Source organism: Symphalangus syndactylus, chromosome 16 (assembly GCF_028878055.3).
Source record: "Symphalangus syndactylus isolate Jambi chromosome 16, NHGRI_mSymSyn1-v2.1_pri, whole genome shotgun sequence".
Classification (NCBI taxonomy): domain Eukaryota; kingdom Metazoa; phylum Chordata; class Mammalia; order Primates; family Hylobatidae; genus Symphalangus; species Symphalangus syndactylus.
In genome coordinates this window covers 70,151,150-70,223,238 of record NC_072438.2, presented here as the reverse complement: position 1 = coordinate 70,223,238, position 72,089 = coordinate 70,151,150, and positions in this window count along the sequence as shown.

Here is a 72,089-nt window from a genome sequence, read left to right as displayed (position 1 = left end):
ACTATTCGCATCTTAAGGTGCCTGGGCTGAATGATTTTACACAAATCCCCAGATCACCTGGGTGACACTGGATTAGAGAATAGGTTCAGAGGTAGTTTGTATTATAACTGTGTTGGACATATTTTTCAAGACAGTTGATGATAAATTGTTAATGTAAAAATTGTCCTTTGTGTTTTCCAAAAGTTCTCGTGTAATCGTGGAAATGATTTAGGGGCAGGAACTGGGCCTAGACGTAGCCACCCATTTTCTTACAGTGAGTTTCCTGAGTGTATTAATCACTGTGCCATTAATTCTATAGGTAGGAGAATTTATATGGACTAGCCATATGTGTGTGATATGTGTGTCTGGGTTTGTATGGGTGTGTCTGCAGAAAAATAGAGGCTTTATAGACAAACACACACTTTTCACTTTAATTTTCACATTTAAGAAGAGTCTTTTCCTCTGTTTTCAGTTTTTAAAAGTCCTGCTTCAGGAGCCATTACTTCCCAGAAGACATAGCCCACATTATTTCTGTTCTTTGTTCTGAAAAGTAGTTGACCTGTTGACCTGTTGATCTGGTTGTTCACCAAACCCACTCTCCACCCTGTTCCACCCTTCTGTGTGCCCCAAGGGGTCAGCTCCATCAACAGGCCCTCTTGCTTTCTGGCTTTGCAGTTGGCTTCAGACCATGGGAAGCAGTGCTCAGAAATCAGAGAGAGGGAGGAGAGAAGGGAGGAGGAGGTATCTGTTCCCTGGCTCTCAGCTCCCTCCCTGCTCCACCCACAGCCCTGGCTCCTGTCAAGCTGATCTCTCCAGAGAACAGTTCAAGTTCTCTTTCTCTCTCATCTCTCAGTTTTGGTAACTGCTCCTTTCTCTCCTCCCTTCAGGCTGAGGGATGGTAAAGTGACCCATCACACTACTCTGTTGTCCCTTCTATAAAACTTTCCTTCAGTTACCCAGTCTGAATGTGCCAGCTATTTCCAGCTGGGATGCTAACTGGTACAGCAACCAAATCTAGGACTGATAGTATATCTAGCCTGAATGCAAAACATGGCCCTTGAACATCACCATTCGCATTTACGGTCGGTCCCTTTCTCCCAGTCTTGTTTATAATGACAGTATCAAGTTTCTTTAGGAATTATTTTGGGGGCTATTTGGTCCTCGTAAGAGTCCGGGCAAATGATGCTATCTTTCTTCTCCATTTCGATGAATTTATTTTTTCATGGATGGGGTAGGTTATGTTTCACCTTTAAGAAGGGACCCACAGACCAAAACTAGGTTTCATGAGATTTTATGAAATTTTGAAACTTCAAAAAAAAAAAAAAAATACAGAGAAAAGCAGACAGGAGCCTGATGGATCACTTTTTTTTTTTTTTTTTTGAGACAGAGTCTTTCTCTGTTGCCCAGGCTGGTGTGCAGTGGCATGATCTTGGCTCACTGCAACCTCTGCCTCCTGGGTTCAAGAGATTCTCCTTCCTCAGCCAGATCACTTTAACTATTAAAACTAACGCCGTAGGGCTTGAGTTTTTGTCCATCTTCTAGTCTCTGCAGTTGCCACTTTCCTGATGTTCTGGCCTCGCCATGTTAGTGTAGCTCCCTCTCATGTGTGCAGTGGGCTCCTCTCAGGGTCATATGCATGACACCACCATGAAGAGGGGCTCAGCGGCCGTGTTACCAGCCTACAAAACTGCCACCCCGGCCGGGCGCGGTGGCTCACGCTTGTAATCCCAGCACTTTGGAAGGCCGAGGCGGGCGGATCACGAGGTCAGGAGATCGAGACCACGGTGAAACCATGTCTCTACTAAAAATACAAAAAAATTGGCCGGGCGTGGTGGCGGGCGCCTGTAGCCCCAGCTACTCGGAGACGCTGAGGCAGGAGAATGGCGTGAACCCGGGAGGCGGAGCTTGCAGTGAGCCGAGATTGCGCCACTGCACTCCAGACTGGGCGACAGAGCGAGACTCCGTCTCAAAAAAAAAAAAAAAAAAAAAACTGCCACCCCAACCTACAGGAATTTTCAGCTAGCAAGTACACAATAAGAGGTTGAACTCAGGGGGATTTCAGTGAATACAATAAAGGACTATGATATAAGTCTACTGGGATTATTAGATTTCTGGAATATTCTGGTCAGGTATGGTGGCTAACACCTGCAATCCCAGCACTTTGGGAGGCTGAGGTGGGCAGATAACGAGGTCAGGAATTCAAGACCAGCTTGGTCAACATGGTGAAACCCTGTCTCTACTAAAAATTCAAAAATTAGGTGGGCATGGTGGTGCACATCTATAATCCCAGCTACTTGGGAGTCTGAGGCACAAGAATCGCTTGAACCTGAGAAGCAGAAGTTGCAGTGAGCCAAAATCATGCCACTGCACTCCAGCCTGGGCGACAGAGTGAGACTCTGTCTCAAAGAAAAAAAAAATCCTGGAATATTCTTTTTTATCACTAAATCTTTCTGAGAAATTATTCCAAAGCATCATTGACTACCTGAATTGTGCCAGCATTTCGGGGTTTTTGAAATGTAAATTCATACCTGAATTGGGTGATTATTAGGGTTGTATACTATTGAGGCTCCATTCAGGTCTATAGATTTATTAATATTTATATACAATATAGGCTTTTTAAAAACTCTCCTAGTTTGCAAATTGTCTTTAAGAAACTAATCCATGATAGCAGTGTATTTATTTTTTTTTATTTTCATGAGCTGTTCTAGAAGGAGGAAGGAGGAAAAGAACATACTTATTTAAAAGAAATGCTCAGTAAAGAACATTTAGTAAATTGACCAAAGCAGGGGGAATGCCACCCAAAGTCCCTGCCCCAGTAAAACCACTCTATTATTTTACTATGTTGTATTCAGATTTTTCTAACTGTAGGTGTGTTTCTCATCTATACTATAAACTGCATCTGCTGCCTGTTTCCAACATTTCCCACTTCATTAAATATTTGCCTGTTATAAGATACTCATAATTTAGATTTTAATAATTTTAATGCTTTATAGTCAGATATTGTGATTCTATTCTATTTTTTTCTATTAAAGATGCTATTTTCATGAACATCTCATGCAAAAAAAAATTTATTTTCTTTCTTTACAAATCTTTTCTTAGGAATCATGCTTCCCCTTACCCACCCCTCCCCAAAAGATTATCTCCAAATATTATGTTCTTACAGTTCCTTTCACATCACGATCTTAAATGATACACTTAAACTATTACTCGAGGAATGCCTGTTGTATCTCCTACACTATAACCTCCTGAGTGTGGCACTATCTGTTTTACTGATCATTTTATTTCCCAGTGCCTCACACAGCACCTAAAGCATAGCAGGTGCACAATAGATATGATATTGGGACAAGAAATCGGCAGATGGGTCAACAATGCAAAATAGCCCAGAAAGCAAACCTCAGTATGTACAGAGACCTAAATAGATATTTTTGTAATGTTAACTTGACAACTAGACAGCTATTTTAAAAGAAAAAATTTTAATTAGATCTTTACCCATTGCCACATGTCATGATAAACCAGAGATAGATTAAAGAGTTACATTTTTAAAAAGTCAAGCCACATACACACAAATAATATATGAGTGAATGCTTGTCTTTGTCTAAATTATCTAATAATGGAAACATCTCAATGGGTAAATCTTCCAGACCATATGAAAATGTTGAGCTTCTATGTATCAAAAATATCACAGACAGAATTAAAGAATAAGTAAGATTCTTAGAATAATACTTGCTTGAGTATGGAACATTAGGATTAATATCCTTCCTCTAGAGACTGTCTGCACACATCTATAAGAAAAAAAGATTTTTAATCCAATTGCTGAATGAAAAAAGGACATGCACAATTTCAAAAGATAAATTACATGTGGAAAATAAACAAGAATAACAAATATTTAACTTCAATAATAATGGAATAAAGGCTGGCTAATCAGTCACCATTTTTCACACATTAAGACTAAAAAAAGCTGTTAATGGTCAATGTTGATGAAAGTATATTACAAGAGACAGTCACATAACTTGCTATAAAGAATGGACATAGATAAAATCTTTCAAAATCTTCCAAGTTGACTATATCTTATTTTGATGATCAAGATAAAATAAGAAACGTAACTGATGAGGCTCAGAATGATTCTCTTTTTGTTTCTTTCTTCCTAGAACACACCCAAGCATTATCCTGTAGCATAAAACCAAGGGATGTCATTTTTGTTTTCATCTATGTCCCCAAATAGATGGCCAGCTTCTTTGAAGACAGGGACCTTACATTACTCATTTTTTTAATCACTCAAGGTCTGCAGCCAGGGCATGGTGGCTCACACCTGTAATCTCACCACTTTGGGAGGCCGAGGTGGGTGGATCACCTGAGGTCAGGAGTTCAAGACTAGCCTGACCAGCATGGTGAAACCCCATCTCTACTAAAAATACAAAAATTAGCCAGTGTGGTGGTGCGGACCTGTAATCCCAGCTACTCGGGGGGCTGAGGCAGGAGAATCGCTTGAACCCAGGAGGCAGAGGTTGCAGTGAGCCAAAATCGCACCAGTGCGCTCCAGTCTGGGCAACAAGAGGAAAACTCCATCTCAAAAAAAAAAAAAAAAAAAGGTCTGCAAATAGTAGGTGCTCAAGCAGTGTTAGTCAGAATGGAATTTACATTTGATGGATATGCAGTAAATAAATAAGGACCTCGGGCCAGGTGTGGTGGCTCACATGTGTAATTCTAGCACTTTGGGAGGCCAAGTTGGGCAGATCGCCTGAGGTCAGGAGTTTGCAACAAGCCTGGCCAACACAGTGAAACACCATCTCTACTAAAAATACAAAAATTAGCCAAGCATGGTGGCATGCACCTGTAATCCTAGCTACTTGGGAGGCTGAGGCAGAACGATTGCTTGAGCCCAGGAGGTGGAGGTTGCAGTGAGCCGAGATCATGCCACTGTATTCCAGACTGGGTAACAGAGTGGACTCTGTCTCTAAATAAATAAATAAATAAAGGACCTCCTGGATAAACATGAATACCAATTTCAATTCTCTCTGTAATCATGCTTTGAAAATTACAGGTTGGTTTATTCAAAATCTTAAGAAAAACATTGTTGGATGCATGTACAAAACCACTGCCTTCCCAGAGCACACATTTGAAGTCAAGTTCATGATGGAAAGCATTGCCAGAGGAAGGAGTGTTTTGCCATAATAACAATGTCAGTGTTGCTGTTGGAAGGACTGCCTTTTTCATGACAATGAATATCGAGTGACAGCATGTGTGTGGGGATTTCATTTAAGCATCCAAGTGATTTCCAACAAGGAGTTCTTGGTCTTCTTTGACAGATGAGGAAAATAAGCACAGAGCAATGGAGTGATCTGCCCATCATCAGGCAAATCATTTGGATGAGCTGAAAATAGAAGCTAAACCTCCAAACTTACCTAGAGGTTAGCTTCTGAATATATCTGGAAACTGACCAAGTCACCACCTCCACCATTCTCCCTCTGTCCAAGCCCCCACCACGCCCTGCCTGGATTATTGCAGTGGACTGTCTACTTGGTTCCCTTCTTTCACTCTAGATTTGTACATCCATTCTTCACTCAGTAGCCAGAACTGTTTATGTAGAACACAAATCACTCTTCTACTCAAAACCCTCCATCTCATCCAGATTATAAACCAAAGCCATTAAAAGGCGCTACAAGGCTTTAGAAGATCTGACCACAGTGGCCTCTAGGGTCACATACCACCAGCTTCCCTCCTCCTTGATCGCTTTTTTCCAGTTATGTTGCCTCCTTCACTGGCCTTCGAACAAGCCAGCCCTGCTCCACTGCTTGGGACCCTTGTGCTCCACCCACATGCCTTGCTGCCTCATTTCCTTCAGATTTCTGATCAGATACCGCTTATCAAAGAGGCCTTCTCTGACCATCCTCCAGGAAATATCAGATCTCGTGCTCATTCTGCCTCCTCTTTCCATTACACTATTCCTTTATAGTCCTTACCATAGCCTGGTATATATCTGTTTACTTGCTATTGTCTGTCTCCTCTGCTGAAATGTAAGCTCCAGGGGGGCTGAGACTCTCATCAAGTTTTTGCCAGTCACTAGATAACACACACACATATATTTTAAAGACAAACCAAAAAACGTCTATTTTATTTATTGTCAGAAATGGGTCTTGCTATGTTGCGCAGGCTGGTCTCAGAACTCCTGACCTTAAGTGATCCTCCCTTCTCAGCCTCCCGAATAGCTGAAATTACAGGCATGAGTCACCATGCCCAGCTTATTTATTTATATTTGATTACTGATTCTGTTCTTCCTCTTGAGTGTCATCATCATCCTACCCCCTTTTTCTATTTCCAAAGCCACACATCAGCTCAGTTGATCACCATCCCTTGCCTGCATTACTGCAGCAGACTTCTTAAGAGCCCCACCTACAGCCCTGCAGTCTAAAATAATCTAACTCCATACACTCTTTATCAAGTCACCTTACTGATTAGGAACCTACTATGTCAGTATAAATTGATACTAACTCTATGGAGGGCAACTTGTCATTATCTTTCAAAATGACGTGTCTACCATTTGACTCATTTGATCCATTTCTAGAAATTCATCTATAGATAAGCGGGAAACAGCATATATACACAACTATTGCAGCATATTTAATAGTAGCAAAATATTAGAAACAATCTAAAAGTTTCTCAATAGAGTACAAGTCAAATAAATTTGGTACATCCATAAAACGGTGTTGCATGCAACCATTAAAAATGAGTCAGACCAAATATATATGGATATATTAAGTAAAAAAAAAAAAAAAAAAAAAAAAGAGGGCAAAATAGTGGAAAGGGATGCTGCAATTTGTGAATAAAATATTTTTGGATATCCACACACAAAAGAAGGAAGTTGGACCCCTACTTCACATCATGAACAAAATTTAAATCAAAATAGATTATAGAACCAAATGTAAGAGATAAAACTGTTAAACTCTTAGAAGAAAATATAGGAGTAAATATTTGCGATCTCGGGCTAGGCAAAGTTTCTTTGATAGAACACCAAAAGCATAAGAACAAAAGAACTAGATAAATTTGGCTTCATTAAAATTTAAAATTTTCGTGCTTCAAAGGACACTATCAAGAAAGTGAAAAGGCAACACACAGAATGGGTGAAAATATTTGCAAATCATCTATCTGATAAGACACTTGTATCCAGAACATATAAACAACTCCTGCCACCTAATAACAAAAAGACAATTCGATTTTTCAAAATGGGCAAGGGATTTGAATAAACATTTCTCCAAAGAAAATATACAAATGACCAATAAGCATATAAAAGCATGCTTAACATCATTAGTCATTGGGTAAACACAAATCAAAATCACACCCACTAAGAGGGCAAAAATAAAAAATGACAGACAATAAATAACAAGTGTGGGCAAGAATTAGAGAAATTAGAGCCCTGATTCATTGCTGGTGACACTGTAAAATGGTGCAGACATTTTGAAAAACAGTTTGGAACTTTCTTAAAGGGTTAAACATAAGGTTATCATACGACCCAGCAATTTTACTCCTAGAAATATACCCAAGAAAGTTGAAACATTTGTGTATTTATTTATTTATTTACTTATTTATTTAGGGACAGAGTCTTGCTCTGTTGCCCAGGCTGGAGTGCAGTGGTGCTATCATGGCTCGCTGCAGCCCCGACCTCCCAGGCTCAAGAGATCCTTCCATCTTAGTCTCCCAAGTAGCTAGGACCGCAGGGGTGCACCACCACACCCAGATAATTTTTGGATTTTTTTGTAGCGATGGGGGTCTCGCTATTTGCCCAGGCTGAGCTCAAACTCCTGGGCCCATGCAATCCACCTACCTCGGCCTCAGGGATTATAGGTGTGAGCCACTGCACCCAGCCAAAACATTTGTGTTTACAAAAACTTGTACATGAAAGTTCATGCAGTGTTATTCATAATAGCCAAAAAGTAGAAGCAACCCAAATTTTTATCAGCTTATGAATGGACAAACAAAATCTGTAATGTCCATACAATGCTATATTATATTAGCTATTTGTTGCCTCCAGACCGTCACTCAAGTCATTTCACTCACCTGAGACTTCCTCACTTTCCTTTCTCCTTTTCACTTCTTTCTTCAACATCTAGCCCAACATCTAGACCATTATTATACCCACTTTGTGTCTCTAAGCATTTATAGATGGTATTTTTATCATCATCATCATCATTATTACTTTAATTCATGCCCACTGGCCCCAGTCACCATCTTCAATGCACGTGCACAGCAATGGTCTCCCCTCAGAGTGAATTCCTCCAGATTTCCACCTGGCTGAAAAGAAGGGGCTCTTCTTTGCTAACAACATGGTATCTTTATGGTAGGAAGGATGCGGGTGATAGCCTCAAGGAGACGTGTCACTTGCCCCTCCAGGAAGCACTTTGGCCATAGTGGGTCCCACCATCCTCCAGCCACATCTGAATTCATGACAGACACATATTTTAGATATTGTTCTCAGTTTTCTGACACACTCTCTGAAAAGTGTCTTACTAATTAGCGCTGCCTGTTGGATCAATTTGTCATCTCTTCGAACAGGCTTACATGCTCAAAATAGCAGTGAAGTGGCTTTGTACTGCATCAACTTAGCTAAGCTGGAACTGTTTCCTAGGTTTCCATTCTATGTATGGTTCCAGGTTTAGCACTAACCACTGGAAAAATTCTCACAAGATTTAATGAAGACAGAACATCCTCATGCGTTCCAGTTGACTTCATTGGCCCTAGTTTGTCCTTGGAGTTCTCATTTGTCCTTGCTCACCTCCATCAACTCCCACAGTTGTGTCATGACTATCCCTTTAATAAATCCCTTGTTCTGAGCAAGTGTTGGCAAGGATGCAGACAAAAGAGAACCTTTGTACACTGTTGGTGGGAATGTAGAATGGTGGAGCCAAAATGGAAAATATTATGGAGGTTCCTGAAGAAGATAAAAATAGAACTATCATATATGACTTAGCTATCCCTCTTCTGGGCATATACCCAAAGGAAATGAAATCACCAACTCATAAAGGTATTTGCGCTCTCACGTTCCTTGCAGCATTATTCACAATAGCCAAGATACGGAAACAACACCCGCCCACCATCCAAGGACCAACTGACATCACAGACCTGGTACGTATATATATATATATGTACTAATCATATATATATATATGTACTAATCATATATATATATATGTACTAATCATATATATGTACTAATCATATATATGTACTAATCATATATATGTACTAATCATATATATGTACTAATACATATATATGTACTAATACATATATATGTACTAATACATATATATATATGTATTAGCATCACTATAAACACATCACACCAGCATCACTATAAACACATGAGTAATGTGTTGCTACAATGTTAAGATGGCCATGAGGTATTTAAAAATTTTCTGTTCCATTTTGATCTTATGGGGCCACTGTCATGTACGCTGTCCCTCATTGACTGAGACATCATGCAGTGCATGACCGTACAGATTGAGGTTAAGGGATTACTACAGTTAGGCAGACTGACACGCCTGTCATATATATATATATATATATATATATATATATATATATATACACATACACATACACACACACACACACAGTATTTTGGTCTTTGTTTAAAAGTTTGATAATGTTTTTGTGACAATAAGTATGCCATAGGAACTTCACTTTTGTTTATATCCATTAGCCTATGGGAAAGTTGGTTTTGTTTTGTCATTCTGGTTAAACTCAACAGTTTCCAAGAACTTACCAACAATGTTAAGTGAGGACTTACTGGACCATGAAAAGAAATAAAAAGGAATCTTCATTCTGTATCACTCTGCATTCCCTGATCAAACCCTGACTACTTTATCCTGTCTTCAGTGTTTTGGGTCCCCCTCTTCTCCCCAACCCTAATGCCTACCCCATAGTTTCCACAACATATAACCAAGCTTTTCTGGGATTCTCCTCATTTCGTATAATTTTTAACAATGAAGAAGAGGCTTTTTTTTCAGTGTATCATTAATTGTTAAATAATTTATATTCTTTGTATAAGGTTTTTCATAGAAGTGAATTAGTAATTTAGAAAATTTCCTGGACAAGAGCGGTGGCTCACGCCTGTAATCCCTGTACTTTGGGAGGCCGAGGCGGGCGGATCATGAGGTCAGGAGATTGAGACCATCCTGGCTAACGCGGTTAAACCCCGTCTCTACTAAAAACACAAAAAATTAGCCGGGCGTGGTGGCAGGCACCTGTAGTCCCAGCTACTTGTGAGGCTGAGGCAGGAGAATGGCGTGAACCCGGGAGGCGGAGCTTGCAGTGAGCCGAGATCGCGCCACTGCACTCCAGCCTGGGTGACAGAGCGAGACTCTGTCTCAAAAAAAAAAAAAAAAAAAAAGAAAAAAAAATTTCCTTTTGGTCCACTTGGAAAAGTAAGGTCACTGTACATATGTCTTCTGGTATGTGGATTAGCAAGTACACACTCCAGAATAAATAAACAAAACAAGTCAGTGTCTCCTCCCCGCCCACCGAGAGCCCAGGTGACAGCTTCCATCTCAAATAATATGTGTTCAGATGCGCAGAAGGAAAATCAGACTGGATTAAAAGGAAAACAAACAATAGGAACCGTATCAAGATCCCAGCAGAAGAAATCATTCAACTCAGGTGGTTTAGATGAAGAGAGTTTAATCACAGAGGTGCACAGGGTGAAAGGAGTAACCAGATGATGAAGACCCAGAGAGGAGCAACGGCAGGAAGCTGCTACCTCCCCTAAATCTGAAGAAACGAGAGAGGAAATGGAGCCCAGTGAGGCCCGGAGCCATGGAGAGGTCTCCACCAGAAGCGGGAATCACAGAGTCACTGCCAGAAGCAAGGCTCAAATCTCGGAGGGAGCATGGGGGACAGGACACCCTGGCATCCTCTGCCCTCCACCCCAATTCTCTTTCCTTCTGCCCTCCGTTCTCCTGATGGAGCCTGGCCCTGATTCTACCTAACAAGAAACCAAGGCAAGGGAGCCAAGGTGACAGGATCCAAGGCTCAGACCAGGGCAGAGAGGAGGCTAGAGCAGGTCCAGGTGTAGTGAAGGAGGGGCGTGCAAATAGTTTCATCTTTGTGCTTTGTCAACACAAAGACTAAACTAGGTCCGGGTGAGGTGGCTCATGCCTGTGATCCCAGAACTTTGGGAGGCCGAGGCGGGCGGATCACCTGAGGTCAGGAGTTCAGACCAGCTTGGCCAACACATTTTCCACATATTTTCACCACAAACAGCTGTATTATCAGCATTATTATTTTTGAACTTTGTCAGTCTTGGTAACATAGAAATGTTTACTTATAATTCCTTGGTGAAGTAACAGGAGTGTTGCTGTTACCGGAAAGGGGTCTGGATCCAGACCCCAAGCGAGAGTTCTTGAATCTTGCGCAAGAAAGAATTCAGGGCGAGTCCGTAAACTGAAAGCAAGTTTATTAGGAAAGTGAAGGAATAAAAGAATGGCTACTCCATAGGTAGAGCAGCCCTGAGGGCTGCTGGTTGCCCATTTTTATGGTTATTTCTTGATGATATGCTAAACAAGGGGTGGATTATTCATGCATCCCCTTTTTAGACCTTATCGGGTAACTTCCTGTTGTTGCCATGGCATTTATAAACTGTCATGGCGCTGGTGAGAGTGTAGCAGTGAGGATGGCCAGAGGTCACTCTCGCCACCATCTTGGTTTTGGTGGGTTTTAGTGAGCTAATCTTTACTGCAACCTGTTTTATCAGCAAGGTCTTTATGACCCTGTACCTTGTGCTGACCTCCTGTCTCATCCTGTGACTTAGAATGCCTAACTGCCTGGGAATGTAGCCCAGCAGGTCTCAGCCTTATTTCATCCAGCCCCTCTTCAAGATGGAGTTGCTCTGGTTCAAAAGCCTCTGACACTATTGTTCTCAGCTTTTCAGTTGTCCTTACCAAGTTTTCTTTCAGAGGCCTCTCTCTCAAGACACCCTTGTATCTTGTGACGTGAAATAGGAGGAGAGAAAGTGGAAGAAGCTGGGTGGAGAAGCCCTTCTTCTTACCAATAGAACAACTGTGGTTTAAAAAAAAAAAAAGGAAATGGAATGAGAACTATGGAGGGAATTTTGCAGATAGGTTCTTAGGCTCTCTGGGACTAATGACATGGAGTGAAGGAAAATGTTTGGCCTTAGAGATGGTAAACAGGTGACTTACACAGAACAAAGAGATATGATAAAAGAGGAAATGTTAAGGAATTTGAATTGAGTACTAACAAAGACTGGTACTGTTGTCCTTATGCATTGGGCAAAGTGGGCTGCAGAATTGCTCGACCTTCTAGGTGAAGTTAATGTTGGCCGCTAGGTGGCAATCACATGTCTTCAATAACCAAAGACATCGCAGGCCTGAGTAACTTTCCTGGTGAGTTTCATCAGTCCATCCAATGTCAGAGAATTACAGTTTCAAAGTCTGCTTGGATGCATTTTAATATTAAATCAATTTGTGAGTGCTCATTATGATTAGTCATATCTGGTAACTGCAAAAACAAACCATTTTAACTGTCATATAAGATATTGTCATATAAGTATTGGCCTCTTCAAATGAATAATCGTCTCAAGACCTTCAAACAAGAAGTGGTTCTGAGGTTGCATAAAAGCATTATATATCAATGAAAATATTGATCACAGACATATTACAGCTGAGAACCAAGTGCTACTGGAGTCACGGCAACATCAGTTCTGGATTATCAATGTTTATGTCCACAGGGAAGGTCAATTTTTGACAGGGTAGTAGTCAGGGTAAGTCAATATTTCAGTGGGAAAGCATTAGAGACAGATCTCTTTAGCTTTACCCTCCTTACCCACCAAACACTCATTTTTTCATTAGGAACAGATTCAATGTGAAGGACAGGTTCACTCATCATTGTGGTGAGACATTGTTCTCATGTCCTTCACTGCCCACACTCTTTTTATTTCTATTTTTTTATTTTTTATTTTTTTATGAGACAGAGTCTCGCTCTGTTGCCCAGGCTGGAGTGCAGTGGCACAATCATGGCTCACTGCAGCTTCGACTTCCCCAGGCTCAGAAGATCCTCTCATCTCAGCATCCAAAGTAGCTAGGACTACAGGCACATACCTGGCTAATTTTTTTCTATTTTTTTGTAGAGATGATTTTGCCCTGTTGCCCAGGCTGGTCTGAAACTCCTGGGCTCAAGTGACCTGCCCGCCTCAGCCTCCCAAAGTTCTGGGATTACAGGCGTGAGCCACACCACCCGGCCATTGCCTACACTCTTTATCCAGAGTTTATTTGGTGCTTTTCACCCTATTTTTGTGCTCAATCTTAAGATCTGATTAATGCCAAAAATAAATAATCTAATTTCAAAATAATTTAAGTTCGTATTACGTATAGACATGTTTGTGCACATATGCATATTATGAGCTTCACGTATACAACTATTCATACATTTATATTTTTATCATTCATATATGTATGCATGTGTGTAAGAGGACTTGGCCTTTCTTATTTAAAACTAATCACATATTAATATATATAAGAAGGAAAGAGAATGGAAGGCCATACACCTCCATGTTAGCAGTAGTTATCTCACAAGGGTAGAATTACTTCCTTTGCTGATTTCTCTTCTATTCTTTTTTTGTCTGTGATTTTCATGTTTTCCGCAATAACCAAATATTACTTTCATAAATAGAAAAAAGCCATAATGTAATGGTTTTGGAAAAGTGTATCTGACTTTAGTAACGAAGTAGTATGTTCTAACAAAAAAACAAGGTAAAATTGGTCTTAGGGCCTGACAGCTCAGGTGACCCTTAACTCACTGCTTAATTGGCACTGACTTGGCCAATATCACCTCAGTGTTTTCTCATCTGAAGCAGAGAAGATATTTGCTAAGCCCTATTCAGGGCTGTTGAGGAATCAAATGAGAAGGTTATCCAAAAGCCCTTTGTGATTAGACTGCATATATAAAAATATGCTGACTTCACTGTGACAGTTGCATTTTCCATGAACTGGCTGTGCCCCTCCTGTTACAGGGAGTTCCCAGGAGCGGTGGTCACGCACGAGCCTTCCTGTGGAACTCCCCAAAGAACCTGATCCCGCGCTTGGGAACAGCAACAATCAAGAAGACCTGCCAATGTCAGAACTGGAAGAGTACCAGATTCCCAGATTTAGTTCCAACAGTCAAGAGTCAAGGTTTGTTTCTTCGGATATCCTGACCATGGAATTCCACAGGAACTGGGGTTGTTGAATCAATAATAGGACACCAGGTACATTTGAATTTCGGATACAGGTACATAACAAATAATTTTTAGTATGAGTGTGTCCCAAATATTGCACAGAATTCATGTACGTCAAAAGACATTTGTTGTTTATCTGAAATTCAAATTTAACTGAGTTTCCTGTCTGTATTTTGTTTGTTAAATCTAGTCATCCTAATGGAAACCTTTACCCTCTCTCGCTAGTTTTGTTGGTTGGTTGGTTGGTTGGTTGGTTGGTTGGTTGGTTGGTTGGTTTTTACTTATTAACTTCAGCTTCTTAATGAGAGTTTAGGTTTTACAAATACAGTCGTCCTTTGGTATGCATGGGAGATTGGTTCTAGGACCTCCCTCAGACACCAAAATCCACAGATGCTCAAGTCCTTGATACAAAATGGTGCAGTATTTGCATATAACCTATGCACAACCTCCTGTATACTTTATGTCATCTCTAGATTACTTAGAATCTCTAGATTGCTAATATAATGTAAATGCTATGTAAATAGTTGTTACACTGTGTTATTTAGGAAATAATGATGAGGAAGAACGTCTGTACATGTTTAGTACAGATGCAATTTGTTTCCAAATACTTTTTATCCATGGCTAATTGAATCCAGTCATGGAATCCACAGATACTGAGGGCCAACTGTATATGCTCAGGGCCTTTCAGATAAGGCACCCCCTGTAAGTGCACCTGACATATGCTAAACAATGATAGGCTATTGCAACAGCATCAGCAGGGCTGGCAGGGTGCTAGGGAAGCACACAGGTGACTAGGGAAGCACACAGGTGACTCAGGGAAGCACACAGGTGACCCACCAGGATTCTGTCAGAACATTATAAACTGTAGAGAGCTTCAAGGGTGACTGTCTGGGTCACATCTTGCCCTTCAATTGGCCTGGCTGTTGTGCAAAGGAAGCACCTGCAACCATCAACGTGTTCACCCACCAGTAGACTGGAGTCATTGTTCATCCTTGGATGTGAAATTGGCCAGGGGCAATTAAGAATTGGGAAACTAGAAAAGGCAGCCCAGTGTCAAGGGGGTCAAGATTGGGCCACAGCCTTGCTTCCTACAAGGTCTGTCTTGTCTCTGGATGGTGGGAGAATTGAGGCAAGGGAGTCTGGAATTATTATAAAAGGCAGCTTTCTTGAAGCGAACAGCCAGCCAGGCAGCACAGCTTCCAAGCTGAGAGTCTGAAGGGCCTGAGCCAGTGCCCCTTCCCAACCAGCCAGACACCCCAAGGCCCCACCACTGGCCTCACACTCTGGGGACACCTAAGCATTTCAATTAGACTATAGCATTCTCTGTCCTCTGATAAATTCATTACCAAAAGAAAACAGAATCGAGGATAAAAGAAAAGCCATGGTGGCAAGTCAGGAGTCCTGGCCATGTGGACTTAGTCATGGCTTCACTCCTCTGAACTTGTTTCTTCATTTATAAATTAAAAGGTAGAACTCCATGACTGCTGAGGTTACATCCAACTCTATAATGCTGGCGTATAAGGGAGATGCAGGATCAGTAAGCTTTGGTAAGGAAACAGATTTTCTCACAGCTTAGAAATATCAGACTCTGTTCAGGATTCTAGATTTGCTTTAGAATGGGGCCCTAGTTTGCTAAGGGGGTACAGTGAGACCACCTGGGAGTAGCTGGGGACACAGGAATAAGGAAGGGGCCAGCATCTCTGAGACTTACCACTGACACTCTTCATTCCACTCCTGATAAAGCCCAGCTCTTAAAGATAAGGCCATTGTGGCCCAGCACAGTGGCTCACGCCTATAATCCCAGCACTTTGGGAGGTCGAGGCGGGCAGATCACTTGAGGCCAGAAGTTCGAGACGAGCCTGGCCAACATGGCAAAACCTCATCTCTACTAAAAATACAAAATTTAGCTGGACATAGTGGCTAATTTTTGTGGTCCCAGCTACTTTGGAGGCTGAGGCAGGAGAATCACTTGAACCCGGGAGGTGGAGGTTGCAGTGAACTGAGATCTTGCCACTGCACTCTGTCTCCAAAAAAAAAAAAAAAAAAGATAAGGCCATTGTCCTATATGGGAGAAACTGATTGCAAATTCAATGACCATTTATTGTGTTCTTTTTCCAAGCCAGGAAAAGTCTGGGGTACTAGAGAATAAATTGTAAATAGTTGCTAGTCTGTGCTGAGTTTCCTTTATTCGTTACTAATTCAATTAATGTTTATTGAGCATCTGCTCCATATCAGGACTATTCTAAGCTCTGAAGATGCTGTATTGGAAGCCTTTCCCCATCCAGCAGCAGAATATGAGGAAATAGTCTGCAAAATGTAACTGCTTCTCCAGCTGCTAATTGCACAAAAGCAGGTACCGTGTTACTCTGAGGTTTAGTTCTACCTTGTTCCCCATTTTCATTGACCCATCTTGTTTTGAATAATTACAAGAGAAGCAAGGAGAATGTTATTAGCTGAGTTGTGTCACCCCAAAATTCATATGTTGAAGTTCCAATCCCCAGTATCTCACTTGCAGGTGGGGTCTTTGCGGATGATCAAGTTGAGATGAGGTCATGGGGGTAGGCCCTAATCCAATACGATTGTGTCCTTATGAAAAGGGAAAATTTGGACACAGAGACAGACATGCACTTGGAGAGAGCATCATGTAAAGATGAAGGCAGGAATCGGGACAATATATTTTCAACCCAAGAAACACCCAAGATTGCCAGGAAACCAGCAGAAGCTAGAAGGAAGACATGGAACAGAATCTCCTTCACAGTCTTCAGAAGGAGCCACCCCTGCCAACATCTTGATGATCTTGGACTTCAAGCTTCCAGAGCTGTTCAAGCCTCCAGAACAATACATTTCTGTTGATTAAGCCATGCAATTTGTGGCACTTTATTTTAGTAGCCCTAAGAAATGAATACAGGGCCAGATATGGTGGCTCACACCTGTAATCTCTGCACTTTGGGAGGCTGAGACAGGAGGATCACTTGAGACCAGCCTGGGAAACATATTGAGACCCTGTCCCTGCTAAAAAATTTTAAAACAAAAATTAGCCAGGTGTGTTGGCACGTGTAGTCTCAGCTACTCAGGAGGCTGAGATGGGAGGATCACTTGAGCTGGAGAGGTCAAGGCTGCAGTGAGCCGTGATCGCACCACTACACGCCAGCCTCCATGACAGAGAGAGACCCTGTTTAAAAAAATAATAATAAAAGAAAAGAATATAAAAAGCTTTGGTCAGACTGTGCTACTCTCGTTGCTTAGGCTACAAGTGGGTGTAGTGTCCCATGGCAACTTCAGGATGCAAGGCCTATAATGCTCTAGGGCCAGGGCCCAGAACCTTTTGAAGAGTTGCCAAGAGCAAGTCAGGGCCTGAGGAACTGCCTAGGGCTAAAGCTCTGGGGCCAGCCTGTTCTTCACACCAGCCGGCTCTGACTTCTCACAGGGCCCCCTGACTTTCTTCACGCCCTCCCCTTGCTCCTCATGGATGTAGGAGGGCCTGTCCTTGGGCCTCTCCAGCACCTCTCAGCCCAGCCCAGGCCACGGCCCCACTCCACCTCTGTTTTGAGGACTAACTTTCATTTTTCATTGCGTGTTCTTCTGACCTCTAATTTTTGGCCCAATCGGGATTTTGCCTTTGGCTCTCTAGCTTAGACACAGAGCTCATGGAGGCTGTGCTGCAATCTGAACCAGGGATAGGACAAGAATGTCAGAGGCTGTTTAGGGATCGTGGAGGGGAGGAGGGTTATAGAGAAAGAATGCATTTGGCTCAGATCATAGTAAAAAATCAAAACAACTCATACTTTGAGTTTCCCAAGCACTTTGGTGTATATTGCCCTTGAACTATACAATGCAACCCCTGGGGGACAGTTAAGATGGGTGTCATTATTATTTTATTTACATCTCCGTGTTAAAAATGAAAGAACTGAGGCTCACCCAGGTTACACAACTTGACTGAAATCACACAGTGCATGCGGGAGCCAGCATTTGGTTTCAAGTACAAGTTCTTTCTGCCCTGCCACGCTCTCCCCGCACAGATCAGCGCTCAGAAGCTAAAGGAGGATGCGGAGCCTGGACTGAGATGACGCAGGCAGACGCAGACCAGACATACTGACTTGGCTCTCCCTCCTCAGCAAGTAGTGACTGGCCAAATACCACACACGAGTAACAAACACCTTGCATTTATATAACACCTCACTGACAGTGTTTTTACAAGCATTATCTCATTCCATCCTCACAAATAACCCCATGAGGTAAGCAGGATGAACTCAGTTATTCTTTTCTTTTCTTTTTTTTTTTGTTTTTGAAACAGGGTCTCACTCTGTCGCCCAGGCTGCTGTGGCGCAATCACAGCTCACTGCAGCCTCGACCTCCCAGGCTCAGGTGATCCTCCCACCTCAGACTCCCTGAAAAGCTGGGAGTACAGTTGTGCACCACCACACCTGGCTAATTTTTGTATATTTTGTGGAGATGGGTTTTTGCCATGTTGCTGAGACTGGTCTTGAACTCCCAGGCTTAAGCAATCAACTCACTTCCATCTCCCAAAGTGCTGGGATGACAAGTGTGAGCCACCACACCCGGCAAACCTGGTTATTCTTATTTTAAGATGAAACAACTAAGTAAAGGCAGGTTAAACTCCTGGCCCATAGTCAAAAAGTCAGGAGAAGTGGGACTCAAACCCAGTGTTTCTCTTAAAGTGCATCTTTCTTCTTACTGCTAAGGAAGGGAGTACAATCCAGGGACCGCAAATACTTGGCACGCATACAGTCCTATCTTGTCCCACACCCAGGACAGACATTACTAATTGATCACAGCATTTTTGCCCAGATTTGGCCTCAGGATCCTCCTCAGTATAGTTCTCTGGGCGGCACTTGTCAGCCAGAACAGACAAGCAAGATGAAGACTTTTCCAGCCTGCTCTAAGCAGTACATATAACTGGCTCAAGTCACAGAGACCAAGTGTACAAATCCATCTGATTAGAAATCTGGCTAAAACAAAGAAGGAAACAACAGATGCTGAGGTCTACTTGATGGGGGATGGTAAGAGGAGGGAGAGCAGCAGAAAAGATAACTATTGGGTACTAGGCTTAATATCTGGGTGATGAAATAATCTGTACAACAGACCCGCATGACATGTGTTTACCTATGTAACATGCCTTCACATGTACCCCCAAACCTAAAATAAAATGTAAAATAAGAGTAATAAAAATAATTTTCATAATGAGATGAAGAATCAGCTAAGATAAATCAAATAATATTTTAAAAACTCATTTTATTCATTAATTATACAATAAATGTTAAATATTAAACACACGTATACTTATAAAGTATAATAACATAAGGAAATCTGGTTCAAGATCTAAGAAGAGCCTAAATTTTTTTTCTCCTACCTGTTAATTTACAACCAGTACAAAAATAATAATAGCTAACATTGGCTTGGCACAGTGGCTCACGCCTGTAATCCCAGCACTTTGGGAGGCCAAGGTGGGTGGATCACTTGAGGTTAGGAGTTTGAGACCAGCCTGACCAACACGGCAAAGCCCTGTCTTTACTAAAAATACAAAAATCAGCCATGCGTGGTGGTGGGCACTTGTAGTCCCAGCTGTTCAGGAGGCCAAGATAGGAAAATCGCTTGAACCTGGGAGGTGGAGGTTGCAGTGAACTGAGACTGCACCACTGCACTGCAGCCTGGGCGACAGAGCAAGACTACATCTCAAAAAAAATAAATAGTAATAATAAAAATAGCTAACATATTTTTGAGTACTTACTCTGTATCAGGTGCTATATTAAGTGCTACTTCTGCATTTCCCTAAAAAGTAGATCTGATTCTTCACATTTTAAAGATAAGGGAATTGAGGCTTTGAGGACTTAGGAAACTTGCCAGATGCAACCTTATACTGCTGAATTCCACGAATCTTGCTGCCTTATTACACTGTCTCCTATGCTGTAGACCAGCACTTTCTCGATTCTTTGTAAAGGGAAACATGTCTTACTTTTCCAAATCCTTGAAATCACCTGCTTGGATAGGGAAGAAAACAATAAGGGATGTAGATACCAACAGTAAAATTGTCAAGCAAAGCAGGCTCCACGAGGGGTGGCCAATGGGCAGCTGTTGGCAGTGGCGGATGGGGGTTGTACAATATGAGCAGGGCTTGGACATGTGAACTGGAGTGTCCACATGTGTAGGCAAAAAGGCCTTAGCTGTGCGGGACAGCAAGCCAGTGGTGGAAAGAGACTGGGCTGGAGACTAGCTCTCCCCACAATGCTGCATTCTGACATGGACTTCAGAGCGGTCCACGAAGCTAAATTTGACCCTGGATTTGTACATTTGGTCTCTATGACCTGAGCCAGTTATAGGCACTGCTGAGAGCAGGCTGGAAAAGGTCTTCATCTTGCTTTTCTGTTCTGGCTGACAAGGGCTGCCTGGAGAACTATATCGAAGAGGATCCTGAGGCCAAATCTGGGCAAAATGCTATGATTAATTAGTAATGTCTGTCCTGGGTTCGGGGTGGACGGTATGATAGGGCAGTATGTGTGCTAAGTATTTGCCTTCCCTGGAAGTCCACATTGTTATGAAGGTATATTTGTCAAGGTAAGAGGGTGTAATATACCTTATTGAGCAGTTTGTAGCTTGGTTTGTAACTTTCAGCTGTTGAGATATATGGTAAGTTGGCTTCCATTTGTACTTCTGTACCTTGCCCTGCGTTTGTTAGGAGTGGATCTGGTGAAAACCAGGCTTTCCTGCTTCTGCTGTTTTTGCTGCTCCTGCAAGCAGGCCACTCATGGAGGTGTCTGTTGTCCTGTGGTGGTGGGAGAAGTTCTACCCTCTGACTACTAGTTTTCTGAGTGTGAGAGCATGTGTCATACATTCATTTTAGTAATGCCAATTGCAGCAGGTGCAGCAAGGGTCGGAGTGGCAGCAGCCTCCAGACCATAGGAGCCTCCTGATCTTGCCAATGGCAGGGGCCTCCAGGGCCAGCCCCCTAGTTTGGAAGGCAGCCTCCCTAATGCAGAAGAAACTATGGCTTCTTTGGGGGCCTGATTCTTTGGTGTTACTCAGGGAGTTGTTCCTGAAAACTTAAGTTCAAATCTGCTTCTTCAGCCCTCTTGATGATTCTATAAGGCATATAAAACCCTGAAATAAATCCTTTCTATATAAAACTACTAGAGTGGATTCTGTTCTAGGCAACTGACCAGCACAGGGCACTTAGCCTCCCCTCCAGGAACAAGGGAGACTCTGGTGACCTAGGAAAATCACTTTTGAATGCATTCTAAGGCCTTGTCACTCCATTGAACTTACTGTCTTTGGTAAGGTTTTCTCCGTTTTTGTTCTGTACCTGGGTTCAACCTCTCTACTACGGACTGAATTCCTAAAATTTATATGCTGAAGCTCTACCCTCCAATGTGATAGTGTTTAGAGAGAGCCTTTGGGAGGGGTTACATGAGATCATAAGTGTAGGGCCCTTATAATGGGATTAGTGCCCTCATAAGAAGAGACACCAGAGAACTTGCTTTCTCACCCTCCAACCACGTAAGGGCATAGCAAGAAGGCAGCCATCTACAAGCCAGGAAGAGTAGCCCTCACCGGGGACTAACCAGCCTGGCACCTTGACTTCCCATTCTGCTAAACAGTAAGAAATAAATGTCAGTTGTTTAAGCCAACCAGTCTATGGTGTTTTGTCATAGCAGCCCAAGCTGACTAAGACACTCTGATCCTTCTTCGGATCATCGACCCCACTCTTCCCCATCTGCCTGACTTGTATGGATGTGGTTCTGGAGCACTGTCACTCAGGTCTTCCTTGGACCATCAAAGTCCAGGGGCCAATATCAACACTACCCACCCAGCCTGAGCTTTAAGAAACCTCAAGTCTAGCAGCTATCCAAGCCCAGCTGTCTCAGACAAAGAAGCTGACAAACATATGTTGAGACTCTGTGCAGCACAGTTTGGTGAAAGCTGTTTGATAATGGTGCATTGGGATTGTACAGGAAGAGAGGGCAGGAAGAACAACAGAAATAGTCTTGACCTTGTTGTCCACCTTAAGTAAGTATTGAGAATGGCACTCATCAAAATTCAGAGAGAGTGAAAAGCAAACAGAAAGTGTTCCTTGGCTTTCAAGTTCTTGCACAGTCTTTCTAAGAGTCTTTCAAGGGCTTGAGTGAAATCAAGTAGTTTCATTTTACTACATGTTCTTGCAAGACAATCTCCAAATTCCAGTGGCCTGGTTTTATCCACTCTCCCCTCTTCAAGTTTGAATGCTCTTGTACAGATTTACTGCAATTTCACTTGAAGTCATTTCTGTCTCATCCAGTTTCATCTCCCAGCTCATGAGCTCATGGGTTTTGCATGATTTCAATATGAAGTCATCAGCCAGGCCCAGCTTCCTGCACAGACTTTAAACCCTTAGGATGCTTTGAATAAACTAGAGGTAAGCCCCACAGTTTGTACTGAAACATGAAACCCAGAGTTTCTCCCAGGTGCTCTCATATATGAGTATATTACATGGTTCACATCTTCCTCTGTTTCTTAAACACTGATGCCTTCCATCCTGCCTCTCCTCTTCTCAGCACATGCACTTGCCCTCTCACAGGAGGAGGAAGCCCAGAAGGAACTCAGAGTAGTCAACTGGTTAAAGCTCAGGAAATACTAGAGCTCTCTGTTTTACACAGAATTATGTAAGTACATGTTGGAACTAAAGCAACACTGAGTTTCTGGAGGATGAAGAAAAAGAAAATTCCATTCTAAGTCAACTGCATAAATAATGGAAAATTATATATACTTCAAGTATCCATTAATAGAGTCCACATTCTGAAATCAAGCCAAAATGTGTGGGCCTGGAACTCTGGAATGCATATTGACTGAACAGTCCTTATTTCCAAAGTCATAGCCAACAACAAAAATCACATTGTGGTATCAGTGCCTCCATTCTTTCTCAAATATTCATGTGTTCTTTTTGAGCAATGGCCATAAAAGAGTTTATAAAACCACAGCAACAACAACATGAAAGTCATGATAATGACAACTCAAATTTATAGCTTGAGTTTTAAAAATAAGACAAAAACGATTTGATCATATGTAAAAATCGACATAACTCTCTCTAATTTGATTCAAACAAGTATTATTCATTGAGATCCTATTATGCCCCACTACTGTGCTAAATTCTAAGAAATATGATAAAACTATATTAAATAATTTCTTTTCTCATAGAGTAACAGAGGCAAATATTGAATGTGTGAGATAATTAGAGAACAACCAAGGGAAAATAATCTGAGCCATGTTGCTGCCATTAAACCTGATATGTAGTCAACAATAGAAAGATCAGAGAAGGTGAACAGGTAGAAAAGTATTAATTCAAGACAAAGTCATCAAAATAGTCCTTGATGCCTGGAAAACGTCTGGGAGGTTTCTGATCTAATGCTAATGTAGGTGACTCTGCTCTGAAAGGGGATAAATCTAAGTACAACTTTTCCCAAGGAGAGTTTAGAAAATGGCCAAATGGAAAGGACTACTCAGAACCCATCACCTTGATAGATTAAAGCTGCTCCAGGTCTGGAGCGCCTCCAGAGGAGCAGACTAAATCATGTGGAAAAGCTGAAGGGAAAGCCAGTGTGGGTGATTAGGCATGGCAAAGTACCAGATCCAGTTTATCAGCCACCTTATCCTTGCTCTCTGCCTCCATTTGGAGGAGATGCCATTAGGAAGAATATAAGAGGCTAGGCTGAGGAAGGTAAAAAAATCTGGTTGTGAGAAGTAAGCAATGTATGAGAAGTCTGGGTGGATATATACCGTTTAAAACAACCTCTTCACTACTCTTACAGACATTAAGAAGTCTAAAATGGAATGACTTCCTTCCTCCATAGTCTTCCAAATCTGGTCATCTTTCTATGTTGCTGATTTTATTCAATGCCACTCTTATTACTCTAGCCACTCTGAAAGGAAATTTCCCTCTTCACTGTGTGGGAGGGAAGAAACATTTCTTCCATTAACTGTGTTCAATGACTGGGACCTGTGAATTCAGCTGACAAAAGATAGATTAACAGGAGAAAAAGTTTATTTACACGTGCAATGTACATACACACTGGAGTGCTCAGTGATGAGTAACTCAAATGCGTGGTTAGAGCTTGTAGCTTATATACCTAATTTAGTCAATAGGGGAAAGGTAGAGAAGAGAAATGGCTCCTATGGGAAGAAAAATAGGTTTCTTTAGGAAAGACAAATGAGTGCTTTAGAAGAACAAATAGGAGATAAGAAAGTTTGAGCATAAAGTTTATACATGTATGAGTGTTCTTTCCATCTTCAGAGACATAAAAATTCCTCAAAGAGAAAGTTTATGCGGATTTACTCTTAGTCACTCTTCTGGGGACAGACCAACCTCAAGAGTGTTTATAACAGTCTTTATTTGTCAGAAGTTTTTGCATATATTCAGATAAGGATAGCACCAAAAGGCTTCTTTCTGTATCTGCTGAATCTCAAAAGTCTTCAGCTTAAAATAATCTTTATACCAACTCTGGGGTTCCAAGGACACCCCCACACCTGCATCTCTGCTTTCAGTCCACGGCCAAATCTTCTGCTAAAACTACGAGTTTCTGAAGAATTGTATTAATCATTTTTGTTCCCAGAATCTAGAGTAGTGCTGGTACATGGCTTATCCATTCACGAAATACTTTTGAATGAATTAGTAAATAAGGTAAAACAGAGTATTGTTTTTCTTATATTTGCAAAACAGCAACAAACAAAAACCATGATACCTATTAGAGGCTAATTCCTTAACAAAGATATATCTTGAGCCCTGATCTGTCTCCTGAGATACCCACCTGTATTCTCAACTTTTTATGAGGCATTTCCACCAGAAGATTTCATAGGCATCTCAAATTCAACATTTCCCACAAAGAACCCCATTGTCTTTCCTGTTCTTCATATATTTTCTAATTCAGTGAACAATGTTACCCAACTACCCAAGCTATATAAATGTTACTTGTCATTGACTCCCTCTTTCTCACCCCTTATAGTGAATTATCATGTTGAATCTACCTCTAAAATACCTCTGGAATGAGCATAGAAGTTTCCTCAAAAATTAAAAATAAAATTATTATGTGATCCAGCAATTCCATTTCTGAATATATGTCCAAAAGAATTGAAAACTGAATCTTAAAGAAATATTTGCACACCCATGTTCAAAGCACTCATAACAGCCAAGAGGCAGGAGAAACCTGAATGTCCATCAACAGATAAATCGATAAAGAAAATGTGGTGTGTACATATGGTGGAATATTATGCAGCTTTTAAATAAAGGGAAATTTTGTCACATGCTACAACATGAGTGAACCTAGAGGATATTGTGCTAAGCAAAATAAGCCAGTCACAGGAGAACAAATACTGTATGATTCCACATATATGAAGTATCTAACGTAATCTAAATCATAGAAACAGAAAATAGAAAAGTGGTTACCAAGAGCTGGGGAAAGGAGAAGGGAAATTAGTGGGCACAGAGTTTCAGTGGTGCAAGATGAAAAAGTTCCTAGAGATCTTTGCACAACAATGTGAATACATAACACAAATTAATTGTACACTTAAAAATAGTTAAGATGGTATATTTAATAAGGTATTTTTTTTACTACAAGTTTTCTATTTAACTGCAGCAGGGCTTATAAACGAGCCTGAACACATCTCGTTGAGCCTATTCTATTCTTGTTGAGCTAAGTAACAGCTACTAAAGAAGTAATCAATTATAGACTGATCCAGATAGAGTCAGCCTATTTTAGATGGCTGACGTTTAAGGATGCCACCTAAAATAGGCTGACTAAATGAAAGCTATTTCTTTCATTCATGCCCCAGTGGGGCATGGCCAGCCGGGGGTCCCCACAATGTCACTTTGCAAGCCAGGGACCCCTGACTGGCAACACCCCACTGGGGCCTCACTCAGCCATCCTGACATACCTCAGCTCACCTGTGTTATAGCTTATACCTGCATTCTGCTGTTCCCAAGCTCTTGTACTGCGCCCAAGAAGAATGAGGATGCACAGGACATTGGAAGGTGAGGAGGGTGGAGAATAATTTTATTGAGTGATGAAAACAGCTTTCAGTGGAGAGGGGACAGGGTGATGGATCCCCCGTGTGGCTGGGTCTGGAGTCTTTTATGGACTCAGAATGGGGAGTGCATGCTGATTGGTCTGTGAGTATGCAAAAAAGTTTAAAGCAAAGACACCACTTAAAGGTGAGCACGAAAGTGACAAAAACCAATTAGGAAAGAGTAGGTATATGTAAAATAGGTGAAGGGTGAGGACCAATGAGAGGAAAACATGCCAAATGGGAAGACGAGTTCCCAATCTGGTCGGAGGATTTAACTTGCAGCTTGGCTTTCAGGCTTTAAACTGTCTTCGGCTTGAAGGTGGGGTTTTGCCACGGGCCCACCTCTATCTGCCTAGGCATTTGTCTGCCTCTATCAATATCAGAATGAAGACTGGGAGACCTGCTGCTCCTTCCATTGGTAAGAGGACATTAACAGTGTTTTTTCACTCCTACAGCTTCTATTTATCTCTATATTGGTTTTGTTTTGGAAGGGTAAGGACTGGTTTCCTCTTTGTTTTTTCTACAATGAAAATATTTTTAAAAAATTTTATATAAATGACTTATGTAAAAACACTCAAATGATACCATTTAATTTTTATCCTGATGACATAATCAGAAACCTTCTGGACCAGTCATTTCGCTTCCTTCCATCGTTTCGTATGAACAATATATACTAGCTTTAACCCTCATTCCTCCTAAGAAAGCAATTACACAAAGCTAGTATTACAAGAAAGCAATGTGAAGTATAGCTATTTTAAAAAACAAAGAAAATTTTTGGGGGGTGATGTGGGAATTACCCAGCAAATTGTGATGAACTCTAGGGAAGCTGCTGGTCAACCAGACCCAGCAAAACAAAATATATTCTTCAATTACATCTACGTGTCTTGGCTTCAAGGAAAAGAGAATGGGTTTTGGTAATTGTGGTGTTTTGCTTTGGTTTTTTGTTTGTTTGAGATTTTTTGTTTGTGTTTGGTTTTTTGTTTTTTTACAAATTTGTAACATTTTTTAGATTGTTTTCTAAAACAAAAACAGACCCAAAAACCCCACTAGATTTTAGTTTTCAGTTCCAGGGGAAAAAAAGTCAGCCTACCCTCAATTTGAACCTGTATCCATGTGGTCATAATTAAACGCCTCAGAAGAACTTAAAATCATCAGAAAACATCTGACCATATTGAGACATGTCCAGCTACACGTACTAGAATGTGGCTAGGCAGCAGTTTGACATTTTTGAAATGGCATCCATAAAGGATAGGAAGGAAATGCTGAGTAAGCACCAGGAGGAAAGTAATAAGGAAGGAGATTATTTTCTTTTCATCATATACTTGGGTCCAGGTGCTCAAAAACTATACACAGAATGAACTTGAAATTGTAACTGGAAGAATTCAACAAGGTCTCTAAAACATCCTGGAGACATTTAGGATGCTGCTTTGACCAGATGGAAGGAGCTGGGAGGAGGAAGTTAATTACATTTGTGGGCAATGACTGAGGCTTTATTGTAGTGGTAACGTATGAGAGAAGTCTTGAAAGAAAGGGAAGGATGTTGAGGGGCAGGGAAGTGAGGAAAGCACCTAAGGGTGCAGGATGAGACCTTTACAGCTGCAAGGATGGGTTGGGTTTCCAGTTTGCTTGCTAGACAAACAGAAGATAACTGATATGGTTTGGCTGTGTCCCTGCCCAAATCTCATCTTGAAATGTAGCTCCCATAATTCCCATGTGTTGTGGGAGGGACCCAGTGGGATATGATTGAATCACGGAGGTGGTTTCCCACATAGTGTTTTCATGGTAGTGAATAAGTCTCACAAGATCTGATGGTTTTATAAGAGGTTTCCCCTTTTGCTTGGCTCTCATTTGCTCTTGCCTGACACTGTGTAAGAAGTAACTTTCGCCTTCCATCGTATTGTGAGGTGTCTCCAGCCATATGGAACTGTGAGTTCACTAAACCTTTTTTTCTTTATAAATTACCCATTCTTGGATATGTCTTTATCAGCACTGTGAGAACTGACTAATACAATAATGCAGGGGTTTGTGTATGAGGGAAACACCCAGACTTCTCATATTTTTAGACCAATAATACAACACAACAACAAACAGCATAGAGGATGATTTGGAGAGGGAGTGGAAAAAATGGATTATAAAGTTAATGCAGTGAACTGTGGCAGAGACCAAAGGGACGGAAAGGAGGATGGCATGATCTATGCCTTCTAGAGTGTTCCATAATACAGATTAATTCTGTTTATATGAAGCTAAACAAAACTTTGTTCTGTTAACTAAAAAAAAAAAAAAAAAAGAGAGAGAAAAGGAAAAGCTTTTATATGCTATAACTTGATTGCTTATAGAAGTTGCAAGGTAAAAACAGAAAATAAACATATGCAGACCCCGAAGCAGGAACAAGCACTTTTTTCCCCGTAGAGCAATTGCTGCCCCTGTCCACTGCCAACTCCCTGCCCGACCACCCACTTCTCAGATGACACCTTTTGTTTCTGGACCTGCCCCCACTGCCATGCATGGAACAGAAACCAGGAAAATTCTTTCCCCACAGGAGCAGGAGGGACCAGAGGAGGTCACATTTACCACCACATTGCAAGAACAGAATTTACCCCTATGTTGCAAGAACAGAAAACAATGTCACTGGCATGCTGAATTTTAACTCAAAATATATTTATTTCCCTCCTCCACTCCCATTCCTCAAAGAACCAGTGGGATATATATTAGTTCTGTTCTAGATTACTACTTATGGACTATTTCATTGCTTTATAAAAGTCATTAGGCTCCCTTTCTAGCGTGTTGAAAGGGTTAATAGGGGTTGCTTCAATGGCTAGAAAAAGGTATGCAATTCAAATAACTGCTTTCCAAAAGAACTTCTAACATGTACCCAGTGTATATGGTGGTGGTAATACCACAGGCTTTCTAGGTCAGGCCCACTTTGCCACTTCTCCATTTAAGCCCATTACTTAACCTCTCGTGCTGTTTCCTCCTGGGTAAGTGAGGATGATGGCAGTATCTCCCCCAAAAGGTTATTAGGAAAATTAAGCAGGTTAATACTGTATAGGTAAAACACATGAAACAATGCCTGGTGCAGAGTTAAGTGCTTAATAAGCATTAGTGATGACCATGATGCAGCAAAATTCATTACTCTTTTCTAAAATGAAAAGAAGAATGAGGTAAGAGAAACTCTTAGCAGGATGGTGGTGCTAATGCTGTAGACACAGGATCCTAGGAGGTAAGGGGGAAAGAGAATCACCACTGCATTCACAGACAGCCCTCGTGGTCTCAAAGTAGGGCAGCCCTTGGGCAGGGACACCAGGTGGACGATTTGGTACCACAGATGTACAAGACTCCATGATATGTAACCTACAGATTGGTGTTTTCACTGGGGGACAAACCTAACACCCCACATACAGGCATACCACAAAGATCTTCCTTCCCAGCAGAAAGAATATATGTAAGATATTCCAGGTTGCTTAAATGGGAGAGTTAAGAGAAAGGACAATTCTCCAAATTAAAGGCCAATCCTCCCATGGAGCTAGGAGACAAAGAGCCATCCGCCCGCCTCACCTATGTTAAGATGAGGCATCAACCTTGCAACTCATAAGTCTCCCAGTTGTGTAACCACCCCATGGGTTCTTCTTGCCTACTGCCCAGGTAAAGCCAATTTATCAAGACACGGTGGGTTGCAATAGAGGAAGAGCCAGCTAAACAAGGGACCGGTTTTATTATTACCCAAATCAGCCTCCCCAGAGGCCAGGGGTTTTTAAAGATAGTTTGGTGGGCAGGGGGCAAGGGAAGGAAGACAGCTGATTGGTTGGGTCAGGGATAAAATAATAGGGAATTGAAGCTCTCCTCTTGCATTAAGTGAGTTTCTGGGTGGGGGGCCACAAGACCAGATGAGCCTGTTTACCAGACTGGGAAAAATACCTCAAACACCAATCTCAGGTTTGACAATAGTAATGTTGTCTATAGGAACAACTTAGATTACTGATCTTGTGGCATCTGGCTGCTTGACTCCTGAACCATAATTTCTAATCTTGTGGATAATTTGTTAGTTTCACAAAGGAGGTCTTGTCCCCAGGCAAGGAAGGGTTTTGTTTTGGGGCAGGCTGTTATCTTTGTTTCTAAGTCAAACTATAAACTAAATTCCTCCCAAAGTTGGTTCTGCCTACACCCAGGAATAAACAAGGGCAGCTTGAAGGTTAAAAGCAAGATGGAGTTGGTTAGGTCAAAACTCTTTCACTGTCATAATTTTCTCACTGTTAAACAATTTTTGCAAAGGTGATTTTACTTGGAGCCTACTCTCAGTGAAAACTGAAAATGTTTTCCGTACCCTAGCAATCTTTAGTGCAATGTTTCCTAAATAATTAATAAATTAACTTTCCGAAAGGTAGAAGATAACAATTACAGAAATATTGAAGCTGCTTGTATAGAAGCACATAGAATCTTCTAACTAGAAGGAAACTGAGTAATCCTTTTTTTTTGTGGACTAAAGTAATTTTTTTAGCAGCGCCCTTTATTTCAAACAAAATTCCTCTTGGAATCTTACACATAGTACAGATTTTAAAAAGAACTAATGTGGCACAGCAGTGCTGTACAAAGGTAGGGGTCGGCGGGATCAATCCACCTGAATTATCTGCCCAGGATGTGAGCAATAGAGGAGTGCATTATTTGTAGAGAATTGAAAAACAAGGAAAAGCCAAGCAAGAGTGAGTCTGATTTGTGTTACCACCATACACTCAGTTTTAAATGGCGTCAGTGACAGAATATTCCCCTCCACCAGGGCAGACCACTTGGTAGTAATGGGGTAGGGTAAATGTGAAGTGGGGCAAGTGTATGATTGTAACCACCCAATGGGTTCATCTTGCCCACTGCTTAGATAGAGCTGATTTACTGAGATAGGGGAATTCCAACAGAGAAAGAGTAATTCACACAGAGCTGGCTGTGCAGGAGACAGGAGTTTTATTATTACTCAAATCAGTCTTCCTCAGCATTCAAGGATCAGAGTTTTTAAGGACAACTTGGTGGGTAGAGGGGAAGCCAGTGAGCTGGGAGTGCTGATTGGTCAGGTGAGAGATGAAATCACAGGGAGTTGAAGCTGTCTTCTTGCACTAAATCAGTTCCTGGGTGGGGGCCACAAGATCAGATGAGCCAGTTTATCAATATGGGTGGTGCCAACTGATCCATCAAGTGCAGGGTTTGCAAAATATCTCATGCTGTGTGTTTCATGATCTGCCAGTTTATCTCCCAACCATGGTCCCCAGGGGGTCCACGGAATGCATTTTGAAAACCACCAGTCTAGCCCACTCTGCTCACCTTTGAAACCCAGAAAAGTTAAGTGACTTCCAATGTCACCGAGGTAAAGCAACTCATACAAGTAAAATTAGAATCCAGGCTCCATGCTTTCTGTGTGTCTACTTCCCAAAGCTACTGTAGGGACCAAGGGAAAACTTCCCCTTTGCCCTCTTGCAGGTTCACTGAAAACCATCTGACAAAAGGCAGATTCATAGGAGAAAAGAGTCATACAAAATGTCTTTAATGTGCACATGTAGGAGTCATACAAAATATGAAAACTTGGTTGGGCATGTTGGCTCACACCTGTAATCCCAATACTTTGGGAGGCTGAAGTGGGAGGACTGCTTGAGCCCAGGAGTTTGAGACCAGCCTGGGCAACATAGTGAGACCCCATATCTAAATAATAAATAAATAAGCTGGGAAGGGTGGCACACACCTCTAGTCCCAGCTACTCAAGAGGCTGAGGTGGGAGAATCCCTTGAGGCTGGGAGGTTGAGGCTTCAGTGAGTCATGTCATGCCTCTGAACTCTAGCCTGGACAAGATAGCAAGACCCTGTCTCTGAAAAAAAAAATTAAAAGAAATATGAAAACAAGGAAAGGGCCTGATGATTGAAGCTTTTATACCATCTTGAAGTTGCAGAAAGAATAGAGGCTCAAAGCATGGCAAGACAGGTTATAGGAAGGAGAGAAAAGAAGATAAGTTAATCAAGGGTGATCCTGTTATGCAGATGAAAGTCTCAGGTAACACATATCAGAAAGAAGAGACGCAGCCTGTGGTTAAGTCCAGATCTGGACAGGCCCTCTGACAAAGCCTGGATGTTTATTTTGCTAATGTAGATTTTTCTCTACAGATGCAAATCTCCTCCACAAAAGGCAGATTTTCAGGGTTATTCCAGTCTGAAGCCCTCTGGAAAAACATCTCAAAAGATGCCAATGAAGTATATTTTAGGTTGAAATATTTTTGATTTCCCTTACCACCACCTTGTTTCTCAGTCTCCCTGCTTGATTCCCTAGTGTTAAACGCTGAGTTGTTTCCCCTAAGATTTGAAGCCATTGTCACAGGGTTAACAAGAATTACAGACAGAAATATAGTTTATAATTGAGCATTAATCAGGCTGAGAGAAGAAAAAGGAAGAAACCTGTCAGGCAGGCAGTTAGGGTCAGTCCTCAGTTGAATTCTTTCAAACAAAAGAACAGCCTGAAAAATTGAGCTGCAGGCACAGATAAGGAAATTTGCACAGGGGGGCTTGCCTAAGATATGCCCCCAGCCACACAAAAAAGAAAGGCTACACAGATGCCCAGACATGCCCACAATGTAAAATTCCATCCCCTGACACATGGCCAGCAAGGGGAACAAAGCAATATGGAGTAACTCAAGATAAGGGCCTGCATGCACATTAGGAGGACTAAGTGGAGCTACCAGAAATTTACAACTTATGCAAATGAGACATGCAACCCTCATCAGTTTCTTATAAAAGCCTTTTCATTCAAATGTAAAAAATGGCAAACCTCTTTTAAGCCCACAGTGGAGAGCTTTCTTCTTTTGCTTATTAAACTTTTGCTCCAACCTCACTCTTGGTGTCTGCACTCCTTAATTTTCTTTATCATGAGACAAAGAACTTTGGGTGATACCTTGAGCAGTGAGAGACTGCTGCACTGTGGTGCAATGGCAAGACTGTAATAGGCTGCACTGTTGTTACTGGCAGCAAATCCACACAGATCTGCAGTAACCTCAATTCTTGCCTCCTCAGAAGAAAGAATTCACCAAGAGACTAAGGCAAGTTTTAGAGCAGGAGTGAAAGTTTATTAAAAAAGCTTTAGAGCAGGAATGAAAGGAAGGAAAGTACACTTGTAAGCAGGCAACTTGAGAGATCAATGTGCCATTTGACCTTTGACTTGGGGTTTTATGAGTTGGCATGCTTCCAGGGTCTCACATCCTTTGTCCCCTGATTATTCCCTTTGGGTAGGCTGTTTGCATGCGCAGTGGCCTGCTAGCACTTGGGAGGTGAGTATGCGTAGTGTGTTTACTAGAGCCGTATGCATGCTCACTCAAGGCATTCTTCCCTTACCAGTCAAATGTCCCTAGAAGGTCATATGCCAGTTAAACTCCGGTATTTTGCCTCTTAATGTACATGTTTGAGCCCATTCACCCAACTCCTGAGATCTTATCAGGAAGCTGCCGATCACCAGTTTCAGGTTTTTCTATCTATTAGGGAACTGCCTTTCCCTGGGGCCAACTGCACCCAATTATTATCTTAGAGAGACAGCTTAACAGCTGCCTGACCATCATCTGATGGTCACCTGACATTCCTGGTGGGTGTGTGGTGGGGGAAGCCCTCTGCTGCTCTGGTTATGTCTGACCAGCTACCTACTGTAACACTGTGGCCCACTTCCTTATAACCAAAAGTGATATAGCACTAGACACTGACCATTTGCATCCACACTGTTTCTACAGATAGGACTTCTGATGTTAGAATCGCAAGGCTTTTGCTTAAGAATTGCTTAAGCAGAACGGCCGACACAGACCACTTTAAAGACCGCCACAGAGGAACCAAATCAATGTGAGAATATAGTTTCTTCATCTCCCTGTCCCATAACTTCACCCTGCTCTCTTCCACCAATCAACAATCTCCACACTTTAGCCACTCCAAAACCCTTTAAAGCTCTAACCCCATACTCCCCAGGGAGATGGATTTGAGGCTTCCTCCTGTCTCATCTCCTCATTTAACAACCTCATGATTGAACATCTTTCTCTGCTGCAACCCCATATTTTGCCCTATTGACTTGTTGAGTGTACTAGGCAATGAATCTCTTATGTTTACAAATGTATATGTTGAAGTCCTAAGTCTCTGTACCTCAGAATGTGACCTTATTTGGAAATAGGTCACAAATGTAAGATTGCAAATGTAAGTAGTTAAGGTGAGGTCATTAGGACAGGCACTGATCCAATATGACAAGTGTCCTTATATAAAAAGGAAATTGGGGGGCAGATGCACAAAGGGAGAATGTCATGTGAATATCAAGGTAGAGATCAGGTGATGCAGCTACAGGCTGAAGAATGTCAAAGATTAGCCACAAACCAACAGAAGCTGGGGAAGAGACATAGGGCACATTCTCCCTCAGTGTCCTCAGAAGGAACCAACCCCGTTGAAACCACCTTTCCAAAATTACAACAGTAAGAGAAATCAGATATAGCTGACTCCATTTTGTCTGTAGCCTCACAGGTTGGCTACTTTTGCTCATTCCTGGGTATGGGCCAAGCCAACTTTAGGAATTTAGTTCATAGTTTAAATGATAATAGCCCTTGCCAAAAACTAAATTGTTCTTGTAAAACTAATGAAAGGCTCACCAAGTTAGGAAGAGAGAGGCTTGAATTCTAAACAATTACCAGCCATTATTCTGGAGGTCGTAAGATTTGCAACTTCCTCAATTACTCTTGGAAATAACCTCACTATTGTAGAATCTAAGATTGGCCTTTTGAGATGTCTTTTGAGGTTTTTGCATTTCTGACAACTGGATGGCCCCACCTGGACCTGCCAACCCATCCTATGACCCCTGCTCAGGAAATGACTCAGCACAAGAGGACAGCTTTGATTTCCTATCATTTCATCTCCAACCCAACCAATCAGCATGTCCCCATCTTACTCCCCTGCTCACCCAACTCTCTTTGAAAAGCTCTCATCTCCAAGACTTCAGGGAGATTGATGTGATTATTAACTCCATCTCATGTCAATTAAACTATTTCTTTACTGCAATGCCATGGTCTTGGTGAATCAATTTTGTTTGTGCAATGGGCAGGAAGAACCCATCAGGAAGTAACATTGTCGACGCATTAATCTCACACTTCTAGCCCCCAGAACTGTAAAGACAACACATTTCTGTTGTTTAAGCTATATAGTTGTGGGTACTTTATTATGGCAGCCCTAGCAAACTAATATGCCTAGTAAATCACAAATCAGTGGCCTGTCAACCTAAAATAATTGAAGCGATCTCGTTGCCTGAGGTATCACCTGAAGTTCTTTGTCTCATGACCAAGAAAACTAAGGGAGGTGGCCACCAAGGGTGAGGTTGGTGCAAAAGTTTAATAAGTGAAAGAAGAAAGCTCCCCACTGTGGAGAGGGGGCCCGAAAGAGGATTGCTGTTTCACAGTTGAATATAAGGACTTTTATAAACAGGCTGGTGGGACGTGATGCTTTATTTGCATAAGGCACAAAAAAATTGGTCAGGACTAAGTGTTTCATTTGCATAAGGCACAAATTCCTGACAGTTTCACCCTGTCCCTCTAGTGCACATGTAGGCTCTTAGCCTGAGTTTACTTCATGTTGTTCAACTTTCCTTATTGCACATGTGTCGGGAGTGGAATTTTCCATTGTGGATGTGCCTGGTTCTGTGTGTCTTATCTGTGAAGCTGCATATTTAGGCATATTTTAGGCAAAACCCATGTGCAAGTTCCCTTATCTGAGTATGCCCAAAAAAGGGAAGGGATGTGCTCACTGAGACCCACTGTGTATATGTAGAACTTGCTGGCTACACAAAAGGCATTTTTTTTTATGTTGGCCCTTGCTTCCTTATCTGTGCATATAGCTTGATCTTTCAGGCTGCTCTTTTTGTTAGAAAAGAATTCTTCTGAGGACTTGTCCTAACTGTCTGCCTAACTTGTTCCTTCCTCTCTCCTCTCTCATAATCACAAAGGTCAGAATCTAATTTCAAAAGAGTTTATTCAAGTGCAAAGGTTGAGGACTGCAGCCTGGGACATACTCCCAAGTTGCCTTTGCAAGTGCTCCTGAGAACAAAAGAGAAGCTCACATTTTAAAGAAAAAAAGGACAAATCAGGAGAGGGGCAATTGTTTGACAGGAATTCTCATTGGTTCACAGAAATAACATTGGTTAGTGATTATTCAGCTATAGGGTAGTGGCATTTCATAGCTACTTGGCTATAAAATGACTTGGTTGTCTAAAGCCCACATAGCAAATGCTTAAAGAGGTAATAGCTCAAGGTAAAAGCTTAACAGTGACTGCTGTTAATTTTCAATGACTTTCTGGGCCTGATAACTTAAAGGCGCTCGCATTCCTCAGTTAAAAGTTTTTTTCTTTCTTAGGCACACTGTAATAATGGTCACAGATGTGTCTTTACTTGAGAACAAGGCCCTTGAAATGGCACTACAAAGCTATAATCAGAGTCAGTGCACACCATCAAGCTGGCATATATGAGGAAAGAGCCACAGAATACCTTTAAAAAGATTGAGTAAACCCTCCTGAATTGTTTCTAGTCAGTTGCAAGTGGCAAACCCAACTCCACGCAACTCAAAGAGCAAGTTACTGTCTCACACAACCAGGAAGGACAAGGAAGTGACTGGGGAAGACTAGAGCCTGGGCCCCAAGGTCTCCTGGGCTTTTTCCACCACTCTCTCTGCTGCCAGCATCATTCTTTTCTACCCACATGACACAGAGCATGGCCCCAGACCACTGCTAACAACTTTAGGCACCAAGAGACAAAAACGAGCTTTTTTTCAGCAGCCCTAGCCAGGAAAATCCCTGGGGAGGCTTCAGCTTGGCCCAGCCAAGTCACACACCCACACCTGTGGTCTAGAGAAGGGGTGGGGGCTACCGGACCAAGCAATCACCATTGCTACTGGACATCCAAGGAACCCATAGTATATCACCTCCTGCATGCTCTGTGCACTTTAGATTCCAGGGACCAGTACACCGTTCCCCCTTGAGAGGAGGGGAAAAATTATTTTTTCTCTGCCTATCTTAGGTTCTCCAGATGGGGCCCTATAAATTAGGTTCACAACAGACAGATCAACAAGAAAAAACAAATAGAAGTTTACTAACACGTGGATCATATCTCCACAAGGGCTCACCCAGTGAGGAGCAACCCAAAGGGGTGGTGAAAACTTGGGGTTATACAATATATCATCTTAGGCTAAGCAAGGCAAAAAGGAATTGGAACTTTGGGTGGGGGAGGCAAGTTAGGAGAAGGTAACCAGCAAAAGTATAGTAAACAAGGATCGTTTAGTAAGGTTGCTTGTGCAGATTGAAGTCAATGCCATCTCCAATGATAAGAGTTAAGAGTCTTGCTCTTCCTGGTGGGTGATATCTTTTATATAAAAATCTCCTTTATAAATGTAATATTTATTTATTTATTTATTTATTTATTTATTTATTTATTTTTATTTTTTTTTTGAGAAGGAGTTTCGCTCTTGTTGCCCAGGCTGGAGTGCAATGGCGCCATCTCAGCTCACTGCAACCTCCACCTCCCGGGTACAAGCAATTCTCCTGCCTCAGCCTCCCGACTAGCTGGGATTACAGGCATGTGCCACCACGCCCAGCTAATTTTGTATTTGTATTAGAAACAGGGTTTCACCATGTTGGTTAGGCTAATCTCAAACTCCTGACCTCAGGAGATTCACCTGCCTTGGCCTCCCAAAGTGCTGGGATTACAGGCATGAGCCACTGCGCCCAGCCATAATTTTTTTTCTTTTTACAAAAAAAAAAACTTGTACTCCATTTTTAAAGAGCTTTTTACCACTCACGGTGGCTTATATCTGTAATCCTGCACTTTGGGAGGCCGAGGAAGGTGGATCACCTGAGGTCAGGAGTTTGAGACCAGCCTGGCTAACATGGTGAAACACCATCTCTACTAAAAAATGAGCGGGGTGTGGTGGCAGGCCCCTATAATCCCATTTACTCGGAAGGCTGAGGCAGGAGAATCGCTTGAACCCGGGCATTGGAGGTTGCAGTGAACCAAGATCATCCTATTTCACTCCAGCCTGGGCAAAAGAGCAAAACTCCATCTCAAAAAAAAAAAAAAATAGAGCTTTTCCTAGGTCTGCTCATTTTCCATGGTTTTTAGTTCAAAATAATCTATCTGCCAAAGATCCAAAGATGCATATTTAGGGGTAGCATATTTTGGTTCCCTTCACCACCCTAGGATTCATACTTGGGACCACTGATCCTCCCTTGTGGAAGTAACGGCGGTCACACATTTTTCCTTTCTTAGAAATATGCAGGAAATGATTTAGGCCATTTGGACCACCCATGAAAGCCATCTGTGTATGGGAGGAGTAGAGATGTCCACACAGGTGCTGATAGCATGACTCAGAAACACAGAGCACAGAACCTGACCAAAAGAACTCCTAACTGGAAGCTGCATTCTCCTTCCCTGCCATGGATGAGTAAGGGTAGCTTTATCATAATTCTGTAGCGAAATCGAGGAAGTGCCTCCCAAACAGCATGTGGTTAAGAACACATACTCTGAAGCCTAGGTTCAGATCCTTCAGATGCCAGCTCTGGCCCTTACACACTGCGTGACCTTGAGCAAGTTGCTTAACATCTCTGCATTTCCATTTTCTTATCTGTAAAAGGTAGACTTTTCTCATTTTTTTTTTTGTAAAAATTATAGTAGTTGATTCCACGTAACACCCTTAAACAAGTGTCTGGCACACTATATAAATATTTGTTGTCTTATTATTGATGTTGTTGTAATTCTGAAGAACGTGGACTTTGGAGTGGGACGGCCATTGTTCATATTGCAGCTCTGCCTCTTACTAAATGCAGCCTTGGGCAAGTTACTTAATGCATCCACTGCCTCAGTTTCCCCATCTCTAAAATAGGAGTAATAATCATTCTTTCCTTGTGGCATTGCTGTGAGAACCGACTGAGATCATACATGTAAAGTGCTAAGTAGTATGGTGCCTGGCACGTAGTGAACACTCAGCAAATGTTTGCCATTGCTATCCTGTGTTTAAATGTATTCAGCCCTGTCAACACATGCAGTTGTTAATTCTTATTACATGCTGTCAATGGCTGGGGCTATGCTGGGGAATACAGGGGAAATTAGGGCTGGAAGTGACCTAGGAGACCTCGTCCAACTTTGTTACTTGTTGGATTTTGTTTTATTTTATTTTATTTTATTTTTGAGACAGAGTCTTGCTCTGTCACCCAGGCTGGAATGCAGTGGTGCGATCTCAGCTCACTGCAACCTCCCGCCTCCAGGGTTCAAGTGATTCTCCTGTCTCAGCCTCTGAAGTAGCTGGGACTACAGGTGTGCGCCACCACACCTGGCTAATTTTTGTATTTTTTTAGTAGAGACAGGATTTCGCCATGTTGGTCAGGCTGGTCTTGAACTCCTGACCTGGGGTGAAACGCCTGCCTCGGCTTCCCAAAGTGCTGGGATTACAGGTGTGAGCCACCGCTCCCGGCCGCGCCCAATCGCTTGTTGGATTTTAACTCCGAGCTCTGAGCATCTACATCTTCATCAGCCAAAAGGGACTTGACCCGTCGGCTGGCTCCCAGGAGCAGCATCAGTGGCAGCAACTCAAACACGACAACACTGGTTAAGACGGTGGTTCGTGTTATACCTCAAAAGTGTCTGGGTTTGCAGACAGCAAGCAACCAATTACTTGAAAAAATCTGGGAGGAGGCAGATCAGTTAGTACCTGCATAGTGAGGGAACAGCACACTGCAAGAAAACGTCAAATCCATATGGGATTGGAGACGCATCACCATTAGGCAAGCTGGTCTCAATGCAAAACAGTTTTGCTGGATGAGATTTAGTGGGTGTGCTGGTGAGCCAAAGAAGGCTTGTGTTTTTCACTTCCCTGCTTTTTTTACTCCAACTTCTGTTGTTAGTTAGCATACGGTGTCTCAGATGTCTGAATGAGGTGTAAATTGCATTTGTGATATCTACACCTAGAAATGATCTATTTAGGAAGGAGGGGAAAAAAACTAACACAAAATAGGATAGAGACCTGGTGTCTTTCAAAGGAATTGCCTTCAAGGTCCTGCAAAACAAGCTCTGACATTCAGGTGCCTTGCCAACCATGATCCCAAGCCGCTGTTCCACTTCGACACTTGGCAAAAGCCAGAATGAACAAAGGCAGCAACTCAACTGTCTTCATTCTTCAGTGGTTCCAACAGATGACGTCATCTGTGACTGCGTTCCCCTCTTCTAATTATGGAAATCAGACTTGGGAAATCGAAATCAGTCAGAATTGGCTACTTATCCAAACTCCTGTCTCCTATCTATAAACGTACGCAACCAGCTCTCTTAAAAATTATTTTATTTTTAAAGAGTGTGCAGTGCTGGAGTGGGGTAAGAGAGCAAAAGAATAAAATATCCAGAAACAAAAATTCAGAATGGCATATGCTTTCCTGTGTGACCCTTTTGGGCCTGAATAGTGGCTCTTGTAAAAAGCTTCAAGTTTCCACCAGGTGTCCTCAATTTTCAGTCTCATTGGATTTTTTTCTTAATCTGGAAATTGTTTTTCATCTTACGAGAGAATACACTTAAAAACCAGTCCTCAGTACCCTTTTTGGAGATTGAGAAAACAGAGCCAGTGTGGCTTAAACAATTCCCCTCTCCCCAAAATGGAGGCCGGTGAAGACCATGTGACAGAGGGTGTCTTCAGCCTGACCCGTGATATCCCACTCCCATTGACAGCATCCATGAAACAGAATGGCATGGAGAGCATCAGCACCCTGCATAAAGGACAGCATCCCTCTTCATCAGCAGTGTCTAACCATTCATTCACCCAAGGAAAACTTACTGCACACCTACCCTCTCCTCAGCACTAGAAAACGATGATGAATCAGACCTGGTTCCTCCACTGTAGTAAACAGAAAGGCCCATCCGTCTCCTGCCTCCTAGAATAGACACTAGGCTTCCAGGGGCTTGACTGTCATTGTTGCTGTCTATGGTAAGCATTTGTCGTTCGTTTTTGGCAGCTCAGCACCTGAGCCATTCTTCGATATTATGGGCTGCCCCTTTTGATGTCTTGGTGGGAAGCATGAGCCATTCCCAGTGACAGACTCTTGCTTTTTTAGCCTCCTTTGCAACTTGAATTAAGACACCTACAAGATGCCTAACCAGAGCATCTGTACTGGAGAGTAACTCAGGAGCTGCAGGGTCCACTGGCATCTACCCTAGTGCAATGGAGGCAGAGGTGATGGTGACCTCCAGAGACAGTCACAGCAAGGTGGTGCAAGCAGTGGAGTCTTCTTAGGAATGGTTCTGCTGTGATTTGGGAGGTTTATCCTGGCCACATGGGCTCCAGTCCTAGCTCTTTGGAGCTCCTGGAAATTTAGTTAATGACCTAATATTTTAATACACTTCTTACCACTTAAATTAGCCAGGCTTGGTTTCAGAGGCTTGTGCTAAGATCTCTGACAGATACATCCCCTCAGACCCGAGTCTACAGCAGATACCTCTCAGCACCCAAGTATAAGAGATAGTAATGCGGTAGTGTGGGCGGCAGAGAGATTTGGGCAGAACGATGCAGAAAGCAAACCTTTATCTTTCTGCAAAATGTGTCAGAAGCTGACTCTACAAAATGGAAAGCTCTATTTGGCCTCAGACTTTCCATGTGACAATGCAGACATATGGCATTGGCCATAATACAAACATAGCATCCTTCAAGTTGCATATATTTAAATTAATCAAACTGCATTTTGTAATTCCTGTTGATCCAGTAATCTTATTTCTAGGAACCTATTCCAAATAAATGAGCTATTGTTTCATTTTGAGAATATTTGTATTAGTCAAGGTTCTCCAGAGAAACAAAACTAATAGGATATAAAGAGATATGTAGAAAGAGATTTATTGTGAGGAATTGACTCATTCAATGATGGAGGCTTATAAATTCCATAATCTACCATCTGCAAGCTGGAGGCTTGGGAAAGCTGGTGGCATGGTGCCTCATGCCTGTAATCTTAGCCCTTTGGGAGGCCGAGGCAGGTGGATTGCTTGAGCCCAGGAGTTCAAGACCAGCCTGGGCAACATGGCGAAACCCCATCTCTACTAAAAATACAAAAACTGAGATGGGAGGATCACCTGAGCCTGGAAAGGTCGAGACTGTAATGAGTCGTGACAGCGCCACTGCACTCCAGCCTGGATGACAGAGTGAGCTTCCAGTCTCAAAAAACAAACAAACAAAATAGAAAATATATAAAACTAAATTTTAAAATATATAAATATATTTGGAGTTCCGATTTTTCCCTAATTCAGTCTACTGCCCCACCAGTATTTGTAAGTTAGTGAAGTTCTGCCCATATTTGTGATATCATATCAAAACAATAATGCTAGTAAAACAGGAAGCTCCACTATATTCTATTAACAACAGGCATATATTATTGACTTCTCTTCCACAGTTCCTAAGATGCAATGACAGGACTCTGGCCTTTGAGAAGCTTGCGAGACATATTATGGATTTTTTTAAATGGATTTTAAGGCAGAGAAAGACAAGATAAAATAATGCCAAGTGACAGATTAGTGGTCCATACTTAAGAAGCTACAGGAATTTAAGAAAGCTAAATTTAAAAAAAGATTGCTCACCTCAGTTGGATAGTTATCTTAAAAATGGTTGGACTTTCTCTAAGCAACTGATTCTCACTTTTTGGTCTCAGAACTTTTGAAGATCCCAAAGAACTTTTGTTTATGTGGGCTTGTATATAGATGTTTACCCAATTAGAAACAAAAACAGAGCTTTTAACTATTTATCAAATCATTTAAAAATAAGAATAAATCTGATAACATGCTAACAGATATTTTTATTTTTATTAAATGTAACTATATTTTCTAAAACAAAAGAAAAATTAGTAAGTAGAATGGTATTGTTTTACATTTTGCAAATCTCTTTAATGACAGCTTTAATAAAAGACAGCTTGATTCTCATATCTGTTTCTGTACTCAAGCTATTATAACATATTGTTTGGTTGGGTCAAAGCATATGAATAAAATCTAGCCTCATACAGATATATAGCTAGCAAAAGGAGAAGTATAGAGCCTTTTTCAGATCTTTTTTTTTTGTTTTTTTAATTTTGTAGAGATGGGGTCTCGTCGTCTTGCCTAGACTGGTCCTGAACTCGTGGGCTCAAGCAATCCTCCCACCTCAGCCTCCCAAAGTGCTAAGATTACAGGCATGAGCCACCATATCCAGCCTATTTTTTTCTTTGACAGGACACCTGTCTTGGCCAGTTCAGGCTGCTATAACAAAACATCCTAAACTGGGTAGCTTATCAATGATCAAAATTTATTTTTTACAGCCTGGAGGCTGGTAAAGCCAAGGTCAAGGCACTGATAGATTTGGTGTCAGGTGAAGGCCTGCTTCCTGGCTCACAGATAGTGCCTTCTCTCTGTGTCCTTACATGGCGGAAGGAGATAAGGCCTGTCTCTGGGACCTCCTCTACAAGGGCATCCATGATCCAGTCAGCTCCCAAAGGCCCTCACCTCCTAATATCCTCATGCTGGCGATTTGGTTTCAAAATATGAATTTTGGGGAACACAAACACCCAAACCATGGCAACATCAAGGCTTCATTAGTAATTCTTAAAGATTAGTGGCAATGTGAAACCTGAAACCACATCAACGAACATTTATCCTCTGTTATAATAAAACCCATTGGTCTATATGGACTTTGAGTGGCTCTTTTACCTGCATAATTTTGTAACACAATGCACTGGTCATTTGGAAAATTTTGATCTTCGAGATGTTGGCACATTTTATTAATCAATATTTTAAAAAATCACGTTTGTTAATATTATCATGGAGTTCATCCAAAAAAGGCTTTAATTATTTGTAAGCTGTCAAGCTCACAGTAGTGGATACAAGTTTCCCAAAATTCTTATTTTTGCTGGAAAGCCCCAATTTTATTTTTGGCAACAAATGCTGTCAGCTGTTTTTCCTGAAGTAATGGACTCGGTTCATTTTTGAAAAAAAAAAAATTAGCCGAATATGCAAGTCTGAATAACCATTGTTTGTCCATCGGTTGTTCTTTCAGATAAAAATGCTGTTCTATGAAGAAAGGAGCAGTTCAGCTCACCGTTCAACGGCACAAATGCTGTTCCTCTAGACAACCAGTGAATATCAGTATGCAACAAATGCGTGTCTCCCATTCCATCACACAGAATATTTTAAAATGTGCATACTTTAAGGTCAAGATTTAATACAGTTACTGATTTTTTATTTCATTAACAACATTCTTATGTGACACTGGCTTTGTTTTTTCTATGAGTGATTGGTGGTGGCTGTTTGACTATTACCCACCATTGCATTTGCACCATCAGTACAAACGTTAACACAGTGAAAAAAGGCAGACAGCATCTTAGTATTATTATGAAAATAATTCTGACATCAGGACATCGTGAAAGAGTCTTGGGGTCCCTCAGGGATCAATAGACCTACTTTGAGAACCACTGCTCTAAACCTTGAAACCTTTAAGGAAGGGGAAGACTTTGACAGGCATCAGGAAATGAATGCCCATGGCACAGTGGCCAGTTAGTGGAGGGGGCAGGACAAAGGCTGGGAAGGCAAGTGGATGCTAAATCACAGACAGCCTTTCATACCAGGGAACAGAGCTTGGATGTTATCCTTGGAGAGTTTTTTTGTTTTTTGGGGGTTTTTTTTGAGATGGAGACTCGCTGTGTTGCCCAGGCTGGAGTGCAGTGGCATGATCTCAGCTCACTGCAACCTCTGCCTCCCAGGTTCAAGAGATTCTCCTGCCTCAGCCTCCCAAGTAGCTGGGACTACAGGCGCACACCACCAAACGCGGCTAGTTTTTGTATTGTTTGTAGAGACGGGGTTTCACCACGTCGGCCAGGCTGGTCTCAAGTAATCTGCCCGACCTCAAGTAATCCATCTGCCAAAGTGCTGAGATTACAGGCATGAGCTATCACACCTGGCCTATCCTTGGAGATTTTAATAGCCATAGTTATCATTTGTTTATCACCAACTATGTGTCTGGCATTTTGCACACAGTAATTTGCACTTCACATTAATCTTGTGAGGCAAGTATTATCACTTCCATTTGGTGGAAGAGGAAGCCGAGAGTCAGAGCAGTTAAGTAACTTGCCCTAACTTGCAAAGATAGTGACAGTAGAGAAGCCCAGGTAGATGTGGCTGCAAAGCTTGAATGAGTTCCTCCATTCCCAACTTCCTCCCAAGCCATGTTTTTTAACCCTGCTGAGTAGGATCCTGGAACATGTATGGTCCTAAAACATTTAGTCTGACATCAAACACTCTGACTGTAAATCTTGTGTATTTACTCTGGGTTCCCTAAGGGCAAGGGTCAGGTCTATTTATATGCCTAGCATGCTGTGATCACTTAATAAATCTTTAACCACAAAGGTAGTGATGTTTATGGAGCCCAACTCCTTCTAGATTCCTTTCAGCTTTCTGTGAGTTTCAAATGTACACACCTGAGTGAGAAGATTTTTTTTGTCCCCAGGAGGGACACTGACACCCATATTTTCTGAACTGTGACTGTGTTCCTCAGTGACCACACAGCCGCCTCGCCACAGTCATTCCTGCATAATTGTAAGGTAAGCAAATCTTGTCTTCTTCACCTTCCCACTTCCCCCTTCTTGGGGGAATGAATCTTACTCTGCAAGGAAATTGGACTTTGGAACAGGCTGACCTGAATTCAGATCCCAGCTCCACCACTGACAAACTGTGTAATAACTGACAATGAATACAACCTCTCTCAGCCTCCGGTTCCCTATCAAAAACACGGTGGTAATACTGTTGAGAAGATTAAATAAAATTGTGTTAATAAACCAAAGCTCCTGGTGCCTTTTCTTTCCTCCACAATTCTCTCCCATCACCCAAACTATTTTTCAATCCAGGATTATCTATCTACACTCATACCATGAATTAGCATGCTCACCTGGCTATTACTTTAGAAATTATCCAACAAGCTAATAAAAATAACAATGAAAGCCTTGTTGATAAAGCCTGTGTTTCACCTCAGTGGGAACTCTAAAATCTGTTCCTGAATGCAAAAGGTTTTAATGGGTTCCCTGGTCAAATAATTCTGAGAAAAACTGCAAAATCGTCCTCTATGGATGGGCCAGGTTAGCCTGCAATGGCTCTGGGAAGTCCCAGAAAAAAGAAAACCTGTTTAACTTCATAGAACAGCTAAAAAAATGTATGTGCACTGTTGAAGACTTTTTCCTGGTACAGTGGTCCCCTCTAACCCACGGTTTCCCTTTCAGTTACTGGCAGTCAACCCCCATGGAAAAATAAGTAAGCACAGTACAATAAGACATTTAGAGAAAGAGAGACTGCATTCACATATTGTTATAATTGTTCTATTTAGTTATGATTTATTAATCTCTTACTATGCCTTGTTTATAAATGAAACTTTATTGTAGGTATGTACATATAAGAACAGCATAGTATACATAGGGGTCGGTACTATCTGCGGTTTCAGGGATTCACTGGGGGTCTTGGAATGTATCCGCTGCAGATAAGCAGGGACTACCATAATCATCCCCCACCCTCAAGAAAAGTTTCCCCCAATACCATTTTAAGAAGCACTATCTTACTTCCAAATCTGTGATTCCCAAATGATGACATCTTAGGCATGGGGCAGTCGCCATGTAGACTAAGACACGTTAGCTCCATTTTTGGGAAGTCTGTTGGCTCTGGATCTAAAAGCAAATCTCTAAAGGCTGGTACAGGTTGGACATCACATTGGTTTGATTGAAGGATAACTCAAATCCCAAACCTAAACATTTAAAGCACTTTTCAGTTTACCAAGCATTTAAAAATACACCGTCTAATTTAAATATGTTATTTCAGTTTTTCCCTAGAAAAGCCCTTAGATAGCAGTCAAGATATGGTTATCTCCTTCTATGGGTTATGATGTTAGGGCTCAGAGAGATGAAATGATTCCCCACATCCCTCAGCGGAAGTCACAGAGCTCAGCCTAACTGCAGACTTCTGGCTCGACTCCTGAGCTAATTCTAAAGAGGCCAGAAGAAAAACCAAAACAACACAACAACAACAAAAAGCCAGAAGAGAGGGAGTTGAGGGAAAGGAGACAGAAAGGACAAATGCATGCAATGCTGTGTGTCTTCCAACCTAGTCATGAGCGCCATGTCGACATGCCTATCTACCTCAGTGCCTTTTTCACCACCACCAATGCTCTTCTCCCCAGAGACAAGTAGCCCCAGAAGGCAAACACAGGACTCAAGAACTGCCAAGTTCCTGCTCCACCTGAGGCCCCAAGCAGCCCTGAGGGCATTGGAGGGAGAGGGGCTCCATCTCAGCATCACAGCTGCCAGCCCTGGAGGTGAGAAATAAGCTCTAATCGACAGTTACCTCCAAACTTTCCCAAATCCTGGCTCCCTCCCTTCCTTTACAACATTTTCGCTGGCTCCCATTACCCTTGGCCAATGGACACCAAAAACCAGCGCACCGTCAGCCAGAACTGTGTGAGTTCGATATTCTAGACCTAATGTCTCTAATTCAAGTGTTAGGTGTCTTCTTCTGGACCATCGGCCCCCTTCCTAAAAGCCAAGAGAGGAAGGAGAGAAGAAGGAAAGGAGGAGAAGATGGGAGAAGAGAAGTAGTGATTATCTGTGAGTGGGACTCACTTTTTCCTTTTGATCTCAAGGGCATTTTCAGGGTTTTGTAAACTCTTCGTGCTTACCGCTCAATGATGTCATCTTCTCCTTCCAGTGCTTTATGTGAATAGGGCTCTGGCGTTGCTTGCCGTAAATCTTAAGTTGCCCTCCCTGCTTTAGCAGTCTCTAGGTCACTCCCACCTGTTGGCATAAACTGTGATTAATGTAACAAAGAGAAGAATGCATTGCAAACATGGAAATTCTGACTTACGCTATCTCTGAAAATAAGAGTCCTGGTTCTAGGCTCTGCTGGGCTTGGGTGCTTGCCCAGAAACTTATTTCCAGAAGTTTATTTCCCCAATAAACTTCACCTTACTTCTTGTGTTAACAACAGCATACTTTTCTGTTCTGGTTCTTGTGACAAAAACTCTTTGGGTTTCTTTCCACATAAGTCAGGGTTAGGACAGTTAAAAAATATTTAGAAACTGTTAGCATGACTGAAACTCACATTTTCAGGAAGCAGGGAGTGATTCTTTTTCTGGATAACAAGGTAGTTTCCTACACGGTAGTTAATAAAATATATTGTCACCAGGGAGGTAAGTCAGATGTTTACATTAATCAAAATATACCTAAACCTAGGAATGAGCAAAAATTATGTATTGTTAATTTTCCCACTGCAATTTTTTTAAAACCCACTATACCATATTTTTGTTCCCTTTGTACATTCTAATATACCTGTTTCACACATGGAAAACATTTGCTGTGAAATCAAAGAAACATACCATTTTTATTTTATTTATTTGCGAGCTCAGTGTCTCCTAAGGAATATGACTGAAGAACTGAAGAGTCTTTTGTCTTTGTTTTTGTTTTTCCCTTGAGTTTATAAGAATTTTTATAAGGAATTGTATTTTTTTGCTAGGGCTGCCATAACAAAGTATCACAGACTGGTCGGCTTAAGTTATAGAAATTTATTTTTTCACAATTGTGGAAGCTAGTAGCCTAAGATCAAAGAGTTGGCAGGACTAGGTTTTTCTGAGGCCTCTCTTGGGCTTAAACATGGCCATCTTTTGCCTGTGTCTTCAGATGGTCTTCCTTGGGTACATGTCTGTGTCCCAGCTTCTTTTTTTTTTTTTTTTTTTTTTCTTTTTCTGAGATGGAGTCTTGCTCTGTCTTCAGGCTGTAGTACAGTGGCATGATCTTGGTTCACTGCAACCTCCACCTCCCAGGTTCAAGTGATTCTCCTGCCTCAGCCTCCTGAGTAGCTGGGATCAGAGGCACCCGCCACCATGCCCAGCTAATTTTTGTATTTTTAGTAGAGGCGGGATTTTGCCATGTTGGCCAGGTTGGTCTCGAACTCCTGACCTCAGGTTATCCGCCTGCCTCTGCCTCCCAAAGTGCCAACTTCTTCTTATAAGGACACCAGGGATATCGGATTAGGCCCACTCTATCAACCTCATTTTAACTTAATTACTTCTGTAAAGGCCCTGCCTCCAAATACAGTCACTTTTCGAGGTCCTAGGGGTTAGGACTTCAACATATGAATTTAGGGGGCACACATAATAGGAGTCATTGGTCATACGAGGCCTCGTGGGTGACAGCAAAATAAGTTAAGTGAGGAATGGCAGAGAAGACTAGATGAGGAATCAGAACACCTTTGGCCTCAGCATGTTATTTGCTGGTTATGGGACCTTGGGCAACTTTTTTACCCTCTCTGGGTATCTGATCTTCAAGGTCAAATGAAGAAAGAAAAAATGAACTAGGACATTTCTGAGGCATTAGGCAAGTCTATAGATTTGTCTCAGTTGGATAGTAATGCAACGAGAGGCAGAAGCAACAACATACCACACTGATTTTTTGGCAGCCTGAGAGAGAAGTTTGCTTCTCAAAAGTACCATGAGAAACCATTCCCTGTTTCTTCCAAATGAACACCCAAAGACAGTCTGTGCAACACTTTATAAAAATGCCCATTGCAGTCAACGAAGTCTGCAAATCTGATTTTGCACACCCTAGGGTATCTCAAGAATGACAAGGAGCATAAAATACTTTGCAGACTTTTTGTAAGAAAATGGATTTTCCTTCACCTTTAATTTAATTTTTTTATTTACCTTTTTAAAAAAAAAAACAATTATGTGGAAAATCTGAGCATTTTTAAAAATCACAATTTTTAAGTTTTATTTTATATTTAATGACACATTTTGCCACATACTAATCATGCATGTTGATGGAGTATGGTGTCATGTTTTGATGTATGTATGCATTGTGCCATGATCAAATCAAAGTATTTAGCATACTCATCATCTCAAACAACTATCAGCTCTGGGTGATGGGAACATTCAAAATCCTCTCTTCTAGCTATTTTGAAATATACAATATAATATTGTTAACTATTGTCACACTACTGTGTGATAGAACACCAGAACTCAATTCCTCCCATCTAACTGTAACTTTGCACCTCCTTGCCTTTAATTTTAAAATAAAAAGTAGTAAATATGGAATGGTGAAAGCGAATGGTGAACAGCATCTTGGAGGGAATTCCGTTGAATGCGAGTACAAGCCTTGAAGGACCACATGAGAGACAGAGAGACCTGTGGGTTGAGGAAGTGAGCGCAGCTCCCAGAGGGGCCTCCCTTCTCCTACACTCTGGGCACCCTCTGCAGTACTTACTGCTTAAAAGCTACAGAGTGCTTTGGGATTCCCAGAGAGGCTTAACCCACCTGTCTCCGCTGGCCTCCACATCAACCCTCCAAGGCAGGCTTTACTACTTACATTGCTGTACAGATCAGGAAACAGAACCCAAGCCCTGTGTTTCCACGACAACCTCACCACCCTTCAAGACATGATCCCGGTGTATAAACACTGTGTGTGAGTCAAAACCTTGACATTCTATGAAGATGATATGAGACTTCCATGCTCCTGGTCACCGGGGCCTTCCCTGAGGCCGCTCCTGGCTCTCCACGGCTTGGACTCCCTCATCAGCCGTATGCTAGCAATGCTCCATGTTCCAGACCTGGCCCTCTTCTTTGCCTCCTTGACCAATGTTTGCTGAAAACTTGTGCTATGCTGGGCATTGTGCTGAGCACTGTGGATAGAAAGGGTAGACCCAGACGCAATTGTTTCAAGGAGCCCACGATGGTGGGAGGGACAAATCAGAAGATCAAATCTTTGCACAGTCTTTTGAGGGCTGCCTGACTTAGCTACCTGAAGCTGTGGGAGCACAGAGAAGGCGCATGCATGCCAAGGAATCAGAGGCTGGGGAGTGTAGCAGCAGGAGGCATCCTGCAGGAGGTAGCACTTGAGCTGGGACCTGAAGACCCACTGAGACAGGTTAACAAGGGGTAGAGGATGTTAGTTAAAGGTCAGTTGGTGTGGCTACGGATTGGTCTGGGAGAAGATAAAGCATAAGTTAAAGCCGCAAGTTCTACAGTAAGGAATTTAAACTTAACTAAAAAGGTCATGGAGTCAATTTAACTGCCCTAGTGTGTTCATCCTAGTGACACGGCCTTAGATGGGTTGATTAACCTCACCAAGCATCAATTTTCTCACTGTGAAATGAGAATTATATATCTATCTCATAGAGTAGTTGTGTAGATTGAATGAGATCATCTATGTAAAATCTATACTAGCACATGAGGTCTTAAGAAATGTCATCCATTGTTGATACTATCATAATCAGTATTATTGTGATTATTTAAAAAGTGGTATGGCAAGGTTTGTGTTTCAGAAAATCTGCTGATTGCTCTCTGTCTGTCTTGCCAGATCCCTTTTCTTTCTCTGCTCTGCTCTGTCTGGGAAGCTGACCCCCAAAGACTGCACTCCCGGGCTCCCTGCTGGCTTCTTGTTCACTGAACCCATTAGATACACAAGTAGAAGTTTTCAGACTGAAAGAAAGAGAGGTCCACGGATATTTATTCCCAGCCCCTCTTCACCCCTCCACCCCACCCTCACCCCCACTTTCCCTGCTTTAAGGCTATGCTCTGGTCATAGCTGTGATTCTCCACATCTTAGATGGGCTCCCCAGCAAGCAGAGCAGAAGACAGGGACTTGGGCTCCAGAGACTTATTTGGAAGGTGATTCCAAGAAAAGGGGAGTAAGGAGGGTCAGACAGGAGAGGAAGGAAATCAAATATGAGGATGTCATTGAGATCACTGCTGGAACCTACTGAAATTTGCCTCTGGCGGACCTCTGAGAAATGCACAGAAAGCCTCTGGGATTTCCATGGGAGGGATGGGAGGCTGCACGTTGATTTGCCAGCGCCTGTGCCCCACCCACTGTTTGCTGGGTACTGCAGAGGCATTGCAGCTTCTATGTTTTCCAGCTGCACTTTCAAGCAAGCCAAGCAGGTGCAGCTTTAGAGAAGGCCTTGGAAATAAATCAGAAGGACACTTGCCTCTCTTTTAGTGGAAAGCTGTCAGAGTGAGACCACCATTGCAGCTGAAATCAGTAGGAGGCTGAGGGGATGTGACAGGGACACAGAAGTGTTCACTATAGATGCCAAACACCATTCCTGCTGGGCCACTGTCTCTACAGCTTCACGGCCTCCCTTCATCATTTTTTTTCTTTTGGCCTAGAAGATGTTTTCCTCCCATGCTAGTCGCTGTGCCCGTAGTCCTTGTTAGAGCCCTTGGTCCTGCTTCTACTTCTGTAAACAATTCCTTCCTTCCTTAAAGTCCCTTCCACTCAACCAACTGAATGGGATTCTGCTCCCTGCCAGGACCCTGACAGATACAGACCAAAGATTCTGGCTGCAAAACTGAGGTTGTTGGGGTGTGAGATGGTGTATTAGTCAGGGTTCTCTAGAGGGACAGAACTAATGGAATAGATATATACATAAAAGGGAGTTTATTAGATATTAACTCACATGATCACAAGGTCCCACAATAGGCTGTCTGCAGGCTGAGGAGCAAGGAGAGCCAGTCTGAGTTCCAAAACTGAAGAACTGGAGGTCCCATGTTCAAAAGCAGGAAGCATCCAGGACAAGAGAAAGATGTAGGCTGGGAGGCTAGGCCAGTCTCTCTTTACATATTTTTCTGCTTGCTTTATATTCTAGCTGCACTGGCAGCTGATTAGATGGTGCTCACCCAGATAAAGGGTGGGTCTGCCTTTCCCAGCCCACTGACTCAAATGTTAATCTCCTTTGGCAACACCCTCACAGACACACCCAGGATCAATACTTTGTGTCCTTTAATCCAATCAAGTTGACACTCAGTATTAACCATCACAAGTCCACCCCTTGTCAATTTGAACCCACACACATCACCTGAGATCATACATGATCTTCAAATAAAGACAACAATAAGATCATAATTATGGCTAACAGAATACAACTATCCTTCACACAATCAGAAATGCACCAATCCCCAACCCAAATACTATTACATAAAGTTAACAATACTCAAATGCTGATATGAAGTCAATAAATATTATGTCACATGATAAAGGAAAAGGAAATAAAGTGAAGATATTTTCTTAGTACAAATGTATACATGCACAAACATGCTTTTAACAAAAGAAGGAGGAAATACTCATGACAATTACAGTTCTCATTTCTGCAGCTGGTCATGTGGTTGTGGCTGGTATTGATGACTACCTCCTTCTACTACCCATTCTGCATTCCCTTTGCCTTCAGCAAGCACCTCAGCAGGTCATGGTTTTTCTTCCTGGTGGAGTGACCCAAACCTTCATTCCTGAAGGGTCTGGGCCATTTGTAGTCCTGCCTGGATTGAGCTGTTGTAGTTTCCCATTGACCTTAATCACAGGGCATGGTAATACTAATAGATGCCCTAATGGATCTCCTGTATTCCATGCATACACTTCCTTACCTCTGTTGTGGAGTAGACTGATTTCATCCTGATAGTCCAAGTCAATCACCACAGCCAACACCGTAACTCCCTTCTTAGCCTGTTGACTTAAAGGTAGGAGGAGCCAAAAGTGTCCAGGTGTTAATCCTAACTTCCAGTTTAATGGAATTGTTGTTGTGTCTCCTGGTGGCAGCCTTCCTCCCTCTGGATCTAAGACCTCTAGGCCAGCAGAATGTAATGCTGTGGAAACAGAAAGCAAAATTTTGCTAGTGGATCACTAGAGGTGATGGTGAGTGGTGGCACTTCCACTTCTACCCTTTAATTCCTGGACCCGCGAATCCTGGCTATGGGAGAAACAGTACCATATATCGGACACTGATTCAGAGCACACACAGCCTTCTGGATAACTTAGGCCCAGCCCTGCAAACTATTGTCACCTAGTTGGCATTGTGATTGTGACTTCAAAGGCCATTACACCATTCTATCAATCCAGCTGCTTCAGGATGTTGGGGAACAATGGTAAGACCAGTGAATTCCATGAGCATGGGCCACAGCCACACTTCTTTAGTCATACAGTGAGTGCCTTGGTCAGAGGCAATGCTGTGTGAAATACCACGATGGTGGATGAGGCATTTTGTGAGTCCACAGATAGTAGTCTTGGCAGAAGCATTGCATACAGGATAAGCAATCCCATATCTGGAGTAAGTGTCTATTCCAGTGAGGACAAACCTCTGCCCTTTCCATGATGGAAGAGGTCCAATATAATAAATCTGCCACCAGGTAGTTGTCTGATCACCCCGAGGAATGGTGTTATATTGAGGGCTCAGTGTTGGTCTCTGCTGCTGGCAACTGATTAGACTGTGCCCACCCAAATTAAGGGGGGGTCTGCCTTTCCCAGTCCACTGACTCAAGTGTTAATCTCCTTTGGCAACACCCTCACACACACACCCAGGATCAATACTTTATACCCTTCAGTCCAATCAAGTTGACACACGGTATTAATCATCACAGATGGCAACTGGTAGGAGATGCAAGGTGGGTATTTTAGTCATCCCTGCCAAAGATGAGGAAGACATGAAACTCAGCCAAGGCAGAGAGAGGGGGGCTGTACTGGAAGTAACATTAAATGTACCTTTCCTCAGAGCCTTGGTAGAGGCTGGCTAACCTGAGACACCAAGCCATGCTAATCAGGCCTTAATAAGGGACCAATCCCTGGCATCACAAAAGTTTTGATGCTAAAAGTGGATTTTCAGAAATGATGAAAACAGCAGCAGATAAGCCTTGGATGTGGGCACAACATAACTTTCATCTTTGTGTCCTTTTCCTGAAATCCAGACTGCCAGCCTCCCAGCCTCTGCACCTGTAAGCAGACAATAGACGTTTGCTGAATAAATTTATTTCTAGTATTATTGTTTTCTCATATTCATCAATAACTATCTTATAGAAGGTTACCAAGGCAGAAATGTATGTGCCACTTTGTTGTATCTAAGTGATTTCTCATTTTATTTGTCTTTTATGTATAAATCCAATTAGGAAGAATAGGAAATAGTCCCATTAACTTACTGAACATAGTGTAAAAATAGACCTTTTCTGATGTCTTGCAGTTCAGGACAGTGGTCCCAAAGTCTGAGGACAATAAACTAGGTGCCAAATATGCCCATATCTTAAAGGGAGCTGTTGGATCATCTATGCAAGACATGCTGAATGGCTATGAGGCCAAATCTACCCTTATCATGACATCCGACAGCCATTTCCAGGCTATCAGTCAGAAGGTAAAGCATTCCTTGGAGGCCAAAGAGCACATAGGGAGGGCGGTTCTGCTGAGAGCTGTCGATCTGCTGCGCATTTTCCTCCTGCATGCAGTAACAGACGAGTTCTTCCTGCATACTTTGAGCCAGGTGGGAGGGGGCTCCCAGACAACCTCTCACAGAGCCTGGACAGCTGCCTCTTGGTGTTTAAGGAACACTGGGACTGAAATCTGATTCCCACCTGGATAATCTAGAGGTTGTGGGGTGTGGTGTTCTTGCCAGGGGGCACAGTGGTGGGAGGTGGCCACAATGGGAACAGCAGCACTTCCAGAATCATATGGGCCAAGGATGCATGTGTCTTTCCCATAGCCCAGCTGTGAAATTAGAGGGCGGAGGGCAGTGGGGGTTTAATAACCCACAAACTTACCCCATATAGTAAAAATCAACCTCCAACACTTGCCATGTCCAAAGGCACCAGCCTTGGAATGCATAGGCAGCAGTCAGGTTCACCTCAGTCTGCCCACTGCCTTCCTCTCTGCCCTGGACCTGGGCCAGCCCACCTAGGGGCCAAGAGCAAGGCAAAGAAAGGTGAACCCCCACCCACACGCCCACACACTCTGCAGGCTTCCCAAACTAAAGTAGGCCCCAGGTGGGTGTAATGAGTTAAATGGGGCCTGCCCAACACACGTGTTGATATCCTGCCCCTCAGAACCTATCTATGTGACCTTTTTGGAAAAAGGATTTCAGACTTCTCCCCTCCAGAACTGTGAGAGAATACATTTCTGTTGTTTTAAGCCAGCACATTTGTGGTCATTGGTGATGGCAGCCATTAGACACTAATACACTGAGCAAAGAGAGGGTGCTCTAAACCAGGTACTGTGTAGAGTTTAGATAGCACATTGGATTTCACCTGCAATTATCTAAACTTTTCTGGAAAAGCAATGGGTGTTGCCTGAGATCCCCTCTGGAGGTAGGAAATGCACGATTCAAGTTTCCTGAGGAGGGCAGGAATGAATCAAGTTGCTTTTTTTCATATCCGGTGAAGTTGTGCTTATTTCATAAAGTGGTTTCATTTACTCCAATGAATGAGTCTCGGGGTGCCTGGCGCTGTTCCTTCTCACTGCCCTTGCTGTCTCTGTGCGGGTAGCTTGGCCAATAGCTGGGAAACTACAGCCATGACTCCACCAGGTCACTGGTGAGTGGTCCTGACCCACAGTGCAGGGCAGTGACTCTAAGCACAGGTTTGGGATGGCCGTGTGCCAACCCCAGCTCCACCCCACTGCTAAAGCTTAAGCTCTCCCCTCCCCCATTAAGCTGTGTGACCTTGAGTTCTCTGTGCCTCACTGTCCTCATCTGTCAAGTGGAAATGTTCCTAGTCCCCACCTCGTGGAGTTGCGTGGGAGGCACACATGAACACCAGGAAAGGGAGTTTATGCAGCCCGGGCCAGTGACCCCGGTCTCTGCCTCTGCCCTAATCCCCACGGCCTGGGGGAATGTGCAGGGCTGAGGAAGTGCAGCCTCTCCTTGGAATCTCAGTGGAAGCTCCTGAGGCCACTATCCCCCACTCCTCCACAGACTCCCTAAGAGAAGCCCCCCTCTCGGCCCTCAGTTCAAGCAGCTCAGACAAGAGGTAGGGCATTTTGTGCTTAACTTCCCATCACTCTGCTTAGAGAAAATAAAATCTGTTTCCTTACAACTAAGAATAGCCGCCCTGTGTGGGAGGGAGGGGAAGGGTCTGCTGGCAGATTGGAAACAGACCTTCTGAGTTGTGCGAGGTGTCCCGTAGATGCAGAGAGCATGGGGTGCCCTTGGCTCAAGTGAGTTTACAGAAAAGACAGGGAGCGTCCCGACAGTGCAGTGCAGAGACAACACGGGCCGTCCGTACACAACTCTGCGCTATACTGCGTCAGGCTGAGAGAGGCTCCGTGACCGCGGCTGAAGCAGCCACATCCTGCCATGGGGCATCCTACCTAGTCAAGGAAACAAAAAAAGTCCTGATTTGGGTCTCTTCTTTCCCAGAGGATGTTGATCCTGGGCGTGTCGGGTCATTGTGTCTGACGCACTTCTTTTGGCTGGGAATCACCAAATTTCCAAAATCCATGACTCCAACCTTGATCAGCTTTGTTAACACGCGGGTGTTTCCTTCTGACAGCATCCCCACTCCCAGCCACCAGCCTGCCTGGTGCTCCTTTGGGGTCCCCGGGTGGAAAGCGTGCACCCAGCGTTTGCATCCCTTCCTCTGCTTGTGGAGTTTTGGGGAAAGAAGCTGGTCCTACAGAGGCCCTTCTTGGTCTCCTTCCCCATCTAAAGTTTGTACTTTGGAGCATTAATTTAGCCACAGGGTCCTCATCATATGCCGGAAGGGCTCCCCAGAGGAAAAAAAGGGGTTTGCACAGCACCCTGCCATGGTGTTCAGCTGGCAGAGGGGAGTGATTCTCTTTGGCAATGCCATGGTGTACCACCCAGCTGGCCCCTTCAGGATTTTACTCTCTTTACCCCAACTGCAGGGAGTGTTGGCTACTGATAGCTCAGAGTTGAGTCCTGCTTCAGGAATTGCCTTCTTCTGAGGGACATGGTCTTGCTTAAGCCTACGCCCTCTTCTGAGGGCAGCCTGCATGCAAAGACTGTTTGGTGAGGGGTACACAGCCCCATCCCCCTTGCCTCAGTTGAGATCTCTGCAGGGACATTCCAGCTTTAGAGCTCCCTGTAGGACCAACTGAGGCGTCTGTTCCAACCGCATCACAGCTCAGCTTCTCCTTTTGCCCAATTCAGCCCCACTCACTCTCTAGCAGGATTTGTTCCCAAAACACTCCCCAGTGAACCTGTGTGCCAAGTTCAGCATCTCAGAGTCTATTTCTTAGAGACTACAACCTGCCCCAGTGTGGCTGCCCGGAGCCTCATTAAACCTCTTTCTGCAGCCAAGTTTGGTTCAAGTGAGGGTGAAGTATGTCCTACTAGCTGCACCAGAAGGATCTTTTTCTACTTCTGGGCCCGCAAGACTTTGGCAAGGCTGATTTGGGGGGCTGGATCACCTGCCTGGTGCAACGTACAGGCCAGAGTCCCTTCTGATTGATCTGTATCAGTGGTGTGAGTTGGCATCATTCCTGTTTCTTAATGCTTAAGCCTCATTCTTTATGATGGGCTGAGGCCTGTAGGGGCAGCTTCCTGAATTCCCATCACAAGTCTGGAGAGCTCAGTCCAGCTATTGTGGTGTCTGAAACGAAGTGCTGAGTCCTGCAAAGTTCACATTCCAAAGTTCCAAGTGTGCTCCAAGATCCAGTCCTACATCCTAAAGGGTTTATATGGAGCCATTCCACCTCCACACCCCACTCTCTTCCCAGACCCATCTCACCTTTCAGCCAGCTGTGAGACCCTGGACACGTCATCTTCCTCACTAAGCCTCAGTTTCTTCATTTGCAAAATAGTGCTAATGAAGAACACTCTGTTTCTAAGCACTTTTCAGAATCAACTCATGCAATACCACTGAAGGCTGGAATTCTCTTGAACAACATGGCTAGCCGGCTACTGATTGACTGCTCTCCTGGACCTTAGCATCTCCTAAGGCCTCCCAGTTTATTGTTGGAAGCTCTAGTTCTTAGGACGTTCTTTCTTGCAACAAACTGGAATTTGCTTCCCTGTACTTCCTACTACTGGCCCTAGTTCTGCCTTCGGAGCTATCTAGCAAATACATTAAAGCTTTGTTCTATATGGAAAATCATCAAATATCTCTTCCCCTACCCATCACCAAATACTAGGTTTCTCTTCTCGGAGTAGCCTCCCCCAGTCCCTTTTTCACGTGAGTTCCAGATTTCCCATCATCCTAGTTGTTTTCCTCTGGGAAACTTCCAGCTTCCTCTTTAAATGCAGGGCCTACAATGGAGCCCAATACTCAAGATGTTCTCTGGATAATAATTTCATTCATGCATTTGGAATAAAATTCAACCTACAGCAATTTTATTTACATGCATCTTTTCAGGAAGACTTGTTATATGAAATATATCATACCTACCCAAAGTCAGTGATTTCCTTAGACTCATAAAGTTTGATTGAGTTAGCAAGCACCTCGCTGCAGAGACAACTAACATGCCTAAATAACAGTGCCTTAAGAAACGAAGATCTTTTTTTTTTTTTTTTTTTTTTTTTGAGACGGAGTCTCGCTCTGTTGCCCAGGCTGGAGCTGGAGTGCAGTGGCGCAATCCCGGCTCACTGCAAGCTCCGCCTCCCGGGTTCACGCCGTTCTCCTGCCTCAGCCTCTCCAAGTAGCTGGGACTACAGGTACCCACCACCACGTCCGGCTAATTTTTTGTATTTTTAGTAGAGACAGGGTTTCACCGTGGTCTCGATCTCCTGACCTCGTGATCCATCCACCTCAGCCTCCCAAAGTGCTGGGATTACAAGCGTGAGCCACCGCGCCCAGCCAGAAATGAAGATCTTTAATTATCTCACAAAATGAAATGTCTAATCAGAGATTGGTGATCCAGGTTTGATGAGGGGCTCATCACAGAGACTGGCTTTGGTCTACACAGTGGTAAGACGGCTGCTGGACTTATAAGTGGCATATTTTACATAATCAATTGAAGGCAACAAAAAGAAGGAGGCCTCCTTGCTCTTTCTCCTTTTATCAGGGAGCAAAATTAATTTCCGAGAAGCTTAGAAATTAACCCAGCTGAATTCCTCACATATCTTATTGGCCATAACTAGCCACATGCCTGCCACTAAACCAATCAGTGGTGAAGAGAATTAAAATCACATACTTGACTAAGACCAATTAGGGTGTATCCTGCCCTAACTCCACCCTACCCCTGAGTTGGGGATAGGCCCTTATTTCCTGAACTTGCTACCTAAACAGGAAGGGACTATGGCTGTGGGCAGACACACAACAATATCTGCCATAATACATTAGAATGCAAAGTCACTTTTAAGTTTATGTAGCCTAACCACCTTTCCAAAGATCAAGTTCCAATGTTCTACTTAAATAAATGAGGACACTATTTTTCCAAGAGACTATTAAAAAGTAGATTTTTGGCCAGACACAGTGGCTCACATCTGTAATCCCAGCACTTTGGGAGGCTGAGGCAGGCGAATCAGCTGAGGTCAGGAGTTCTAGACCAGCCTGGCCAACATGGTGCAATCCCGTCTCTACTAAAAATACAAAAATTAGCCGGGAATAGTGGTGGATGCCTGTAATCCCAGCTACGTGGGAGGCTGAGGCAGGAGAATCACTTGAACCCAGGAGCTGGAGGTTGCAGTGAGCCGAGATGGCGCCACTGCATTCCAACAGTGAGGCTGCACCTCAAAAAAAAAAAAAAAAAGTAGATTTTTTTGTTTGTTTGTTTGTTTGTTTGTTTTTGTTTTGAGACAGGGTCTTTCTCCGTCACCCACACTGGAGTGTAGTAGTGCAATCATAGCTCACTGCAACCTCAACCTCTCAGGCTCAAGCAATTCTCCTGCCTCAGTCTCCCAAAGTGCTGGGACTACAGACGTGAGCCACGCACCTAGCCAGGCAGTTTATTATTTAAGCTATTCTTTATAACTTAACTTTAATATTTTCTTTATGTTTCTCAGAACAGTGGACTTTCTCTTTCAAAAGTAGTGGCCATTCCAATTATCGAAAAGCCTTTCCTCCAGGTTGAAACATGCCCAATCCTTTTTCCAGCCTTCATCATACGGTTTTGAGACCTTGCCCAATATTAGCCATTCTCCTGCAAATGTCCTCCAGTTTTTCTGTCCAGTGCCCACTGAATTCCTGTTTCCAGTATGGTTTGAGCAGTGTGACATAGAACCTATCACTTCCCTTGTCTTAAATTAATCTAACTTTAATTATTGTATATATTGTATATATTTAAAAATTGTATATATTCACTGTAAAAATATGTTTTAAATTCTAATGAGCTTTTAAAGATTTTATCTTCCATCAAATACCTTCTTTGCCCATCTACCCTGTCTACCTGTATCTTCTATTTCATTCTCAATTTCCCATCCATATTATATCCCTCAAACCCCACCATTTAAAGTCGATGCAAGGGAGTGTATGTGTTTCCAGAAAGAGTGCTAACCCTAGCTTTTGGAAGCCTTCTACAAGACTAGCGGATTTGTATAACTAATTTTTTCTCCCTTTGACAATTTTAGAATTGCTTTCCCTGTTTTAGATGTTTTTTCTATTAATGCAGCCTTAGATCCTGCTGTCTTTTTTTTTTTTTTTTTCTTTTTTGAGACAGAGTTTCACTCTGTTACCCAGGCTGGAGTGCAGTGGCATGATCTCAGCTCACTGCAACCTCCACTTCCCGGGTTCAAGTGATTCTCCCACCTCATCCTCTCGAGTAGCTGGGATTACAGGCACCCACCACCATGCCCGGCTAATTTTTGTATTTTTAGTAGAGACAGGGTTGCACTATGTTGGTCAAGCTGATCTTGAACTCCTGGCCTCAAGTGATCCACCCGCCTCAGCCTCCCAAAGTGCTGGGATTACAGGCGTAAGCCACCACACCCAGCCCACACTGGCTTTTAAGGCACCCCACTCCGCCTCCCCTCATCACTTCACTTGATTCAGTATGAGCTTATCATGGACAAGTTTTGATGTGTGCTGCTACTCAGTTGAGTCTCCTACTTCTTGTAGAGTGTATTTAGTTGGCTCTTTGGGCCAAGTATGGGGCATTTAATTTAGGCCTACAACATTTCATCTTCTTGCATTTGACCCACTGCTAACGAAAAGATCTGCCACCTCCTCCTTCTGCCTTACTGAGAGGAGTAGAACTGTCAGGCATGGGTACTCCTAGGTAGCCTTATCCTCACCTGTTGGGTAGTACCATTAACTAGGCCTGGAAGCAGAACCACCTACAGTGCAATTCTAGATAGCACTGTTCACATTATATCCTGTGTAAATAGTGCCCTTTGTGGTCTGCCTGGAAGATGGGATGTATGTGTGTGTGTGCATGCATGCACATGTGCACACACATGCACACACACACGCACCCTTACACTTCTATTCTTTTTGTTTATGGAGATTTCTTGAAAAGGGAAAAGTACACACTCAATAAAAGGGAGTGCGGGTGTACTCAAGAGACAGACATGCCATATACCTCTACTCTATCTGTTGGAAGATTACCTTAAATATCTCACATCAGGTCCTTGATTACTCTGGCCAGAAGTGCTCTTTTTCTTCCTCTGAAGCTGTGAAACTGCTGTTTGTTCTTCATTTAAGGCAGTCCTATTTGTAGCCACTCTTGCCTTTGTCTTTCAGTATTGGAACCTCTTTGAGGCCAGGTATCGTAGTCAGGTCAGGTTGCCATAACAAATGACTATCTGTTGTTTAAGTCTGGGTGGCTTAAACAACAAATATTTATCTCTCACAGTTCCGGAAGCTGGAGAGTCCAAGACCAAGGCACCGTCAGAGTCACTGTAGGCAAAAGCCCGCTTCTTAGTTTGCAGAAACTTGTCTTCATGTTGTATCCTCACAGGGCAGAGAGCAAAGAGGAAAATCCCATGTTTCTGCCTCTTTTTATAAGGACAGAAATCCCATTAATGAAGGCTCCATTGTCATGACCTACTGACCGCCCCACAAAAGCCCCAACTTCAACTACTATCACATTGTGCATGAGGCTTCAGGATATGAGTTTTGGTGGAACATAAGCATTCAGTCCACAGCAATGGGGTTAGATCCTACAAGCTTTTGTGTCCCTGGTACACCTCATAGGATGCCTTTCCTTTTTTATTTTATTTTACCTTTTTTTGATATGGGGTCTGGCTCCATCACCCAGGCTAGAGTGCAGTGGCACGATCATGACTCCCTGCAGGCTCAGCCTTCCTGGCTCAAGTGATTCTCTCACCTCAGCATCCAGAGTAGCTGCAGCCACAAGTAAGTGACACCATGCTCAGTTAATGTATTGATTTTTAGTAGAGACAGTGTTTCACTATGTTACCCAGGCTGGCCTCAAACTCCTGAGCTCAAGCGATTCTCCCACCTCAGCCTCCCAAAGTGCTAGAATTACAGGCATGAGCTACCGCACCCAGCAGGATGCGTTTCCTATAGTTGGCCCTCAGAGCAAAGAAGACGTAGGTCTGAGCAGCCTGGTGGTGGTGTTTCCAATACCATAGCTTGATGATTTCAGCAGCCTTTAGGATTTATTCAAAGTAGAGTTAAATTCCAAGCTCACAAACAGTGGGAAGAGAGGAAGGGCGGTAGATGGTAAAAAAGGATAACAGTTGCTGGTTCCTCCCAGTGTGTCTCTGAGGACACTTCTTTTCCCCATAGGATGATTAATACAAGGGTGTATATTCAGAAAAGTTTTTCTGAAGGCTTAATGCAACCAGGGTGGGGAGTTACATCACATCTCACATAGCCAACTTTAAATGGAATATCAGCTGTGCCTCTTCTTAAAAGACCCATGGCCAAGCCCACCAACCAGGGACATCTGAGGGTAGCCTCTCTGAATAGTGTCTGGGCCTCTCCCATCGCACTGTGCTCCTTCTTCCCTGCCCCTTGGCAACATCTAAGCAGAATTTCTTATTCTCAGTCATGCCAAAAAATTCAGCAACCTCCAGCCTCTTCCTAAACCTAAACTTCAGCACGTAACTGTGCTGTCAGTGAAATACTTTGCTGACCAGGCCATTTGATCCAGGACTCCACCCCAAAGCATCAGAGCAGACGTTTGAAATTATAGTTCTCTCTTTTTCACAGACCAGTTCGAATTCCTAGGCTGGGATGACCTCTCTAACTCTCCCTTCTTCGCCACACAAAAAAAGAGGCAAAAAGAAGTGCACATTTCCACTTCACAGACTTATTGGTTGATTAATGAAGATGGGCTTTTCAAGCAGTCTGCCTTCTGGGATTGATTTCACTTTACCAAGAGATAATGGCCCATGGGACCCTCTCACTCTTTCTTAATCTGAGTGGGCTGGTTTTCCATGAGGTTTAATCAGAGAAAAAGGAAATGAGCTCATGCAAAGCTAAACCCCCCTAAAGCCTCAGATTCTTATGTTTTTGAGTCATCTGTGCAATACTTCCCTTCACTTCACTGGAAAGCAGAGAACAGAGAGAAAGAAGGTGTATTGATTTCCCAGGGCTGCCGTTACAAACTATTGCAGACTGGGTGGCTCAAAACGACAGAAATTTATTTTCTTACAGATCCAGAGGCCAGAGACCCAAACCAAGATGTCGGCAAGGTTGATTCCTTCTGCGGGCTCTGAAGGAGAATCTGCTCCATGCCTCTCTCCACTGCCTGGTGGTTTGCTGGTTGTCCATGGCATTCCTGGTCTTGTAGATGCCTCATTCCAATCTCTGCCCTTGTCTTCACATGCCCTTCTCCCCTGTGTGTCTGCGTTCAAATTTCCTTCTTATAAGGACACATGTGAGATTGGTCAAGTGTGACCTCATCTTAACCGATTACATCATCAAAGACCCTATTTCCAAATAGAGTCTATTTCCATTCTGAGGTTCTGGGTAGACGTAAATTTTCAGGTATACTATTCAACCCGCCACAGACAAGAAATGGTGTGTCTACAAAATTGGGCAGCTGCAGAAGTCTTCTCTTCTTTCTTACCTGCCAGTGCTCATCCTAAACATGCATTTAAAAAGCAATAGAGCAGGCTGGGTGCAGTGTGGCTGATTCCTGTAATCCTAGCACTCTGAAGGAGGCCGAGGCAGGCCAATCACTTGAGGTCAGGAGTTTGGGACCAGCCTGGCCAACATGGTGAAACCCCGTCTCTACTATAAATACAAAAATTAGCTGGGCGTGGTGGCATGTGCCTGTAATCCCAGCTACTCGAGAGGCTGGGGCAGGAGAATTGCTGGAATTTGGGAGGTGGAGGTTGCAGAAAGCTGAGATCGTGCTACTGCACTCCAGCCTGGGCAACAGAGCAAGACTCTGTCTCAAAAAAACAAAAAAGAAAGAAAGAAAGAAAAGAATGAAAGAAAAAAGAAAATGCAATAGAGCAGACTGGTTTAGACTCTGGGCTCTCAATCATGGCATCTGCATGCACAACTCAGCCCTGCCTCTCACCTATGTGAGATTTTACTCTTCTTTTGCTTCTATCTCCCTATCTACAAAATAGGGATAAAGATAGTCCCAAATTCAAAGTCTTGTTGTGAATATTATGTATATTAATCAATGTGGAGTGCTTGGAACAGTTCCCGGCACATAATTTGTGCTCAATAAATGTTACCGGCTGCCTATATTTTCTGAGTACTTTTTTTGCAGGAGCCATTGGAGGTACTAGGGATATGAAACAATTAACCAAAACTTCTGCCCCAAAGGTCAAATAGTGCAGACTTTAACAAGGTAAGTGGCAATACAAATGTGTGCATGTGAATACTAAGTGACAGGTGGCTCTTCTGGTTATTGTGTGCCTGTAAATGGAAAAGAAAGACAGCCTGTATATTGGCAGCCTGTGGCATCCCCACTTCTTGGAGCATAATTCATTGAACCTCTTTCTACAAGGAGCAATGCTCTTTAGGCCTTAACTGGGACAAACAACATATGACATTTGTACACAACTTAGCAAGTGCTTTGCTATGGTTTGAATGTGTTCCCTCAAAGTTCATGTGTGGAAACTTAATCCCCAATGCAACAGTGTTGAGAGGTGGGACCTTCAAGAGGTGATTAGGTCCTGAGGGCTCTGCTCTCCTGAATGGATTGGGGTCATTATTGTGGGAGTGGGTTAACTAGGGCAGAAGTGGGCTCTTGATAATAGGATTCTCTTGGCCCCCTTCCCTTCTTGCTCCCTCTTGCCTTCTCTTTGCCCTTCGGCCGTGGCATGACGGCAAGAAGGGCCTCATCAAATGTAGCCCCTTGATCTTGGACTTCCCAGACTCCAGAACCATGAGCCTAATAAATTTCTGTTTATTATAAATTATCCAGTCTGCAGTATTCTGTTATAGCAGCACAAAAGAACAAAAATATGCCTGCCTACAGATCATCTCAGGCAGTCCTCACAATGACTTCATGATACAGGTGGTGCTAGGTCTATTCTAAAACTAGAGAAAAATGAGATTCAAAGAGGTTAATAACTGATTTCTCCAAGGTTACCTAGCAGATCCAGGTCTCAAACCCAGCGCTCTTTGCCTGATGCAACTAACTGACTACTTAGATGGCACACTGGGGGTCAATTAACTAAACAACTGCATTAAAGAAGGATATGTCATGGGGCCCCAGGAAGGCTGCATCTCCTGATGATGACAACGACAACTTTGAGGATGATGTTGTGCCTCAGTTTGTGTCTGCTTTGGGATTTTAAAAGTGGTTTGAGGCCAGGTGTGGTGGCTCATGCCTGTAATCCCAGAACTTTGGGAGGCCAAGGTGGGTGGATCACCTGAGGTCAGGAGTTCAAGACCAGCCTGGCCAACATGGTGAAACCCCGTCTCTGCTAAAAATTCAAAAATTAGCTGGGCATGGTAGCGTGTGCCTGCAATCCCAGCTACTCAGGAGGCTGAGGCAGGAGAATTGCTTGAACTCAGGGGGTGGAAGTTGTAGTGAGATCGCGCCACTGCACTCTAGCCTGGGCAACAGAGCAACACTCCGTCTCAAAAAAAAAAAGGAAAAGAAAAGTGGTTTGAGAGTTGCTGAGAAAGCTTTAAAACTAGGTTTCAACCTAGACTTGGTTGTTCACCTTGTTATCGAGTAAAAAGTGGCTGTCTTATTGAATAAACCATTGAATTCTGAGTGCATCCTGGCAGTGGGAAAAGGGAATGCTAATGACCTTGCCAGTCTTTATGTTACGGAGGTGTTTTTTGAAAAGTCAAATGCAAATGATTTTGAATATCAGATTATCTTCTCAAGAAACTCTTCCTTCAGGTTTGAGGACCAACATTTCTTAAAATTTTAACTTGGCCAGGCACGGTGGCTCATGCCTGTAATCCCAGCACTTTGGGAGACCGAGGCAGGCAGATCGCTTGAGCCCAGGAGTTTAAGACCAGTCTGACCAACATGGTGAAATCCGTCTCTACTAAAAATACAAAAATTAGCTGAGCATGGTAGCACACATCTGTAAACCCAACATTTTGGGAGGCTGAGGTGGGAGGATCATTTGAGCTCAGGAGGTGGAGGTTGCAGCGAGCCAAGATCACACCAATGTACTCCAGCCTAAGCACCTGAGCAAGACTGTCTAAAAAGAAATTAACTTTAAACTGCTTCATATTCAGCCTTCCTAATCATTCATGATATATAAACAAGGTTGTAAAAGTAAAAGGGCCTCTGCTGTTGACTTAAAAGAGGGTTGTTGTATAAGTATAAAAATCTTTCCATAATCACTAACTCTGATGACATAGGTCCAAATTCCAGCTCCTTCACTTGAACTATTTGTGTACAACATTGTCCCTTATCTACAAAATAGGAATAATAATATCTACTTCTTAGATATTAAACCAAGGATTCAACAAGGTAATGTATAAAGACTTAGAATACTGCTAGACCCTTTATTAGTGGTGAACCAACTATTATATTTTATTACAGGTGGTGGAAACAGTAGCTGTAGTGCACTGTTTCATAAGGTCCTGGGGTTTTCTAAAGGGAGGCAATGTGTGGTCTTCTCTCCAACCCTTTTGCTGCCACCACCAGCATAGTTGGCGTGAGCAAGTTGCCTTGGTAACCTGAGAGCAACAGTTGTTGATTTCAGGACTTCTGCATACAGCAGAACACTGCCTGGTTCTATTCCCTTCTCTGAGAGCATTTATAGGACTTGGAACATGTAGTTTGCACACCTGACTTGATGAACTACTTGTTTAAAGAGCTGGAAAAACCCAAAACAATAAGGAGAGCAAAAACAATGTGAGAAGAAAGCTGCCTCAGGTACGGGCGTTTTGCTCTCTGAGGTTATTTGGCTATCACTTCCTCCACATGCACATGGGAGTAACAACCTAATGAAATGCTCAGAAGGCTGCCAACACCTATCTCCAAGGCTCTGGACGTGACTTCAATGAGACCCACTTAAGGAGCCCCACAGGCTCTCCTGAACACTACGCAGATTGGCTAATGACATCCATCACCCCTCTTCTTTGACAGCTTCTTAATTAACCAACCTTTTAGTAAATCCAGCTGTGTATAATTCATAAGCCATGGGCACATTTCAGTGAACTTTAAATAATGATTTTTATAAAACCAGTTTAAAAAAACTAAATGAAAACCCTCTGCCCAAGCCTTTTATCTGCAACAATTAGCAAACATTACCCCAAGTTGCCTGTCTAATTTATAAGGTCTTGAGGACCTGATCTTTTTTCTGCGCCCACTAGATTTGCACAGGTAATTTTTAACTTCTGCAGACAGGCTCTTAACTTAGGGACCAATAGACCCACAAGTGTTCCAAAGAGAGAATTCAGCAAGTCCATGGAGTTGGATGGAAAAAGATCACAACTTTATTTTCACCAGCCTCAAATGGATATTTAGCATTTCTTTCAATTCGAAAGGCTGTCAGCAAACTACAATTCTGTACTTACAGCAGGCCCTACAACTTTTTTACTAGTAAAAATCAGATATTTTCATATCAAATAATAATTGTTGCAGATACCTTGAAATAGCGTTTACTAATAGCACTACTTCTAAATTAAAATAATTAATAGAACTACCACTAGGTCTTATTTAATGCATTAGAAAAAAAAAGCACATACCTTCCTTCCTTCCTTCCTTCCTCCCTCCCTCCCTCTCTCTCTCTTTCTCTCTTTCTTTCTTTCTTTCCCCTCTCTGGCCCAGGCTACAATCTACTCGGCTTGCTGCTGCCCGCGCCGCGGACTGCCTGGGAGTGCCGGCGCGCGCCACCGCTGCCTGCCTTTTCTCCTTTGGATGCAGGCACGCGTTCGCCATCTTGGCCACGCTGGTCGCCAGCTCCTGACGCCGAGTGCTCTGCCCGCCTCAGCCTCCCGAGGTACTGGGACTACAGACGGAGTCTCGCTCACCCAGTGCTCGGTGTTGCCCGGGCTGGAGGGCGGTGGCGTGGCCTGGCCTCCCGGCAGCCTCTACCCCCCGGCCGCCTGCCTTGGCCTGCCAGGGTGCTGGGATTGCAGCCCCTGCCCGGCCGCCGCCCCATCTGGAAGGTGGGGAGCGCCTCTGCCTGGCCGCCCCGTCTGGGAGGTGAGGAGCACCTCTGCCCGGCCGCCCCGTCTGGGAAGTGAGGAGCGCCTCTGCCCGGCCGCCCCGTCTGGGAAGTGAGGAGCGCCTCTGCCCGGCTGCCCCATCTGGGAAGTGAGGAATGCCTCTGCCCGGACACCCATCGTCTGGGAGGTGAAGAGCGCCTCTGCCCGGCCGCCCATCGTCTGGGAAGTGAGGAGCGCCCCTGCCCGGCCACCCATCGTCTGGGAAGTGGGGAGCGCCTCTGCCCGACCACCCATCGTCTGGGAAGTGAGGAGCGCCTCTGCCCGGCCACCTATCGTCTGGGAAGAAGTGAGGAGCGTCTCTGCCCGCCCGCGCCGTCTGGGAAGTGAGGAGCGCCTCTGCCCGGCCGCCCCGTCCGGGTAGAAGTGAGGAGCGCCTCTGCCCGGCCGCTCCCTCTGGGAGGTCTACCACGGAGGCCAGAAGCAATGTGGGGGCTGGACGTGGTGGCTCACGCCTGTGGTCCCGGCACTCTGGGGGGCGAGGCGGGTTGATCACTTCGGGCTAGGAGTTCGAGACCAGTCTGGCCAACTTGGCGAAACATGAAGAATACAACAGACAAACCAACCAACCAACTCAATGACAACAAAACAGGTCTACCCTGGAGTCATACTCTAATTTTTTCTATTTTCCTCCCTTTCTGATCCTTTATCCCACTTTCTTTTTCTTCCTCTTCCTTCTCCCTCTTCTTTGTCAAATAGAGGATTGAGTTATTATCACTGATCCATATAAAGTCCCTCTCTCATTTAACTCCCACCCCCATTTCTATTCCCCAACTTCCCATGTGCAACCTTCCTAATATGTTTGATACGCATCTTTTTGTTTGTATGTATTTTTAGAAAATGTTTATTGTTTTTTGTATGCAAAAAAAATTAATTAAAAAAATAAATAAATAAAAAAAGCACATACATTATTATATCACAAATGTGTATTTTAAACATTTTGATAACTGTATTTTAATATTATTACAGTCTGCTGTGGAATTCTATGAATTTTATTTTATGCATTTTAAAATATTCCTCTGAGAAAGGTTCCACTGGCTTCACCAGGCTGCTGGGGGTTCCAATGGCATGAATAAAGTTAAAAACCCTGGAGCAAGGGGCCTGATTCCTGGCCCTCCTGCTGATCAATAGCACACCCTTCTTCTATCATCCTCATCTTCCACTCTTTTTTGTCCTTCTAGTTACCCCCACCTCCTTCCCAGCCCTAGGCACTACCTTGCATTTCATTTCTGATAACTCTTCCTAAAGTATAAACTAAAAACATAAGGCTGGGCTCTCATGCCTGTAATCTCAGCACTTCGGGAGGTGGAGGTGGGAGGATTACTTCAGCCCAGGAGTTCAAGACCAGCCTGGGCAACATAGGGAGATGCTCATTGCTACAAATAATTTTTTAAAAAAATTAGCCAGGTGTGGCAGCATACATCTGTGGTCCCAACTACTCAGGAGGCTGAGGCAGGAGAATCGCTTGAACCTGGGAGGCAGGGGTTGCAGTGAGCCAAGATCACACCGATGCACTCCAGCCAGGGCAACAAGAGCAAAACTCCGTCTCAAACAAAAAAAGCCACTTAAACTTATATGCCCTATGGTTGCATGGGCACCCCTGACTCCCTTCTCCCATAAGAGCTTGTTGGGGCCTCCCACTCCCTGCTCACTGTGAGAAGCGCGTCACCCTGCCAGAGGCCCCTGTGCCACCATGGAGCTTCAGCGGGGCGGGTTCACCGTGGTGCATTACAGAGTTTTCCTAAAATGACACCCTCCATCCTGTGGTTGATACTGTGGTTTGGAGATTTTTAATGAGCTCATAAACTATCTTTATAGTTGTCCTTGTTTGTTTTTAAAACATCGGAGTTATCAGCAGCATCCTGAGTCTCATTTCTCTCTTCAAGCAGATTCTATTTTTGGCTTGGCAAACTTTGAGAGTGGAAGCCTTTTCCATGAAGAAGAAATGGAGCCAAAAAGAAATGGCTTCCTAAAAAAGCTTCATGTGCTTCAGGAAGAAAAATGGTGTAGGAGGTGGAAGTCCAACCTAGAAATAGAACAGAGGCCAGAGGCAGGAGGCCTCTTCATGGGAGCATGACCTGTGGTAGCTCAGGGCTGGGCCTGCAGAAGGCGCCATGCCTGATGAGTGCCCTGCTCCCGCCATCTTGAGATGGGATGCTTCTCAAGTGTGGAAGAAGCAGTTCTGCGTTTTCATTTTGTACTGGACCCCACAAATTATGTAGCTGGTGCTGGCCAGCTGGGCTGTGTTCTGAATAGTACCTCCTTGTGTTCTCAGAGGGTAAGGAGGGAGCTCGGCGTGGGGGGAATGGCACCTAAGTTGTAAGGCTGCGTGAAGGCTAATTTTAAACCTCAACTCGACTGAAACATGGGGTGTCCAGATTAAATATTATTTCTGGGTGTGTCTGTGAGGGTGTCTCTGGATGAGATTAGCATTGAATCAGTGGACTGAGTAAAGCAGACCACCCTCCCCAGTGTGGGAAGACATCCTGCAGTCTATTGAAGGCCTAAGTAGAAAGCGAAGGTGCTGGAAGTGGGTATTGGCTCTGTCTGCTTGACTGCTTGAACGGGAACGTTAGTCTTCTCCT